Source organism: Neltuma alba, unplaced genomic scaffold (assembly GCF_004799145.2).
Source record: "Neltuma alba isolate B1F8T4 unplaced genomic scaffold, ASM479914v2 tig00010625_pilon, whole genome shotgun sequence".
In the NCBI taxonomy this organism is placed as follows: Eukaryota; Viridiplantae; Streptophyta; class Magnoliopsida; order Fabales; family Fabaceae; genus Neltuma; species Neltuma alba.
In genome coordinates this window covers 348,344-420,432 of record NW_021635481.1, presented here as the reverse complement: position 1 = coordinate 420,432, position 72,089 = coordinate 348,344, and the positions used below count along the sequence as shown (strand labels likewise).

Below are 72,089 nucleotides of genomic sequence, written 5' to 3'. Positions count from 1 at the left end.
TCTCACTATTTTTGCTTGTAAGAGAGTACTACTATTTGATTTGTCACTTTCATCCCATGGGTTAGTTGAGTTATTATCAGTTTTTGATGTATGCTTGATTGGTTGTGAGGAGTACTTGTCCTCGTTTATGCCCGACTCTAGCCTTTTCACAACTCTTGCTATTTCTCTTTCCATTTCGCTCAGGAGCGCAAATGTCTAAGTGTGGGAGAGTTGATTTGACCAAGTATTACTGTATTAATTCATGTCTAATTGCATGTTTTAGAGGAATTAATCGATTTAAAATGCATGTTTTGATATTAATTACGATAATTTATAAATGTGGTTTTGATTTCTTATTAAGCACTTTGTAGGGGCAAAACTGTCAAATTGTGCATCATTTCAATTAATCATCATTGACGAAATTGAATTAGATATTACAAGTGCTTAATTTGATTTTCTAGTCAAGGGTCAAGTGAAAAATATCTCCAAAAGACCTAAGTTCGAGGAAATTGCAGTTAAGGCCCAATAGATTACGGGAATTCTAGAAAAGACCCAACTAAATGCAGCTGTTCATTTTGACCATTTAGTCATGATGAAATGTATGTTTGGTCATGACGAAAAAGATGCTGACACATAATTAGGTTTTAAACCTCAGATTGCGATTTTGGGAAATATACCACGTGAGCCAGCCGCCATTCACTGTTCAGATACTCCCATTTTCATCTCCTAGGGTTCTTTAAGGGTTTTTGGGTTCTCCTATTGAGTTCCACCGATTTCCATCTCTTTCCACCTCATTCCATCAATTTTCTGTATCATCCATCATCTACCTTTATCGTTATGGCTGGTGCTGTGATTTCAGAGCTTGAAGGAGCTGTTTTTGAGGTCATAAGAGGCTAGAACATTTTGCGCTGAGGAGCTTTGATGAGGGCCTGAGCTTGGGACTTAATTTGGGGAGTTTTACTTCATCTCTTCCATTACTTTAACAACATTTCAGTTATTCTTGGTTAGAAATTCTGTGTCGTTATTAAAGCTGAACTTCAATGTTATTATCTTGTTATTTTGGATTGGATTCTGAGAATTTATGCCTTGGTATTCGTTTTGTAATGAGAATTCTGCATTTAGTCTTGTGAATTTGATTGGTTTCAATCCAAGTTTGGTTTTGATTAATTGTGCTACCTCGCTAGCATAGTTGGTTATTGTGTTCAAGTTGTTACCATTGCATCAATCTCACCAAGTGTTCATTCATGAAGGTGGTTAGTTTTGTTGTGAGTATTTGGGTCAAAGGTTTCATTAACATACTAATTAACCTAAGTTTGGAATGTTTTCTAAACTAACTAAGATTGGTTTTAAAGTAAACTCCAAATACATTTTGAAGTGATGAAGGCTTAATCAATTCTCTAAGGGGCATATAATCAATTAAGTTTACAACTTATCCTTTTGATTGTTTTCTTCACTGTTGTTTTAATTCACTAAAAGAAAAAGACCAAAAAGACTTTTCTACTTCCTTTTTGATTTCATTGGAATTTAATTCAGTTTTAAAATCTCCCCAATTTTATCTTTCCGTACGGTTTTGTCACTAAGATTGCATAGGAACAAGTCAGGCTCGTCGAAGTGAACACGACTCGGATCGTGCCTCTATAGTACATTCCTATCCAGAACTAATTGTTTTTGAGAGCCCATAACGACTAAGGCTTCATCAGGTGTTCTCCTTGGTTTTTCTCCACAAAACCTATCCATTCACATATAATTACAAGCCAGATTAATAACCATTCAAGTTTGAATACAAACATTTAACCTTAAACCTACTTAAATTCTCTTTTTCTTTGATTTTTGACATGATTATTCTTTCTTTGTTTCCATCAATATCTTGACTCATTCCTATACAATTTTTTAATGTAAAATCCAAATATCAATTTAGATTTAACAAAATCACACTCCTTCTCCTTCAACTGACGTTGGCCAAATAAGGGTTGTATAACTTTCAAAATTTTTATTTTTGATTCTAATGATTTTAAACATTTTTTCTTGGTATTCCCCTACACAAAAACATCTTTTAAACTCATTGGAATCATCAAATCATACCAAAACAAACTCCTAACCTAAGAACACATGTTGCCAAATTGAATACATAAAATCCCTAACTTCGTTTTCTTCCAAAAATCCATCCAAACATCACTTAAGTATGATAATTATAACTCAATTTCAAGGCTTCTATCCTTCCTTAAGTCATGCTTCATTTGATCGAATCATGGCAGCAATTTAACCTGGGATTTTAGTTCAAGTTTCCAACCAAAACAAGCTTGAATGTTAACCAAAGTAAAGCTCAAACTTACCTTGATGAATCCTTGATCAAAGCTTGGTATTTTCTCCTTCAAATACACTAATTAAGACTCACTTTCAGGTTAAAAAAAATCAGTTTGGTAGCACCTACCCGCTTTTTGGCTATTTTAGTGTAATTAGGGGGTATTTATAGAGTACAAAATCTGGCCCACCTAAAAGGCCACTTGGCTGCCATCAAATGTTCCATAATTTCAGATCATGCCATGTGTAAAATTCTAAGAATATTTTATTGATTTTTATGTGAAAATTAGGCTTAATTCCATTTAATTATTTGGGCTAGGTTTTGCACAAATTTTTGGGCTTTCTTGGCCCAATATGGGGCCCAATTCAGGTCTAAAAAGTTTCAAGAAGATAGCCCAACAATAAAATATTAATTTCAAGTAATATTGAAGTTTATCAGTTACTATTTACTTGTAACTTTCCATAATTATTCTAAGATTCCAAAATCATAGTTCTATCCATGACAAATTCTATTTTAATATAAGAATGCATTCTAAAAATTTCTAAAATTTTTCTCTACCTCTATTTATTTATTTTAAATTTCCCTAGAATAGGATTTTATTGGTAAGATTTTTGGGAATAAATTTTCTAAAATTAATTCCTGTACTTTCAAGGCCTAAAATCAATTTTATAAATTCAATCAAATATTTAGACAATTATTTTATATTTTTTCGGAATTATTGAGGCCTCTAAATAATTATAATAATTATTTTTATTCAATTTCACTATTTTTCTAAAAAACCTTTGTTTTCAGGAAATTCTGTAATAAGCTATTTTTATACTATTTTCACCTTCGAGGCCTTAATTGACATTTCAAAACCTCTAATTTATCTTTTTACTATTTTTCAGAAATTTTCTGAAATTTTTCTCTAATTTTTCCATTTTGTCCTTTCTGGACAATAATTCCACGAATATCAATTCGAATCCCATCTGGATTTTATGTCATGCCTAGCTTTGTCAACCAGTCTACCTTTCATATCAGCTCTTGACTTAATTTTTTATATCCATCGCCAGAGTTAATTTTTGCATGATGTGACATTTGCAAATTTGAAAAAGAATGATAATGCAATTTATCTTTATTTTAATTTGCTATTCATTTAGTTTCTTTTTTATCCTATATTTATAAAGCACTTCTGGTCAAACCATATAAAACTTCACCACTTGTTTCTGAAGTTTATTACATCTGAAACTTAGAAAAAAGAATTTGATGGATTACTCTTCCTCCATGAAAACATCACTCCCTCCTTCAGCTTATAGGGACGTTTTGAAATAAATTGGCTACACTGGTTTTCAATTGGAATTACTCCTAGAAGGTTTCTTTCCCCAAAATTTTCAAATCCATTCATCTCTTTTAATCATTTGCCCCTGCTATAAAGTGTCCCTAACGCCAGGGTTGACAGGAGCAACATTCACAACAAGCCCTGGGCGACAAGAACCGGGGGAAGTACCTTGAGCTCTGATTAAGGGGAATAGGGGAAGACGATGCCAAAGAAGAAGCACGGGGACCACGACAGCGACGAAGAAGACATCTTCTATTACCGCTATGCTTCCTCTTCTGCTTCTTCAGCACCTTCCTCAAACACCACCAGAACCCTCAAGACTCACGGTGGCTCTGGTGGGTTAGCTCCCTCTAAATCCACTATCTACGTCTCCAACCTTGACTTCTCCCTCACTAACTCCGACCTCAACACCCTTTTTTCCACCTTCGGAAAGATCGCCCGAGTCACCGTGCTCAAGGACCGAGTCACTCGCCAGAGCCGTGGCGTCGCTTTCATTCAATACGTTTCTCGTGACGATGCACAAAAAGCTGCTCGTGAGATGAACCGCAAAGTTCTCAACGGCAGGACCTTGACTGCTTCCATCGCCGCGGATAATGGCCGGGCTCCGGAATTTATAAAGAAAAGGGTTTATAAGGATAAGAGTCGGTGTTACGAGTGTGGGGAAGGAGGACATTTGTCTTATGAGTGTCCCAGGAATCAGTTAGGGCCCAGGCAGCGTCCGGTTCCCAAGCGCGAACGACATGGCGGTGGCGGTGGCGGCGGGGGCGGGTACCAGCGGGCCGAGGAGGATGATGACGGATCCGATGGTGGGGATCGGTTTGAGGATGATAATTGGGCTTCTATTGTGGATAATGGGGCGGATGAAAGGTTGCTGACGGGTAACGAGAAGGTTGTGGAGAAGAAGAAGGCGAAGAAAGCAAGCTATTTCAGTGATGAGAGTGGTGATGAAGATGATTGATCTTTTGGGCAGAAACGAATTGAGCAATTCAAGGTATGGTGTTATTTTTTTATCTGTGACAGAAATGAACTGATGATTTAGCTTGTAATTGAAATAATGTTTGAAATTATTATGCTTAAGAAGATTTGAAAAATCCTTGAAAGATGAATCTAGAAGAGGCCCTTGGTTTTGAGAGTCTGGAACAGTTAGCTAAAGTAAAAGGAGCAACAATAATGATGTTGAAAATTTATATACCCATTGAGCCAAATCCTCAGTTTGCTTCTTCTGCTTTGCACCGGAACGGTGGTAGCAGTTAGTTTGTATGGTTGTTATAAGTTTATTTTACAAACTATATTGTGTGTATTTTATCTTTATCTGATTATGAAGGAAAAAGAATTGTTTTTGGTAGAATTGGTGGAAACAATTACTGATTGATGGTGAAGTATAATAACTTGGGCAATAAGGTGGTTCCAGCCGCAGTTAACTGGCAAAAGTGGAATTTTGAATACAACAATAACAAGTCTTATCCCACTAGGTGGTGTCGGCTAAATGAATCACACGATGTCATCACACGATGTCATCTTGCTCTATCAACAACTCAATCCTTAAATATATTGTTGGTCAGGAGCTCTCGTTCAATGACTTCATTAAGCGTGTTTCTTGGTTTTCTTCTGTCCCTTTTCATAGGACTCTATATTGTCTGATCTACCCTCCTCACTGGGGCCTCCAATGGCCTTCTTTGTATATGTCCAAATCATCTTAAGCGATTTTTAATCATTTTCTTTTGGCTCCCTAGGTCTTTCACTTCAAATGCAGTGGCTAAGATCTTTTTCACTCTTGCTATTTCCTTAGCATCATTCCCTGTTATGACAATGTTATGAACATATACGATTAAAATTGATACCTTTCCTTGTGAATGTTTAACAAACAGTGTGTGATCTGATTGACACTACATGTACCCAGATTCCTTCACTACTCTTGTGAACTTTTTGAGCTGTGCCCTTGGGGATTGTTTAAGGCCATAAAGAGATTTATACAACCTGCATGTCTTTTTTGTATTTTCGTGCTCAGTGAGTCCTTCTGGTATTCTCATATACACTTCTTCTTCGAGATCTCCATTTAGGAAGGTGTTTTTGATGTCTAATTGATGGAGTGGCTAATCAAGATTAGCAGCTAAGGATAGCAGAATCCTTATGATATTCAACTTTACTACTGGTGCAAATGTTTCTTGGTAATCAATTCCCTCAGTTTGAGAGAAACCTTTTGCTACCAATTATGCTTTGAACTTACTTACAGATCCATAAGGATTGTATTTGATTGCGAAGACCTATTTGCATCCCGTAGCTTTCTTTCCCTGGGGGAAGACTTATTACTTCCCAGGTTTGATTTTTGTTGAGAGCTTGTAGTTCTTCACTAATAGCTGCCTTCCATCTAGGATCCTTGACAGTTTCATCAAAGCTCGAAGGTATTTTATTCTTGTCAACCTTAGATACAAAACTTTTTATGCACGGAGATATCTTGTCATAGGAAACAAAGTGGTTAATTGGGTGTAAAGTGCACTATCTTACCTCCTTTCTTAGAGTAATTGGCCACCCAAGATCATCAAGTTCTGAAGTTTGGGTTGACTCTTGACTTGGCCTAGAACTAGGAGGACCCCCCACTATTTGAACTATGTTCTTCCTCGGGCTAAATAGTGTCTCCATCAGATTCGTCTATCTCTATTCCCTGCAATGTATCTTTAGGCACTATATGAAAATTAGGAGCATTGGGACTGGATCAGTCAGGAGGAGAGGGAATATTGTCTAGTACGGTTTCTGGGATGTCAGGTGTTGTTACTGGAATGCCAAGGTCTGTTTTGGGTGTTGCAACAAAGGAAGTTTAAGTGAAGTCAGGTATGGCAAGTGTGGAAATTTGGGTTGGGGTTATATTCAACGTAGATGCGTTGTCAAAAGATAGGGACTCCCATTCTCTTCTGATACTCTCCCCTTGAATGGGAGAACTAGGATAGTAGGCTTTGTTTTTACCAAACTTAACACCTATTATAACAAAAAATTTTCACAGAACTAGTGAGTAGCATTTGTACCCTTTTTGGGTGGATGAGTAGTCGAGAAAGATGCATTTAAGAGCTCTAGGATCAAGTTTGCCCTCTTGCTTATGGTAAATGTACACAGTACACCCAAAAACTCTAAAGGCAAGATCATAGGTTAGTGAATTTGCAGGGTAGGATCTGGTGAGGAGACTGATTGGGGTTTGAAAGTTTAGAGTTTTGGAAGGTAGTCTATTTATCAAGTGTAAAGCAGTAAGAACAGCTTCTCCCCAATATTGTTTAGGAACATTATGGGTGAACATGAATGATTGGGTAACTGCTAGCATGTGTCTATTCTTTCACTCAGCAGTCCCATTTTGTTGAGTTGTGTCAACACAACTAGTTTGGTGGACTATCCCATTGTCTTCAAGGTATTGTTGAAATGTATGGCTCATTTATTCACGGCCATTGTCAGCGGAGGGTGAGGATTTGGGTTTGAAACCGGGTTGAGATCATTTTTGTGGAATTTTATGAAAATTTCAGGTAGGTTGGATTCGTCTTTTATGAGAAATACCCAGGTTAGGCATGTATGATCATCAATGAAACTAACAAACCATTTAGCATGAGTGAGGGAAGGAATCCGAGATGGTCCCCAAATGTCACTATAAATTAGATTAAATGGTTTTGAGTATTGATGTGAGTGCGGTTTATAGGTAGCTTTAGTTTGCTTTGAAAACTGACATACTTCGCAAGTGAAAGGGAGATCATTTTTATTCAAAAGATGTGGAAACAGTTTTGACATGTAATGGAAATTAGGATGCCCTAGCCTATAGTGCTGTAGTAATGGATCTTTATTCTTTAAAGTAGCAGAAAAAATAGAAGGTAACTTCATAGGATTTGCCTTGGATTGATGATGCTCTTGAACTTCCAAACAGTAGAGGTCTTCAAGGATCTCAGCTGTGCCAATCGTCTTCCCTCAGTATGTCTTGAAAAACACATTTAGAGGGTGTTTAGGAGCTAGAAAAGTGCAAAAGCACTTTCCGCAAAACGAGACATACTCTTCCACATATTTACTTCGTATACTGTAAAAGCACTTCTAAAACCATGATTTGGTTTCCGTTCAAACATCCCCTTAACCAAAGAGAAGTGAATATCACAATTTTGATTCTAGGTCATAGTTATAACAAACAATAAACTGCATTTTAAGCCAGGTGTATAGAAGCTGTTGTGCAATACTATTTCAGGAGTTATAAAAGCTTTGCCGAGGCCTTCAGCTTGCAAGGCTTTACCGTCAGCTACTTTTACTCAGATATTCACAGGGCATGGTCTTATGTCAGTTGAAAGTTCTTTGTTTCCTGTCATATGGTCGGTTGCTGCTGAATCCACAATCTATAGTCTCGAGTGATGTATATCAGTTTTTAGTACTAATATGGTTTTACCTGTAGGGGCAATATATCCAGCTGCAATAGTTGTTTATTGTGAGTTATGTTTCTCTAAGAATCAAGGAAGCAAATCTAATTCTTCCTTACTGAACTCTGGCTTGTTATTGTGCTCAATAGTGTTGGAATACCCTCGCCATCTTGTTTCCCTTTTTTCAAAGGCTTGCTGTGTAATTTCCAGCAAGTCTCCCTAGTATGCCCCTTTTCTCTGCAGCGGTCACACCACTTATTTTGTCTCTGAGTCATCTTGGACTGCCTCTTTTGATGCAAATGCATTTGGTTGACTGGATTCAATCTTTGACTTAGGGGCAGTAAGTTTTTTTCTGCTTTCTTCATTTCTCAAGGTAAAAAATACTTCCCTTAGAGGTGGTAGGTTGTCGAGAGGCCCATTATTCTGCCTCATACTTCTTTAAAGGAGGCATCCGGTTCAAGTAAGAACTTGAAGACCCTTTTTTCTTCCTTTATTTTTGTATAGAGAGCAGCATTGCCAGTACACTTCCAGTCATAGGTCTCGTACATATCCAATTGTTGCCATTGAACCACCAAGGCAGTATAGTGTTGGGTCATGGAGAGATTACCTTTCTTGAAATCATGAAGGAATCTTTCAATTTCTAGGATGACAGCTTTGTTCTTGAGTCCAACAAACATATCTCTTGCTATATCCCATACTCCTTTAGCGGTCTGGAAGAATGTGGTGTGTGCACTAATCTCGGTTGTCGTAGAATTGATCAACCAAGCCTGCACCATGGAGTTTTCAGCTTCCCATGTAGGTATTTTTCATCGTCTTGAGCTGGTTTCTAAATCCCTCGGATCAGATATCCATATTTTCCTTTGCCCATGTTGTATAGACATGCGTTAGAGGACCATTGCATGTAGTTCTCTCCATTGAGGTGATGAATGGTGATGGAGGCTGGGTTGGACTCAATTGAATTTTGATGACTGGTGGAACCAGTCACTGTTGTGTTTAGACCTGATGGGTTAGCTCTCGAGACCCTAGGTTTGGTTGGCCCCTCATTGCTGAATCCCATACCGAATCTGGTCATCTCTGCTTTGATACCATGAGGAATCTTATGATACTTAACAGACTACCTTTACTCGAATGATGAGGAACACTTAAATAGACACAAGTCTCTCAGTGAGATTATTAGGCCCGATATTCTAAGGATTTGGCCGAGAGATAATAGGGACAGATATAATATGCAAGATACAATCAAAATAATGATAATCGCAATCTTCCTAATAAACAGAAATATAAGATCTGATCAAATCCGATTTTGAGGCCTAGGGTTTTTTTAGGCCCAAGGCCCATTGGACTGAGTTACCAACACTTCTAAACCATAGTGGTACCTTGAAATATACTTTCGTGAATGAAATGAAAAGTAACATGAATATGTTTTGTACCATGGTGATACATTAGATTTTTAGTAACTTTATTGTGCTTTAGCCATAGCATTAAACAGTTGTTATGTAAGCCTTTAATCCAGATTGCTAGCAACTTCATTAGCCGTTTCCATTGTTTTCGTATTCTTTTCTAGTAGAAAGCTCGGTAGCGTATTGCAAAGTCACTTTCCAACTAACAACACAACATAAAACAGCGGTTACAGTTGTGTCTGCCCAAGAAATTAGGATATTGATTCTAATGTCTGAGAAACTAGTGAACAATATAAGGCTCTTCCCACTCGTAAGTTAAAGTAGAAAATAATGAACACATTCATATATGATTATCTTTGCTCTTCTGTTTATCTATATCAGTGTGGATGTGTGGGTGTGTGTGTGAGTTTTAATGCTTATAATCTGCAGAAGATCTTTGCTTTCAAATTATTTAACATTGACTGCAAAAACTGTGTGGACATGATGTTGACCATCAAGCCATGTTAAGGAGCCAAAATGGTAGCCACCTTAAGCTGCCTTCCCATTGAATGAGACTTTATATGACATCATCTTTACACCTTGAGCAAAAACAAGTTTGTTGGGGACGACCTTGACAACCAATCCCTCAGGTGCATGCACCTTTGCAATATATGTGGCGTTAGGGGGACCCACATCAGTGACGGTTCTTCTTATTACTTTTGCTTTCTGATGCCTACTCAGAGTTCTTATGGAGACTGAGGGGTAATTGATGTTGGAGACAAGACCTTCACTGGACATTTGCGGGCAGCCCAAGTTTGCCTTAGACATAGACCTTATGTTTTTCTGTGAATAACCATAATAACATAGGAACTGGACATAGGATCTCAGATTTGTTTCAAAGACTAAACCAGGGTCAAGAGTTCTGAGTGGGTTAACTTCCCCGACTCCCATTTCATGTGGGTTGGCCATGTAGTTTGAGCTGTTGGTTAAAAGCTTCCTCATGTTGTTGTAAGTTGTTGCTGAAAGTTGGAAATGAAACAAAAGTTACAAAACAGGGTGAGTATAACTTCTCCTTTTCTGTAGAGCATACTAATCAAAATTGGAGAGAAACATCTAAATAGGTGCTTCAATAACAGGTGTACTTTCAAGTTCACCCTTCACAATCAATATAGTCATCTAACCATTCAGCAGATTTAAAAGTATGTTTCCGCCCTATTTTCACCCCAAAATTAATGCCCAACATCCTGATTTGTGGCTTGGACATTCATGGCTTTGTGTTAAGTTTTGAAGATGGAGACAGATTAGAACAAAAAATGTTGAAAGCATTTTAATTATTGAGGAACTAAATTGGAAAAAAAAAAAATTTATGAGAGATGAAATTGATAATCCATCTGTAAGTTGGTTACCAAATTATGATTTAACTAACAAAGATACAGAATGACTTGTGGAACCTGTCGTCATCATTGCTGATTTTATCATTGATGGGCTCCAGCTTTTACGAACTGATCTTATCAGTGCTGCAGCACCTGTCACATGTGGGCAAGCCATGGATGTGCCGGATTTTACACTATATTGGGATGGTTTCTTCCCGGCCGGAACGCTTCCTGGTTCAGAATTTTGGGGAACCACTGCAGCTAGAATGGCAATTCCTGGAGCCATAATGTCAGGCTGAACAATGGAGTTTTCATAGTTAGTTAGGAAGATGCCTTGTAAATTTCATGTTCTTATGTAATTGTATATCTATTCACAAGTTAGTTTGCATATAGGGACGCAGTGGAAAAATACCTTGAGAATATTCTCTGTTAGGCTTGAAGGACCTCTAGATGAGAAAGATGCAACAACTGGTGAAGATCTATATCTAGGAGCTTCTGTTGTTGGAAGAATTGTTGCAGTTGGATTCCTGCCATCGAGGCATAAATAGTGTTTTTCTTAACTATAGTTATTTCCTGTTAGCATACCTTGTGCAATCTATATTAATTATTTTACCCCTTTACACAACTGTTTAGACAACCATCATTTAGCAAGCATGTTATGATTCTTCATTAGCTGTTTGACCTTTATGATTGATGTCTGCACCTTCTTCCTCATACTTGGACCTTTTTTTTTATCTTTTGGTCAAATTCATCGTACTTAGGCTACGAAACTCAGCTATCTAAAACTCTAGATGCAAAGCGAGGTGAATATATGTATATATTGTGACTGCTAGGTGATAACTGCTAAGAATATTGAGATAACGGCGAAGTTTTCATTTTTCATTAGTAGGCCCTGAATTTAAATGAAAGAAAAATGAAAGCAAGTTATTTATGTTCTAAAAAATGCACAAGAACCAGTATGACCACAAAGATGGAACATCCTAGAGCATGAGAAGTAACAAGCATGCTGAAGTTGGTTATGCTTACTTTGTAGAGTTTATGTACTCAAGGATCTGAGACCCTTCAAGATTACAACTTCTGTGAAGGGAAAAACACCTGCATCATAAGGAACATCTTTCTTGCCCTCTTGAACGAGTATCAACGCCATGGCTCTTGCATCTTGTAAAACTAGCTTCTTGATTCGCCTTGAAACACTTGGATCATCAGCAATGCAAACAACAATACTATCAGCAACTTTCGTGTAATCTAGTGATCCAGGATAACAATTCCTGCATTTCAGTGAAAATAGAAAACCAAATTATGTTAGGAAGATTGCTTGTAACTGTGAGATATACTGTATAAACAACTTAGTGCTTTATTTATAAACTTTACAATCACACGTGTGTTGCTGGTCCTAATGCTAGTGCCTGCTAGAATACTGCTAGCAATATGAAACTAAGTAGGGGTGTTAGCTTTAAATGGAGAGAAATTCTAAATTAACACTGTTTAACAAATGATAAGGAGATCAAACCCCTTATGAAAAATGTTTGTGCGTTGCCTATTTATAATTAATTTGGTGTATTTATGTTTAATAAATTGAGTGTACTTTGATTAAACAAACGTAGCCATGAAAAATGTGAGGCATGATCTGATATTTTTTCGTGAAACTATCAGATCATATGGATGACACTTCTAAGTTACCTTGCTTCTGATTCGGGGGTAAATTTGGCAGCAACGTCCTTTCCGAAGAAAAGAGGATGCATCTTTGAACGAGTGAGGTTTGAAAAGTGGATGCCTGAACCCCAACATAGAAAACAAAGGTCACACAATATATTAGATTTCCAGCACCTCAAAGTCTCCTAACTCTTCTACTTGTACAGTCCCCCCCCCCCCCCCCCGGGTTTTTGGAACAGTCGAGAAATCGATTCATTTTGTATTAGGTCAATGAAAGATGGACGTTTGGTGAAATCTTCTTTTGGTATATCATTATGTCCGTTTGGCATTGGCTTTGTGTACTTAAAAATAATTTTTCGGAAGCAGGGGACATACTTGGAAAGTTTTCCTATTCCCAAGGACAATAGCTGACTGGAAGGTCCTGTCAATATTAGAAGCTGTGACAGTGAATACCATGGAGCTGTATTGACGATAGTGTAAGAATCAGGGCCGTCATTCCCTGCAGAGCACACCACCATGATTCGCATTTCTTCAGCATGAAATGCTCCAATGGCTATGGGATCATTCAAAAAGTCTGATTGAAAGAGTGAGTTGAGTCCAATGGAGATAGAGATTATGTCCACTGTCTTTTATTGCATCATCGATAGCCTTCAGAATGGTGGAACCAGGGCAGCCATCTTCTGAGCATGCCTTGTAGGCAGCAATCCTAGAAGAAGGTGAGCCTCCTCTTGCAGTTCCCTTCGCTAAGCCATAATAATTGGCATTTTGAACTCTGCTACCTGCTGTTGGTGATGCAGTGTGAATGCCATGGCCAACAGAGTCTCTTGGGGACCCTCTGCCTTTTGGGTGGTGAGTTTTATTACCACCTAATGTCATTTGAGGATCATAATGTCTTGCTCCTATCAGTTTCCTGCAATTATACTGTGATTCTGTGAGAATTATTATGGATGATAGACTCAATTAGGAATTTCAGAGATTTGATCTAAATTTTAGCAAAAGTGTGAATATTCCAAAACAATGAAAACTTTCATTAGTAGAAGTGTGTTTAACATAATCTGGGCAATTTCATAGTCATTGCTAAGAAAGTGACACTTGAAACAGCTTAATGTCAATATTAACGTTATAATATTGCAATTGGTTGAATGTCGAACACAACAGATTTTTAACATTGAAATTCGCTGGGTGTTTTAACTCTTCTTTTTAATCAACTCATTATTTTTTGAAGCTCACATGAAAGGGATCGAAATGAACTAATGATAACCACACAGACCATGAGGAATTGAATCAACATTTTTTATCGCTGATAAATTATTCAGTAATTGCGATATTTCATGTAGATATGATTCAAAAGAAGAAAAAGGGTTATGATCACCTGTTGCAGTTGGATTTCTTGAAAGTTGAAATCATGACCCTCCATGCAAAATCCTTTCCATCTTGAAGGAATCTTCCCAATATCTTGATCGTTGAAACTTGGAGTCTCAGGCCAAATCCCTTTTGGGGAAGAAATCAAATATAGGCATGGGTGAACCATAAAATATTAACTAGAAGTTGGAAATTCTCTAGTCTGTGTAAACTTCAATAGAAAAATGGATGAATGGTTCAAACTTTAAAATGCTAAAACTTAATGAAGGGAAGTCGGGTGTTAATCCCCTTATTGTCTTGTAATACTTTCCAATTTAGACGGCTCTTGATGTGTTAATGCACGGTTAATAACATCCTAAGGGCACATATTTTAACAATGAATGAATTTAGAATGCTTGAAAACTTAAAAATCTCCACACTCGATTTATTATTCATGTTGAGGATCGGTTTCAGTTGTCATATGTTAAATATGAATTTCATATTCTCAGTTTTCATAAGCATTAAGTGCTGAGAACAAATTATCCGAATTATATTTTAATTATTTTTAGAGTCAGATTAATAAGAGGCCATTGCGCTTGTTTCGGTGCATTTCCTCCGATTCTGTCAGCTTCAAAAAATTCATGACAGAACCCTGGTGGTTTATCAAATTAAAATGCACAATTCAACTAGAAAATGATGTGCATACCTAGCAATTGATTTGCACATTTATTGACCTCTTTATACAAGTTAATAAACACATTTTATCCTAGTTCAGCATAATTTTAACAGTCATTATCATATGCTTTCTTCTAATCCATGAGTTTACCAGAAGAAAGATCGATATAGATAATGGGCCTTATATACTTTGATATTTAAGGCCATCACTATTATCTATCTATTTCTATTTTCTCTCTTCATTTTAGGTAAAATAACTTAGCCAATTCCAACTAGTCTTGATGAAAGTGATCATTCTATTGTAAAAGTGGAAAAAATAGAGATAAAAATGATCATTCTTCATAGATTTAGAATGAATTGCTTCATCAGAATCACAAAAAAGCTGCTGGCTTTCCGCCACCCCAAATACCAACTTAATGCAATCTCTTTGTACTTCCACCTATCCATACCCCATGTGCATGGCAGACCCTTGGGCGTTTATGAAACCAATATCCATTTGTTTGGTGGAATCCATTTTGTTTTAGACGAGCTGCTGACTTTTCTATTTACTCCAGACAACAACTCATTCAACGTCTGGTCCCCTGTGCTTTCCATATCCATGAGTTCATCCACCGCTCGTTCTGATGTAACATTTCCCGGCGAAAAGTAAGTCACATCTGGTAGTCCATTTGACGGTCCCGTCGACATATCCAAAAAGATATTCCAAGGGATTCTTCTGATCACCTCTGTGCCCACCTCATTGCTCCACTTGAGCCACTCGATATTTTCCATCATTAGTTTGTTAATTTTCGCCTTTTGCCTTCTTTTTGGAATTTCAATTGGCCAATGGTAAACAACATTTTCGCTTTACTGAGCTCTGGAGCAGACTCATCAGTCCAACCAAACAACTTCAGGTCTAGTTTTCCTTACACCTAGTGGTATGTGCTCGCGATAAGAATGGCCATACTAGATCATTATTTCGGGAGAAAATTATCTATAGTTACGAACTTCCAAAAAAAAAGAACACAAGTGCCTAGCATCATTGCGAGGTGTACTTGATTACTTGTTAGCCTCTCTTGACAGTTAATCTGTCTTCATCTATCTTAAGCTTCAGAGCATATGCTGGAGTCACTACTGCACAATGATGGCATTTTATTTTTTCAAGGTCTGATGAATCAAAGGAGGAGGGCAGAGAGGATGGTGATGAAGGCAGGCCATGTGAGGAGGATGTTGAAAATCACCCCACCCGCCCATACCCATAATGTCTATTTGGGTTGTTCCAACTTCACCATCTTGTCTCTGTGTGGCCCTAGCCCTTGCTTCTAACACCGTGGGGACTCTTTTGAGCTCCTTCAAGTAAGATTTACCACCACTCATGTAAGTCAACTTCCAATTCCTCCGTGTGTGTGTGTGTCACAAGAGAGAGAGAGAGAGAGAGAGAGAGAGAGAGTATGGGTGTGTGTCCCTCTAGGTTGGTTGGTTATTTAGTGCAAGTAGCTGGAGAAGATAAATTAAGCCAGAAAAACGAACTACAACTGGAAACTTTGTTACGATAAATGATTATGGACATATTGGCCGGACTTGTCAAATTGAGATTACTATGTCTGAATTTCGATTTATTGCACCAAGTGCATTCAAACACCATATAAGATATTTAAACCTTGTCCATTAGCTCATGTCATGAGCATGTCTATCACTACTTCATTGATAACAATTGTCACAAAATTTGCAGATCATCCCATCATCCGTGTGTGTGTGTGTGTGTGTGTGTGTAAAGCTTAGGGATTCTTCAATTATGTTTTAAGCACCTTTTTTAGCAAAATGTTTCATGCATTTTAAGAACCGTTTGCTTCAAGGAAAGCGGGGTCAGCCAAAAGAGTAATGAAGCAGCTCGGATCCTCTAAGATCACTCACCAAAAAGAGAAGCAAATGTAAAGAGTATACTAGGGGGGAGAGAGAGACCAAAAAAAAAAAAGATTAGTATAACTATGAGAAATAAATCCCATCCGACTACATTTTTTAACAACACGTTTTCTCCAATTTCAAAATGAAGGGCGATTATTATGATCATTTAGATGGCTAAACTGGTTGATCTCTAGTTTACACCGTTCGAGCAGATCCACTCAAGAGGAAAAGTGTATATGTATGTGTATGTCTATATAAATATATATATGTTAACACAGGAAAAAGGCATTAACGAACAAAAAGCTAATCAATTATTAACCCTCCTTCACCTTAAAAAAAAAAAAAAAAAGCTAATAAACTATTAGTAACATTAGGCTCCTTATACGCTAAAATATCTGCACGGCCTAACGAGAGAATATCCAGAAAGACGAGATCATCTTTCATGTGGTGCACAGATTGAATTTCAGTGCTCGGATGCCTAAGAAGATGAAAGAAAGAACTAGAGAATTACCGAATAACCACAATATTTTTTCTGTACTTTTTATTCCTTTTTAATAAGGAATAAAAAGGAAAATTTCAATTAAAACAACTAGTATTTCCTCTTATTAAATAATATGTTATCAAAAATAGCATCTTATCATTTTTATATAAAACTATCATATTACTATGTTTTTTTTTCGTATCACAATTAAAAACAATATATATTGGTCGGGACGTGATAACAATTGCAGTTTATAACGTGCGTGTGTGAAATAATGATGGGATTAAACCCCCAATTTTCCACTACTAAAAATGGACTGCATATCATTAGGTTAGACTACAGGACCATTAATAGTTTATAAAACATGCTACTTGATTGTTATCTATCCTAGCCATTAAAGCCATCGATGAGAGGTCCAAAAGATAGTATTGCAGTAGCAGGTGGGTCTATGATCTGCCAAGTTGTCTTATTTATCTGATAACAGATAACAGATGTGTCAAAAATAAAAGTAAATATCTTTATTCATCAAATTTTGATTTAGTTTAGCAGAGATTATTTTGATAACTAAAATTAAATTAAAAGGTAATTCATTTTTTAATGAACAATGTATATATTTTAAGAAGAGAAGTAAAAAAAAATTACATTAACAAAGATAAAGTTTAAATAATTAATTTTCTGAACCAAAAAATTATTAATTTATTATTTATGAAGTCAGATGCCTTCTCCGGTTCTCCCTATATGCGGCACATGATTATGTGAAGAGAAAATGATAACAAACGAAGTTGAAAATTATAATATTTTAATTTAGGCATTTAAGAATTTAAAATCTTAGGAAAAAAATGGTGTCTGATATGATATTTTACAAATATAGTCAAATGATCAAAATATCCTTGTATCAGATTTAAAAAAATATCAAACTTGTCATTGCCAATATAGTTCTTGTCATTAGTTGTTCAACACTAGTAATTACCAGTTTATAATTTATTAATTAATAACTTGTTATTTACTGTTTAATACTTGTTATTATCAATTCACAACTTGTTAATAAGCATTTTAATACAACGATATTTTTGTCATTTAATTACATTTGCAAAATACCAGATTATGCATCACTTGCTCTCCTAGTTTTTTGAAGTTTTAAGTACCTGAGTTAAAATATTGTAATTTTTAACTTCTTTTCATGTCACTTTCCATTACGTGTATCTGTCAATTATTAATGTTTTATTTTAAAATCATTCGTTTTGTTATTGAATGAAATTTAGAATTAATAAGTTAGCCAAAAATATAAATTTAGAATTAATAGAATCCGTCATGGTCAAAAAAGAAATAATAAAATCCTTTATCCAAGTTTCGAAATTTACATGCTTATTTGGTTTCTTGTTTTAAAAATTTTTTTTAGTAATTTATTTTTAATTGATTGTTTTAAAAACTAAAAAAAATAACATTTTTAAAAACTAAAAAACCAAAACAAATTTTAGATATTTTTTTATCTATTTTATTTTTTGTTTCGAAAATTTGAAAAAAAAAATTCTTCTCTTCTTACCTTTTGCCCGTCACCTATCTAATACAGTGATTAGCGACGATTACCATATGCCAAATGTCATGTTTTATTTATTTTTTTTAATGTGATTTTTTGAAAATATTTTTTTATTTTTTTCCAAAACTTATTCTGAAAAACAATTTTATAAATTTGTTTTGAGAACAAGAAAAAAAAAACAAAAACAAACAAGCCCTACATTATTAGGTAAGAGATTTTTTTTTCTGTGAAACACTTATTGAAGTTTTTTTTTTTCCCGTAAGGGCGTATGCTTCTCTGACATTAGTTATCTATGGATAATAATGAACTTTATAATTCAAAAAGTAGCAATTAAATTTTCATCTACACTTTTAGTATAAATGCATTTGTCCAAACATTACACTATAAATAAACATTTGTCACTATTTCTCGCCACAGTTTGAATAGCATAACCTACTTTTTTTCTAGGTTTTTTAAATTTTCATGTTTGTTCTATTCCTTTATTTGTATTGTAATGCTTTTTGTTTTTCATTACATCCTTTTCTCTTTCTATAAAAAAACAATATTTTCCCCTGAAATGTTTAAGAAAATTGAAGGCAAGATTGGATCTGGATTGTCTTATCTTTTGATAAATGTAACTCGTTTTACAATAAATTTTCATCGTTAATTAGTTTGAACGAGCTAAATTTGGTTTATTCTCAGAAATTAAAGAAATATATATTTTAGATAATTTTGAATAATTTAAACTATCTAAATAATTTCATTCTTCAGTAAAGCACTTGTAAGTTATTACCTACCTAGTAGTGTTAACAATTAGGGAAAGTACTGGTAGTTTTTCTAAATTTTTAAGTTGTTGCCTATGTTTTTTTTTAATTAAATACTCTTATTTTACTTTATTAGTATTGTTAGTCCCCATGCAAAAGCCAACGATTTTTTTTTTTTTGGGCAGTAGTACCAATACTAATGCAAACATTGACTTTGCCAACAAAGCAAAATTACTAAGAGAGAAAAATATATAATACCAATATCTTTTGGCTAAATATAGTTACCGAATTGAAAATTGGGAAAAACTATAATTACATTCTTTTTTGACCAGAAACTATAATTACATTCTTTTTTTACCAGAAACTATAATTACATTAATGGTTGTCTTAACAATTATGGTTAGGCAAGTCTACAACAGCATGAGCGGGGATGAGCTGGAGCTATTTACCTGTGTCAATGACTCCGATGATGACGTTATAAGAGGATGCGTGTTGGCATGTGGAAGCGACACGTGGATAAATGGGGGACATTGATTCCAAGAAATTTCATGATCGGGTGGTGTGGAGCTGAAGAATTGGATCTAGAAAAACTGACATCACTCCGTCAAGACCTGGATATATAAATTGGTCATTCACTTGTTGGCCCTCACTCCCAGGCTCTCATCTTAAAGATAGAGATTTCTTTTTTTGGGGACTGAAAAGATTCAGAGTTTATCCTGTTTGAATCGTCAAGATAAAATCTAGATAATCCTAATTTAATTTTTTATTTTTTTTTAAAATAATTATTTTAATATGTATAAAATCTAAAATAATAATGATCTCTTAACTATCATTTTTTTAAAAATAATTCTTGTTATATAAAAAGCAATCAATTAGAAAGATTAAATCTAGATAATTTAGATTAGATTTGAATGGTCCAAAAGAGATGAGCTTTAAGTCTTTATCTTTAAGATGAGCACCCAAAATATTTTCCTTTCGAATATATGTATTTTCAATTTTATTTAGTTTCATTTAAGTTATTAAACTTCATTTTGAATTTTTTGTCAAAAAACCTTCATTTAAAATTTTGCTGAAGATTTTATATTATTTTATAGGTCAAACATATATTTTTTTATATTCAATGTTTAAATTTAACAGTTTTAGAAGGAGAAGTTTTGAGTGAGCTTTGAAACATAAAATAAACTTTATTATTATTAAATTTCATTTAAAGATATTTTTTTATTATTATTATTTGTATATCTTACATAAGTAACATTTCTAAATTTAGACCAATTTAACTTTTGAATTTGCTTGCCGGCAAAATAACAAAATTGTGAATTTGCTGATTTCATTGTATAATATACATGGACAATAGAGTGAAGTCAGCCAACCATTTTAACATCTATAATATTTTTATGGATTAAATAACTTATACATCACATTATAATTTCATAAAATATGTGGTAACTAATTACAATGAGACAAAAAAAAAAACACTAGCGCACTTTAGTTTTTTAGGTGTTGGCTGGTCCCCCAAAAAAAAAAGAAAAACCAAAAATATATTCTACATATTGACTTCAACTTCAAGATCACTTCGCTGAAAATAAAATGTTATTGTCAACCTCACTTTATATTTTTTAACATCACTGTTTAGTCAATTTTTTTTTGTTGTATCTTGATATTCTTTCCTCCTTTTTTGCAAAGTAATGCATTGATTCAATAGAACAAAATAATGCATAGTGATCATTATATATATTAGTTATGTGAAAATTGAAACCATGTAAAGGTAGCATGATAATTATACATAATTCAATGTTTCGTATAATATTTATTTTTTTCCTTAGTACTGTTATAAAAGCAAAGTTAAAAAATTATTTCCACTCACAAAAATATTTTTGAATCACTTTTTGTTATTTATATCTGGTGCACTTAAGTATAGCTGTATAAGTTTGTCCTTTTATATCATTTTGATAATCAAAGCAAGGTTGGTGAGATAAATATAAATTATGCTGGGTGACTGGTAGACATCATAATTCCCTTTATAAGAAATTGTACTCAAATTAATGAATCACAATATTTATTTCGTTGTTTAGAGAGAGTATATGTTATTTATTCAAATATAATAATTGTTAAATTTTTTAAAAATTACCAACACTAATTAACTTTAATTTGTGATATAGGAAAATATTGGCATATTGATTTAAAATTAAAAAAAAAAAAAAACACAATGTGCGCGAGACTCATGACTCATGAGTTTGTCAAGGGCAGTTTTCAGTATTATAGCAGTAGAAGGAGTCGTTTGATGCTGAAACGATTTAATCTGCAACTTATATTCTTGAAAAATATAATAACTGACAGTGAAGAAAAGGACATCTAAACCAAACGGCTCTTCTTTAAAGCAAATTTTTATTACTTTTCTTTTAGAGCACGAGGAGACTCATGTATCTTCCGGTATTGCGAGATTCATTAGTAAAATAAATTCCATCAACCAACGGAGGTTGGTCTAAGTAGTAAGGGAGGTATCGAATTTGAATCTCAACTTATACAGAAATGAGACTCACTCACCAAAAGAACCAGAAAAAGAATTTAATAATCAGACAGTCCAATTTCGAAGTTCATTCAATTTGATAATGAATTCGATTCTCTTCTATGTTCAATCAGATACCGATGATAATGACGACGACGAACCTTGGAGCAATGGAAGACAAAAGCTGCAAATGATCTGAATCTGCTCCATCTCTGTTCGATGTCGATTTTCCCATATAAACAACATCTCTGTTCGATGTCGATTTTTCCATATAAACAACATAAGACTGCAGAGAAGAGAAAGAAAAAGAAAATCGATCGATTAAGAACGATTCAACTGTAACGAGATAAAATGAAGAAATGGAAGAGAGAGAGAGATCGGCGATCGTCCAGCCTTAGAAATCTGATCTGAAGTTGCAGTGGCAGCGATAATTACAACAGAAGCTAGGGAGACGAAATGGAGGATTCGAAGAAGTGCTGAAGCCATTATTAAAGAAGAAGAAGAAGAAGAAGAAGAGAGGAGAGTGATTCTGCTACTGAATGAAGAAAAATGCTTTGGTCATGAAATCAAGCTTCCCATTTATAGGGCGACTGACAGAGTATCAGTGTTGAGTATGACAAGCGTGAAACATGAAGCATGTGAAAGCATCTTTCCAAATTTCTGCGTTTGTATTACTGTAACTAGCCACATTTTTGCTGGGTGGGGTTCATAAATAATTTAAGATACCAACCCCTACTTAATATACAAATTAGTTGAGAATTAAATTTGACCTTTTCTTTTTTTAAAGGTTTGAGCCAGAGTAGTAAAAGTGACTAATTCCCTCGCGCTCTAGATTGAGAATTTTATTGCTAGCCACAAAACTATCTTCCTAGTTATTATTTTGTCCTCCATACTTATCATTTTTAATTTTTTTTTTTTTTAAGGAATAGCATGTTCTTGCTTACTAGGATTGTCTAAAATTTTTAGTCTTTTTTTTTTAAATTTTTGCCCTCCTTATAATAGGTTGTTTTTGTTGTATCAATTATCCTATTTTTTTTAATAATTTCTTCACAAATAAGAATATTTTTTAAACATGTGCAAGTTAAATTTTTTTACATATTTATTATTTGTAACCAATTTTAAGCAATTTTATACATTTTAGCAAGATTCTTTTTGGCATGAACATTTCAGAAGATTTAAATGTAAAAAAAAAAAAAAAGCATATTACTTTTCTTTTTCCTTTTAAATTACTTATCAATCTTCATTTAACACTCATTACAATGATGAGTGCTATTGCTATAATGAATTTGAAACATCATAAACCAAATTTCAATGATTGCGATTTAAGATTTTTAATTTATAATCTTTCCAATGATAAATTTATTTTATAGGAAGCATCATCTATGAAATTTTTTTTTACTTTAATTTTTGCATCTATTAAAACAGAATAATGTTTAAAATATAAATTTATATAGATTGAATATGGATCATTCAAAATTAAAATAGTTAGTTTAGATTATGATGAACGCTCCATGCTTATTTTTTTTATGAGCATAGAACATGCTCTGAACTAGCCAGGCAATATCTAGTTATGATAGCGAGCATGTTTAAACACATACTTTTATTATAAAAATATGTGTGCACTCGTTTTGTTCTGTTTAAGGTACTAAAAATTGAATTAGGTTTTAAATCGGTTAAGACAGTGAGTTAAGTTAGAGTCAACTTAAGAGTCAAATCGATGAGAAATAAAGAAAATTAAAAAAATAATTTAAATTCTGATCATATCATCCAAAGACTAAATATGAGTTAAATTCCTTAAATCACTTATAGAATAATCATATATTTACAATTTCTTTCCAACCTTCTTTACAATTTTTTTGATAAATTGACATCATAGTATTATACTATCAAAATTACTAAATATTTGTCCTAACAAAATACAAAATAGATATATCATAACAAAATGTTTATAATCCTTTATTCACCAAACTAATAATTGTCAACAAATTTTTTTTTGGAAAAAGATCTTTCTTTTTTTTTTTTTTTTGCATATACAGCCTTAACAAAAGCAACCAGGTTAACCCCCAAAATTGAGCTGGTTAACCGAGTTGATTTGGGTTACTTTGAATCACCTTGGGTTAAAATTTTGTTGATCAGATCAACCAGATGACTAGTTCATCAATTTCTAATCCAGCATAGCGATCTGATTTTTAATACAATGGTTTAATTCCAATATCTTATTTTGCATTTGAATTATTTAGAGGACAAAAATTTCAAAACAATTTAAAATTAACTATTTGGTTTGTAATAGTTAATTTGTCACTGAAAAGGATAATTTTAACTTTATGTGAGATTAATGGCGTGTTCAATTTGTCCATGTAAATTATTCACTAGACAAGAAGGGAAAGCATACCCCATGCATGAAATCCAAGTAAGTTATTCTTCTAAAGTGGAAAAAGAGTAGTTAAAAAGGAAAAAAAAAGCCAAGGACTTAGAAGCTACCAATACATGTATATAAATTTAAAGCAATTAGTATTCGTACGTTAATTATAAATGTTATTAAAAAAATCCCTAAAAAATGACTGTTAAATTTTAAAATTTTAAATCAGTATTAGTTACTATACACATAAAGAAAATGACTATACTCGCAAAGCAAATGACAATATATTTTTGTAGTAATTCCTGATTGAGAATTTTAAAATTCAACAGTATTTTTTTTAGATTTTTCCATATAAAAATTAAATGACTAATTTTTAGAAACTAAACAAAATTAGTGAATTATATATGTGTGAAAAATAGGTGTTGGTTTCTATAAAATTTTCCTTTTTAATCATTTGTATTAGAATTTCTCATTGATGAAAACTCATTAAGCGCAATAAATAAAAATAATTTTTAAAATATATATAAATTTAAGAGAAAAGGTAAATAAAAATATTATATTTAGAACCAAATAAATCTTTTAGCTCTTATATTTAGGATGAGGATTGCTGGCAACAAAAATATTTAGGATTGAGGATTACTCTAATCCTAACACAAAAGATTATCATTCTTTTCCCTGCAATGCAAATGATTATTAATAAGTCTTGTATTCCTACATTTTTTTTTTCATCGTGTTCTTATTTATTATACTCTAACCAAAATAACCCCATGTGCGGTTCTCTTCTTTATTCCTTTTTTTTTTTAAGTGCTTCTTTTATCAAATTAGCATCTTCTTTTATCATTGCCTCCTCCTCTTTTGTATCGGCCTCTCTACGCACAGTGCAGAAAGCGTGTGTGGCTTGTACCCATGTGAGTCTTCCTTCGGGAATGATGATTTATATAATCATTTTCCTTCTGCCTTTTACTTCTTTAATAAAAAGAAAAATGACATTAAGGTCCCACACAAGCAAATATACAACAAAAAAGTCCCTTGAAATATGATAATTCTTCTGAAGTCCCAAAGAGACTTGGCTGCCATTTTCAGATAGTTAAAATGACTTCCTACCCTAGCATATCAGAGACAAAAGGCGCTGAGGTGAGTTTCCCGCATAGTGTGGCTCTGTTACGGCTGGGAGAGAGGACATAGAGAAAGAAGGAATGAGCCATTGATAATGAAGTATCTTCCCCATTACCATTAGTGAAGTCCAAAGAAGTTCCATTTGAATCTTCACAAATCTTCAGGTCTGAAAATTTCTTTCCTCTCCTCTCTTGGAATATTTTTCTTGACAGATTGATTATGTTTGGGAATGAGAAATCAAAAAATCGTTTTTGCCTTTGGTACTGTAAAGTTTTTGTTTTTGGTCTAAGATGAACAAGTAAATCAATGGCAAAACTGTGTTTTTGGTTGGTGTGTGTTGGTGATTTAAGTTGGGTGTGTAGGATGACCATGGGTGCTTTGTTTTTGAGTTGCTTGTGGGTGGTTTAACTCTGTTCTGACGTTAGTTTAGGAGCAAAGGAAGAAAAAGATGAAGGTTAGTCTAGGTAGAAACCCTTAGCACGAAATGGGATATTGTGTTGTTAATCAGGTCGCGATAATTGTCAATATGTGTCGTGACAATTGTCAACGTAGCTCCTTGACTTGTCAATGACAGAGGCATGATTCTTTATGCAAGTTTAGATTACTGATGGCGAGTACGTCTGGAAAGCATCTATTTTGTTTTGTTCACATAAGGAAAAAGTTTATAAATGATAGAGAGGATGATATGAGATATGTGGGAGGTAGTGTAAGAACAACAAATTATATCATCAATTGAAGAAAATTATATCATCAATTGCTGGAAAAGAAAGTAACTCATTTCTTTTGAAATTTTCAGTTGTGTATAGCTCAACAGCACTCAGCGTAGAAATTAACAACCTAAGTTATTCAAAATAACAATTAATATAACAGGAGTTAATGACAAGTGATATAACAACTTCATAACAAATGAATGTGTGGATACTAACAATTGATATTTAAAATTTTTATAACTGAAGGTGTCATTTATTTATAATGTTAAGTAATATTTGCATTAAAATATAATTATTAAGAAGAAGGTTTTACTCAAAATTATGTTCAATTGATAAGGGACAGTACCTTCATTAACAAGTCACAGTGCTCTATTGGCAAGTCACAGTGCCACCATTGATAAATCATAGTGTCACCATTGACAAGTTATATTGCTACCATTGATAAGTCATAGTGCCACCATTGACAAGTCAATGTGCTACTATTAACAAGTGATAATTCACCAAGGCGTCTGACCATATCCGTTGCGGCTCCCCCATCTATCCCAAGGAGCTGTCATTCTGTGTAAGGCGCCGCGGCTCCTGATCATATCCGCCGCAGCACCCAACCCTTTTAAGAAGTTATTCGACGAACAACAAGTCATAGTGTTACTATTGACAAGTCAATGTGCCACCATTGACAAGTCATAGTGCGACCATTGACAAGTCATAGTGTCACTATTGACACTTCATTAATAATGATTATATATGACAATGTAACCAAAATATAATATGATAAAGTGAGTGAAAATATCATATGAAACTAAAACAGGTTAAGTAACTTGAATTCATATTGTTGACAACTTATATCAGCAAATTAATTGACAAGTCACAGTACTCCATTGACAAGTCATAATAGGTCTAATGACAATATAGGGTGCAGGTAATGACAACTGAAATGATAGCAGAATCTAACATGCCAATTCATAGCCAACTTTTATTTACACCTTCATATATATAAAACTACACCTATTTCACAACTCATCCCAAAAAAAAAAAACATAGGGGTTGCATATAATTACGAAACTAACTATTAGTGTGTATCCATTTACAAAAAATTCCCTTCACATTCATTTACAAAATATTCCCTTCACATCCGTATAATGTTTTTTGGAAGGCAGTGGCATTTAGAAATATTTGTCTTTCTCCAATAATCAAATCCTTCCATTTTGTGGAATTCACTTGTGATGTAGGTGTTGGGATTATTTCAACAGCACAAAGAATTGATGATGGCTTTTCAATCTCATCAAATGTAGGTAGAGACATAGACAATCCATTGATACCTCCACATGATTGATCAATTCTACAGGAAATGACAAGTCAGGATGCATACATTAACAAGTTGGTAACAAGACAATAACAACTGATATTGATAATAACAGTTTTGTTAAACTAAACTTACACATCTTGCTCATCCATTACATTATCCCTTGTTGCTTTTATATGGTCCTTATTTCCATTCTCTTTTACATACACATGACCACTTTCTTCATTGAATTTTGTCAAATTTTCTACCTCATCATCATCTACCAACTCCACAAATATTTTTTTATCAAACACAACTGAGAATTTCAAGAGAAATGAGTTACTTTCTTTTCTAACAATTGATGATATAATTTCCTTCAATTCTTCATAACTTGTTCCCTCCTTTATAATTGTTGTTCTTACACTACCTCCCACATATATCATCTTCTCCATCATTTATAAACTTTCCTTTTATATGAACAAAGCACAATAGATGCTTTCCAGGCATACTCACCATCAGTAATTTAAACCTGCATTAAGAATCACGCAACTGTCATTGACAAGTCAAGGAGCTATGTTGACAACTATCATGGCACACATTGAAAACTATCGCGACCTGATTGACAATACAATATCCCATTTCGTTCTAAGGGTTTCTACCCAGACTAATCTTTATCTTTTCCTTCCTTTGCCCCTAAACTAATGTCAGAACAGAACAAAACCACCTACAAGTAACCCAAAAACAGAGCACCCATGGTCATCCTACACACCCAACTTAAATCACTAACACACACCAACCAAAAACATAGTTTTTCCATTGATTCACTTGTTCCTCTTAGACCAAAAACAAAAGCTTTACGGTACCAAAGGCAAAAATGATTTTCTGATTTCTCATTCCCAAACACAATCAATCTGTCAAGAAAAATATTCTAGGAGAGGAGAGGAAAGAAATTTTCAGACCTGAAGATTTGTAAAGATTCAAATGGAACCTCTTTGGACTTCACTAATGGTAATGGGAAAGATACTTCATTATCAATGGCTCCTTCCTTCTTTCTCCATGTCCTCTCTCCCAGCCGTAACAGACCCACACTATGCGGGAAACTCACCTCAGCGCCTTCTGTCTCTGATATGCTAGGGCAATGAAGTCATTTTAACTTTCTGAAAATGGCAGCCAAGTTCCTTTGGGACTTCAGAAGAATTATCACATTTCAGGGGACTTTTTTGCTGTATATTTGCTTGTGTGGGACCTTAATGTCATTTTCCCTTAATAAAAATGAAAGCATGTCCCAAAAAAATTAAGTTAAAAAATCTCATGCAAATTCTTAAAATATTTGAAAGTATAAGGGAGCATAACCACTTCTTTGTGATAAAAAGATTCATTTATAATGTTTGTTTATAAAACTTTTTTATAAATTATAGATGCATAATTTTTTGAATCATATTTGAAAATAGTCACCAAAAGAGTAATATAATGGTAGACAAGAATTGCATATCTATATTTTTCTTATTAAGATCTCTACATTAAAAATATTGTAAGTCATTAATTTGTACTGCGAGTCTGCGAAGTGTTTTTTCCATATAAAAGTTGACTAGGAATGTTTACTGTCCCCCCCCCCCCCCCGGGAATAGAGAAGAGATGTATTAATAACAGAAGTATTTACAAACGTTTTGCGTAGAATGAAATAAAAGCATAAAAGACACAAAAAGAAACAAGCATCAAAAGGTACTATTCATTGTTGTTTCTGAAGTCCTGCACGTGTGGTTAGAATTATAAATAGTTGATTAGAAACATTTACTTTGATTCTAAATATAAAATCCCAATTTATCTTATACTAAATTTATTACATTTTTCTCGAAGTTAAGAGAATATTTTCATATTGAATAGTCGTCATTGCAAATGATTAAGGAGGGTATCTTGAAAAACCAACTATTTATAAATAGCTTTAGTAATCTTTGCAACTTTTAAAGTCAATTTTCTAATTTAGTGTTCCAAAAATAAAAATCATACTTAGTCTGTATGACCATGAGATGTTTGTGAAATTTCACATAATCTTAGACCTCTAACCTTGAAAGATTCCCCAAATATTATCCTTTCCAATCAAAACCTGTAAAGAAATCCTTTTTAAAAAAAAAAAACCTTCAAAATAGAAAAATTACAAATAAAGAATCATGACAACTTTAGTATGGATTTTGACAATAATAATATAGATTTTGATAACAATTTTTATAAATCAGTCCCTGCATGTAATTTTTTTTATTTTGGTGGTCTTTTTTAGCCATTTTCCTTTTAAAATATCATGATTGGAATTTTTTTTCCAAAAAAAAAAAAAATCCGTCAAACATAGACAAAACTTCCCCCTCAAGATTCTATAGAAAAAACACAATCCTAAAATAAAGCTCAAAAGGGACAATACGATATAATGCTTAATGCGGAGTGCTGATTTCTTCAGAATAATAACAGAGACGTCCATAAACACACAGCATCAGAGGTAAAAGGTCACCCTTATAAACAATATTCTGTATATTTCCAATTAGCTATAACTTCTGTTCCCAGTTTCGAAGTCAAAATAGCATACTGCAACTTACACATTACATTCTACACGCTCATGGTAATGCAGAGGAAAACCCAGCATAACCTGTCCAAGATCCACTAGAATTACAAGCTTCCAGCATATATACCCATAACGTAAGAGAGAAGAGAGATACGTATAAAACGGAGAGAAAGTGGGCTCCACAGCGAACTCTCATGGTGTGTCGCACTCAACCTCACTTCAGAAACACGTTAACACATTAACCTCAGAATCCAAGTTCAATTTGTCCCTTGCACACCAAGAAGAGCAGTGATAACAGGTGAGAGAAACAGAAGGATATAGACACGAGAGGAATCTCAGAAGTGGCAGCTAATAAAGCGTTAGGGCATGCCTGAATATATAGCTTTACTCTGAAAGACCGTCTTCCTCCGTTAACTGGAGCTTATTTTAAGGATCTTGTCAATGGCTTATAGAAACACGTTTATTTCAACCAGAATTCATGTCTGCCTTCTCATGCGGAAGATTAATATATGATCTTAGATTGTTGCCTCGGCTTGTTCTTCTTTGTCTGCGAGTTGGCTTCTGAGGAATTCTAGCACCGAAAGTCGCTATAGAAGAAAAAAGAGTAAAGTAACTTGTTTCAGGATCAAACATTGGAGTTCCATGAGAGTCATGAAGAACATGTAAATCTTCTAGCAATCTGGATTTCTACATTCATAAATATGTATGAATATAATGCATTCAAAAAGCAAGTGATAGAGATTAAAAGAAAATGATAAGTAGCGTAATGACGTTGAGTCATTTTGTTTCGGTGACAGTCTCTCTGAATGTATAGACATAAATTACATTTGGTGGAGTGAGGATGGACAACAGTAAAACTTGTATGTTATATCGGCACATGGAAAACATTAATGAAGTATTTATCTCTTTTGTTACATTATAAATATGACATTTTTGGTATGAAACAATAAAATAACAAGACAAATTGGATATAAACTTACACGTTGTTCAAGTCCACTGGCTTCAGATTTCAGTGTCAACGACTCTAACAAGTCGATAGCTTCTTGAAATCCATCAGTTGCCAAACTTTCGTTTCCCAGATTCCTGTCCGCATCAGCAACTTTTGCAAGAGAAACAGCAACATCTAGAACCTGAATGACATGTCAAATAATAACGTGTTAACATCAATATTAACCACTTTATTTGCAGAAACATGTATATTCTGTAGCAGCAATTACGTCTATTAAATTGAAGGGCCACTTGAAAAAAAAAAAATTGCGCTGAGTTTTACATTGTTTAGTGGTTTTAAATGGGTTTAAAAAAAAAAAGGAGACAAAACTTCTAAATACTCAAACAAAGAAATGATGGAAATGTTATGAACCATCAGCAATAATTCCTGTCATCAAAACATCTTTAGAATATGGACAAAGAGGAAAAGAATATTTTCATAAGTAATCTGAGATTTTTTAAAATTCTCTATTTCTCTTCTCAGTTGAGTGTAGCTTGACGGTCAACGTTCAACCGTGCCAATATACATAATATATCACAGGGGAATCCATCTTTTGAAACTTGCATCACATTTCCTCAGGTCTATTATGTCTGGACGTTGTCATTCCCTTTGAAACCCCCTGTTGACACAGCCATCCCCTTTTCTTAACTAGCTTATTTCTACTCAAAGGAAGCGTCCCCCCCCCCCCCCCAAAAAACAAGAAAAAGAAAATTCTTTTCCTTTAATTTTTTTTGCCCCCCCTTATCCGTGTCTTTTTATTTCCACTAGTGAGTTTCACAATTATTAGTTAACAAAACTTTGCTCATAAACTTTTAGTCCTCTATATTTTCTTACGCAAGAACAAATGTAGAGCTACTCAAGTAATATATTGTTCGTATGATTATTTTAAAAGGGATCGCACATGCATCTTTCGACTATACGTAGTATAGTTAGCAAAAACTTGCGAGAAGACTCCTTCGACTATGTGCATTTGCCCTTCCATATGTTTCTAAAAGCCTAATTCAAACCAGTAGATAACTACGTACAAGAAAAAGGGTTACAGACTGAATTTTTCACTATTTCTACAACAATGGCTTATCAGACACAACACGCAAATAAATGCCAATGCCAAATAAGTGTCATGCATCTGTTCATAAGCCTTAGCGCCCCCCGCCCCAAAAAAAAAAATAAAAAACGAAGAACAAAATCCATTCATAACCATGAAATGAACATCTAATGTAAATTCAATTTTTCTTGTCAGTAAACGCCTATATGGAACACAAGTTGAGATTGGAACTGGTATTTCTGAAAACCAATTTGATTTCATGCCAGGAAGGTCAACAACAGAAGCAACATATTTACTAAGAGGGTTAATGGAAAAATACATGAGCTAAAGAAGAGACTTGTAGATGGTTTTCACTGATCTTAAAAGCTTGTGATCGTGTGTCGAGAGACATTCTTCGGAGAGCCTTGGAAAAGAAAGATGGGCGTGTCGCTTCTATCAAAGTGATATAGGACCCTCAAACACTAGGCAATGAGGCATTTGGACTTCCTTATAAGGATTACCCTACATCAGGGATCATCTTTGATCCCCTTATTTGTTTAACTTAGTCCTTAACGTTCTAACTGAACATATCAAATAGAAAACCCTAAGTGCATACTTTTTCCTGATGATATAGTTCTGTTAGTTGAGTCAGGAGAAGAGATTAACTCTAAATTTGAGACATGGAGAAGAACCTTAGAGTCGAAGAGTTTCCTTCTGACTAGAAGTAAGACAGAATATATGTATTGTAATTTTGATAAGAGACAAGCTAGGAAGGATATGGAGGTTAAATTGGGAAATCAACTCGCCTCACAAGTAGAAAAGTTTAGATATTTGGAATCAAATATACAAAAAGATAGCCAAAATTAATAGAGATGTTAATCATAGAATTCAAACTAAGTGGTTTGAATAGAGATAGCTGATGGGAGTTACTTGTGATCAGAAATTACCTAATAGGGTTAAAGTAAAGTTTTACTGCACTACTATAAGACTAGTTCGTCATGCTTCATGGGACTTAGACAACATGACTATTACCTTTTGGTACAACCCACTTGTCAAGGAAATTGTCAATTGTCAATTGGTGAATACATTAGACAACCAATTAGAAGAGGGGAACCAGCTCTTCCTACTGCAAGCTATTGAAGGAGGAGGGGATCAAGTCTTGGGAGTATTGCATGATGAGAAGAATGATGCCGAGAATGGTATGAGACTATTATTAAATGAGTTTGGGGATGTGTTTGCTAAACCTAAATCACTTCCACCATTAAGAGACAATCATAATTATCCCATATTTTACAAGAAGGGTTTGACCTGATTAATCTAAGGCCCTATCGATACCCAGCTATCCAGAAAGATGAAATCAAAAGGCAAGTAAATGAGCTTCTAAAGAATGGAGTTATTCAAGAAAGTGCCTCTCCATTTGCCTCTCTAATAGTCCTAGTAAAGAAGAAGGACGACTCATGGAGAATGTGCATTAATTTTTGTGAACTCAATAGGAAACTATCAAGAATAAATACCCCATTCCTTTAGTGGAAGAGCTGTTGGATGAGCTCAAGGAGGCTAGATAGTTCACAAAATTAGATTTTGAGAGCAGGGTATCACCAAATTCGAATGGAGCCTAGTGACACTTCCAAGACAACTTTTAGGGCTCATTCCAGTCACTATGAGTGGCTAATGATGCCCTTTGGGCTCACTAACACCCCTGCAACTTTTCATGGAGCCATGAACAACATTTTCAGAAATTTTTCTAAGGAAAGTTGTGCTGGTCTTTTTTGATGACATTTTGGTTTACAGTTCTAGCATGCATCTTCACCTTCAACACTTGCGGAAGGTGTTACAAATATTAAGGGAAAACCACTACTTTGTTAAGGAAAGCAAATGTACCTTTGCTGCAACTCAAGTGGAGTATTTGGGTCACATTATCAGAGGGGGTGTGGTCTGTACAGATCCTAAAAAGATCAAGGCAGTGCTGGACTGGCCTGAACCTAAGTCTGTAAAGGAATTATGATCCTCTTTGGGGTTGGCTGGGTATTATAGAAGGTTTGTTAGGGGTTATGGTGAGTTGGTGAGGCCCTTAACCAACTTATTAAGGAAGGACAGCTTTAAATGGACACCTGAAACAGCAACTACATTCAAGAAATCGAAGGAAACATTAGTGGCAGCTACTGTTCTTGCTCTTCCAGATTTTTGAAAGACTTTTGCAGTGGAAACAGATGCATGTGGTATAGGGATCAGTGCTGTCTTGATGCAAGGTGGGCAGCCAGTTGCCTGTTTCAGCAAAGCTTTGGCCACTAGACACCAAAGTCTCTCAATATATGAGAAGGAACTACTAGGGCCAGTGCAGGCAATAGAGCATTGGCATCAATACCTGGAAGGAAGGCCTTTTGTTATTTTCTCATACTAGCAGAGCTTAAAATACTTATTGGATTAGAAGTTAAAAACCTCTTTTCAAATGTATTGGGTGTCTAAGTTGATGGGTTACAACTATGAGATCCACTATAAGAAGGGAAACAACAATAATGTTGTTGATGCTCTCTCTCGAATGCCTAAGATGGAAACTTTCCAAAGTACATTATCTACTTGTTCTGATCAACTTTTACAAGAAATTAAGGCAAGCGGGGAAGCAGATCCTACTTCAAAGGATATTCTTACTACCCTCCAACAGCAAGGTGCAATGGGAAAATTCTTTGATGAGAATAAATTATTGAGGAAAGATGGCGGGTTGGTGGTGGGAAATAATGTGGCTGTTAAGAATAAAATCTTAGAATGGCTTCACTCAACACCTCAAGGGGGGATATTCTGGAATTCATGCAACTTATCAAAGGGTTGAGACACTGTTGTGGTGGAAGAATTTGCTTGAAGAAGTGAAAGAATTCATTAAGTATTGTGACACTTGTGCAAGGGATAAATATGATACAGTAGCCTATCCAGGGTTATTGCAGCCTCTTCCAGTTCCTAACAAGACTTGGGAGAGTATAAGCATAGATTTTATTGAGGGTTGCCAAGGTCTAATGGTAAAGACACTACTTGGGTGGCGTAGATCGATTGAGCAAGTATGCTCATTTTATCTCATTATCTCACCCATTTTCAGCTTCAAGTTTGGCACAACACTTTTTAAATCATGTGTATAGGTTGCATGGTGCTCCTGTTGAAGTTATTAGTGACCGTGAACCTCTGTTTGTTAGTAACTTCATGCAGGAGTTTTTAAAAATTATGGGGGGTGGATCAAAAGCTTACTTCTTCATACCATCCACAATCTGATGGCCAATCAAAGGCATTAAATAGGTGCTTGGAAACCTGTTTGAGATGTATGTGTTGGGATAAGCCAAAGGAATGGAGCAAGTGGTTACCTTTGGCTGAATGGTGGTACAATACCACTTATCATACTTCTACTAAAGGAACTCCCTTCGAAGTTCTCTATGGAGAAAAACCTCCTTTATATGTGCCTTATTTACCTAGAAGTGCAGCTGTGAAAGCTTTAAACAAGTCTTTTACAGCAAGGGAGGGGGCTTTATCAATTGCTAAACATCATTTGCATCATGCTGTGAACCTTATAAAGCTTTGGCTGATGCTCACCGAACAGATAGGGAGTTTCAAGTGGGGCAGCGGGTTTTCTTAAAGCTACATTCACATCCACATGTATTGCTACTTCCAACCACTCATCCTCTTTCTTCCCTCAAAACCCTAACCAGTTCCCTCTCATTCACCCTTCCGATTCTTCGTGGCACTTATCTTAAATTTATAGCTTCTTTCTTTCCTCTTCTTTTTTCTTATTCTTTTTATCATTAAATTTCACTTTCACGACCACAACCCACGGTGATAAATCATGTCCTTAGATGCACTTGAGCTAGAAGTTTTTGGCAGATTATTTACGGGGAAAAAATGGAAAATTCTACATATATTTTTAACATTCAAAACTTGTTATAGAATCAAATAAAATATAAGAGACAAATTAAAAAGATAAAAGACAGATTTCCCTAGCCTCTAGGAGCTCACAAAAATTAGCCCCAAGATACTTTGGTCCTTATAGAGTGCTGCAAAGAATTGGTCCTGTGGTGTATAAGTTGGAATTACCTCCAGATTCCAGGATACACTCTACTTTTCACATCTCCCTACTTGTGTCCTGATCCTTATATGAAGCAGCGTCATCCTCCACTAGATTGGCAAGAACTACCTCCTACTCGTGAGCCAGAGAGAGTATTGAACAAGAGAATCGGTAGGAAGAAGGGGAGAATCGTCATAGAAGTATTGGCGCAGTGGAAAAATCTCCCTAAAGAAGAAGCAAGTTGGATTCTGCTATATCAATTACAGCAACAGTTACCCTCTTTTCAGATTCAAGACCCATGAGGGCAAGGTAATGATCCTAATTGTGTATATGGATGATATAGTCATAACTGGCAATAATGAATTTTCTATCTCTCAACTCAAGAAAGCCCTAGTTAGGGAATTCCAAGTGAAGGACCTAGCACAGACGAAGTACTTTCTCGAAATGGAGGTTGCTAGATCCAAAAAGGGTATAAGTGTATCCCAACAGAAATACACACTTGATTTACTCCACGAAATAGGAATACTTGGAGCTAAACCAAATGAGACACCTATGAAAGAATCATGCAATCTAGAAGTGAAACCAAAAGAGGTACCAGTTGACTCAGAAAGGTACAAAAGACTTGTGGGTAAACCGATCTACTTGACCCATACACGACCTGACGTTAGCTATGCAGTTGGGGTGGTAAACCAATTTATTCATCAACATCAGGAAGAACATATGGAAGCAGTATACAAACTTTTGACCTACCTCAAACTCAATCCGGGAAGAGGAATATTCTTTAAAAAGGGAAATACAAGAAACATAGAGCTCGACACTGATGTAGATCATGGGAGAGCTGTGGACAACAGGAGATCTGTCACAGGTTATTGCACTTATGTCTGGGGAAACCTAGTCACTTGGTGAAGCAAGAAACAAACAATAGTCTCAAAGAGCAGTGCTAAAGCTAAGCTAAGAGCTGTAACTTTGGGGTATGTGAAAGAATGTGGGTGATTAGACTCCTGAAAGAATTGAGAATTACCTATGAAGGTCCAGTGAAGCTCTAGTGTGACAACCAAGCAGTATTGAAATGACCAAGAATCCAGTGTATCATGACCGAACAAAGCATGTCGATGTTGATCGGCACTTCATCAAAGAAAAAGTCGAAGGTGGTACCATTAACTTGAGCTATGTGCGCTCAACTGATCAGACTGCTGACATCATGACCAAGCCTTTAGCCAGAGTCAAGTTTGAAGGGCTTCAAACCAAGCTGGGAATGGTAGACATGTACTCTCCAGCTTGAGGGGGAGTGTTAGAAAGCCCTTGATTCTCTCCATTAATTACCCATGATTTTTGCTAGAGAATAAATCCCTGTTTTTGTGGTGCAATATCTCTAATTTAGTATAATCCTTTCTAATTAATTCTGATTGATTGTAATAATTATAACCGGATTGTTTTCTGCCACCCAGACCCTATAAATTGTAACTCTTTCATATGAAATAAAATACACAGTGAATTATTCACACAAGATAGCAGAATTATTCACACAAAATAGCATTATATAATCATAAATATTGGATTAGGGGTGGTATTACTAATTCTATGAGCCACAAGGATTTATTAAATAAAGGCTTACTAAGTCCATAAGGCCTTAGGGGTAGTTTAGGTAATTAGCCTTAGGATTAGCTACTTAGCCTAACGAGGTTGTTGATTGATGATTGACAAATGACATTCAGGAAATTCTCTCTTCTCCTACTCTCTTTCCCCTATTCTCTAAGACTTCTATAGCATTGTATCAATTTGGTTCTGGTTTCAGACAATATCCAGTGGGCAATAACTTAATCTTGTGTCAAGTAGAAAGAAGCACAAGGAAGGAAAGGTACTTCACATGGTGGGACCCTCAGTACCAGTTTTTTCCAGTAAGGAAGCAGAGAAATAGTGATTCAGGCTCCACATGATCAGAAACAGCCTAATCCAAGTAAGGAAGCAGAGAAATAGTGATTCAGGCTCCACATGATCAGAAACAGCCTAATCCACGCCTGCAATGGATTAAAACTATATAGGCCGAATCCACAAATCCACAAATGCTAAGACAGTGATTCCATCAATATTCAAGAGAATTTTCTCCAGAATTTAACCCCTTTAGTTCAGATTTTGTATTCCCCCCCCCCCCCTTCTTACTTGATCCTTGAGAGCAAGGATCTTTTTGGGAGGGGGGTATTGTTATGTAATCATAATAAAAATTAAAAAGAGGTTAAAAAGAGGGTTGGTTAGCTAGATAAGTAGCTGTTAGGGGAAGTTAGTTAAGGGACCTAAGATTATGAATAGGATCCTAATTGTTGATGTATTCAGTCTTGCTCGTTAATGAGAAAACCCTGAAGTAATTCAGTCCAATTCTATCGTCTCCCTCTGACTCTCTCCTTTCTGAACCCCCTTTCCCTATTCCTCTCTGTTTCTCTCTTTGTTCCCTCTTCTTTCCCCTTCTATCTCATTCTTTCTGCAATTACTACAACATTCTACCATTCCCTCATTCTCTCTCATTCTCTCTCATTCCTAATTATAATAGGATAACAGTAAAACACAGCATATAACCATAGGAAAGTAACAAGTGAAATCCAGAAATCCTTCACAATTTCAAGGATAATTATCTTCTATAAAATATGATCCAAAATTCAAAGCAAGAACATTCATGCAATATTTGGGCAAGTCAATAGAACACAACCAAGAACGCACCAAAAGCAATTCAGACATTGTATTAATATTTGATAATTCAATTTCAATATAGACAAAGCAGTAACCAACCTGGGATGGCACATCTGAATGATGCTTGACTACATCGCGCCGAACATTCAAAGACTGAAAATAGTAGGATCTTGCCCCTTGTAGGCCTCCCTCATAATATTTAAGATCTCCAATTTTATTCAGCGAAACAGAAAGTGTATGTGTAATCTGTAGGGAGAAGAGTTTAAATATATAAATTTTAAAAATAATAAAAGATGGTCATGTGATACATAAATTTTAAAAATAATAATCGATGATCATGTGACATATAAACACGGTCTTAAACAATGTTCTAATGAAATAACCTCCAAGTCATCTTTTGGCAACTTTGAGAGAAATTCAACACTTTCTTCAAAATAAGCAACTGCAGAATTAGCATCCCCCATGGCTCGGCTGCACAACATAAAAAGTAAGCATGCATGTCACAATTGGCCTCTAATAAGCATTTGACAAAGTAAACACTATATGCAGAAAGTAGGTTTGCATTGCTCTTCTAATAATCTAGCGCTGTCCATGTTCCAGATGCCATTTCAAAACCACGTTAATAAAGCTTTTTATTTGGAAAAGCAAGCAAGTGGTAGGCAAAAGGGTCAGGAATTGCCATAGCTTTCAATGATATTACAAACACAACTTGATGAACTACAATTGAGCACAAAATCTCACCAGCCTCACCTACATATCAAAATCAATTTCACCACACTTTTCAAACAAAGATTTAGCTGCTCTTCTGGAATTCAACATGCAGTTCTATTTACTATACCCAGTCAATCACAGATATATGGGACGCTTTTAAAATATTATTATAGTAGTCCAATAGCAGCTTTTATTTATCATTTTATGCAAGTTTTATAATTGTTCTTCATTCTTTTCTTTCAGCAGAATCTCCGCTCATAATTATCTACCTTCTGCAGTGCACATAACATGTTTAAACTTGAAAGTGCTTGACTATATGCTAACCTATCAAAAGAAAATATAAAAATGTGACTTTTACAACCCACTCATTAATTTTGAACAGATTCTCCTCATTGCTTACCAAAAAAGAAATGTTAGCGCCAATATGGGCCTTGGCCCAAATTAACCTAATTAGGTTTAGGTTTCATTTACTTAAGAAAATAGAAGATAGACAGCAAGAGTTTAAATTCCTTGATTCTAGTTTTTATTTTATTTTTCATTGATTCTGTATCCTATGGGTGATTCGGTCAGTTAGGGCGCATGCTTATATATGTACCTCGCTGTTTTTCATATCGAATAAGAACAAACAGCATCGAATTGCACATGGTATCAGAGCTACCATGATCCGGTTTGGATTCGGACTGGATAATGACGATCAAGGTGGCATGAACTCCTCGGCCTTGAATACCTCTACAGTGTCGAGTGATCAGGGTTCAGGCCCCCAAGTGCCGAACGATGCTACCTCCTCGTCAATCACCATTCATCGACTAAATGGTCAGAATTATCTCCAATGGGCCGCGAGTGTCCGTCTGTTCATGACTGGAAAAGGGAAGTTGGTTTATCTCACCGGCACCGAGAAACGACCTCTGTCCTTTGACCCGAAGCTTGCAAAGTGGGAAATAGAGGATTCAATGATCCAGTCATGGCTTGTAAACTCAATGACCACAGACATAAGTGCAAGCTTCTCCTTGTTCAAGTCTACACAGGAAGTTTGGGAGGCTGCACGAGATATGTTTGCCTCCCTCAATAATCGTGCTGTGATGATGGAGATTGAAGCGGTCTTGGATAAACTAAAACGAGGCACTCTAGCCGTTACAGAATTCTGGACAAATCTGGTGATATTATGGCAACAACTGGATATGTATGACACGTATGAATGGGCTTGTTCTACTGATGCCCAGCTCTATGCCAAAATCAAGGAGGAGAAAAGGATCTACAAGTTCTTGCTGAGTTTGAATCCTGTTTTTGATGAGATCAGGGGATGCATTATGAGCTTTGAAAAGCTTCCTTCCCTACGTGAAGTATTCTTCATGGTGAAGCAAGAAGAGAGCAGGCAAAAACTTATTGCCTCTATATAACCACAATAGCTGGTGTCTGACTCTGGTGCTATGTACACTAAGGGTAGCAAGTCAAATGATGGAAAGGGGGGGAAAAATAATAGATGGTGTGATCACTGTCAAAAATCAAGACATACCAAAGAGGTATGCTGGAAGCTTCATGGGAAACCAGCAAACAGAGGCAAAGGGAAAAGTGACTCGCAGGCTAACACAGCTAAAAACGACTCTGATTATGATAATAAACTTAGTACTGAGGAAGTTGAATGTCTCCGAAGAATCCTAGAAAAATATGACTAAAGAACAACTAGTTGCCTCCGGTAATATAGCTTACACAGGTAATGTCATTCTTGCCCTAAAAACTAATATTCACCATAAGAATGTGGATAGTGGACTTTAGCGCCACAGACCATATGACCAGGAATCCAAAGCCGATTCAAAACCTAAAACCGTGCACATCCCCAATGTTTATAAAGGTAGTTGACGGAAAATTTTTAAAGGTTCATGGTATTGGTGAAGCATGTCTCTTTGAAAGCCTAATTCTCAAAACCGTCCTATATGCACCAGATTTAAAGTGTAGCTTGATATCTATGAGTAAAGCTACCATATTTCAACACTGTCATGTTGATTTTTTCGTTACTCAATGTTTGTTTCAGGACTTGGAGTCAGAGAAGATGATTGGCAAAGCTAGGATGCTAGAGGGATTGTACTGTGTGGATGCTCAACAACCGTGGACTCAACCAAGTGCTTCCAGTTTTGCTGCTGGAAAATCTCTTCCTTCTGTTTTTACTGATAAAGAAGTGTTATTATGGCATTATAGGTTAGGACATCCTAGCCCAAAGTATGTGTCCAGATTGTTACCGGATTCTTTGAATAAAAATTTTTCATCTCTATCCTGTGAAGTTTGCCAATTATCTAAGCATACTAAAGGCGTCTACACACCCCACTCTCATCAATTCACTCAACCTTTTTCTCTCATTCACAGTGACATTTGGGGTCCCACTCGAACTCCCTCTCTAATACATGCTAAATGGTTTGTCACATTCATTGATGATCACACACGCTTAACTTGGGTGTTTCTAATGAAAGATAAATCTGAGTTACCTGAAAAATTAATAAATTTTCACAAACTGATCTCAAATCAGTTCCATACCACTATTCAAATCCTTCAAAGTGATAATGGGAGAGAATATATGGGAACATATCTACAAACCTACCTCAAACAACATGGGATCGTTCATCAAACGAGCTGTGTAAATTCCCCACAACAAAATGGCATAGCCGAAAAAAAAAACCATCACCTTCTTGAGGTAACCAAATCCATAATGCTGACACACGGTGTTCCAAAATACTACTGGGGGGAAGCCATACTCACTGCTGCACGCTTAATAAACCGTCTTCCTTCCAAAACACTAAATTTTGATACACCTCTCCAAACCCTAGCTAAAACCTATCCAAATTCCTACCTTCACACTTAGATTCCACCGAAAATTTTTGGTGCATTGCTTATGTTCACAACGATAATAGAGGTAAACTAGACCCTAGAGCCTTCAAGTGTATTTTTCTTGGATGCTCATTCACCCAAAAGGGCTACAAGTGTTATTTTCCTCCCTTAAAGAAATATTTTGTGACCATGAATGTAACTTTTGATGAAAACCACCGTTATTATCCAAAAACACCCATTCAGGGGGAGAGTAGTGAGGAATGGGAGTTTCTTCAGCCCAAAAATACTATATCAACCACTCCTACTTCTACTACCCCTATTTTCACAACCTCACAATCGCAACCTCAACCAACACCAGAACCACCACCAGAACTCCCTGAAAACTCAAATTCTAATTTGGACAACAGGCAGAACAACACAGAAACAGGTGATACAGATGCACAGTGTGGTGAGTTGGAAATAAATAATGCAGAAACTGATGCAGTCTATGAGCAGCCCACTCAAGACAATAGAACCGAAGCAACTCAAGACTCCTCTAGCATCAAGCACCGCCAAAACTCAACTCCTACTTCAGGTTCAAACGACCTTGGGTGGCCTATTGCCTTGAGAAAAGGGGTAAAAACCTCTACTCGACATCCAATCAGTAATTTTGCGTCTTATGATCGACTATCTTCTTCCATGCATTGCCTTGTTACTAATCTGGCAGATGAAAAATTGCCTACTAGCTTTCAACAAGCAATCCTAGATCCCAAGTGGAAGGAAGCTATTGAAGAAGAATTGAGGGCTTTAAGACAAAATCAGACTTGGAAGATCACGCAACTGCCAAAGAATAAGAAGCTCGTAGGCTGTAAGTGGGTGTTTACAAAGAAATATAATCCAGATGGTTCTATTAACAAATACAGAGCCCGACATGTTGCTAAAGGGTACCCACAGACCTATGGCATTGGTTACGAGGAAATTTTTGCACCGGTAGTGCTTCAATTTGCTGAATATTTCTGACTCTCATATTATTCCATATGATTGGGTTACAATTTATAGAGTCCGGATAAGAGAAATCAATCCGGTTACAATCAATCAGTCATAAATTACAGATATTGCAATATCACAAGAAATCAGGAAATATAAATTCTAGCTAATATCATGGGTAATTAATAGAAAGAATCAAGGGAGAAAATCAGGGCTTTCTAACACTCCCCCTCAAGCTGGAGAGTAGATGTCAACCATTCCCAGCTTGCTTCGAAGCCCTTCAAACTTGACTCTGACTAAGGGTTTGATCATGAGGTCAGCAATCTGATTAGTTGAGCGCACATAGCTCAGGTTAATTGTGCCATCTTTAACCTTTTCTTTGATGAAGTGCCGATCAATGTCAACATGCTTTGTTCAGTCATGATACACAGGATTTTTGGTCATTTCAATGCTGGCTTGGTTGTCACACCAGAGGTTCATAGGTCCTTCATAGGGAATTCTCAATTCCTTCAGAAGTCTGATCACCCACATTCCTTCACATACCCCCAGGGCCACAGCTCTTAGCTCAGCTTCAGCACTACTCCTTGAGACTACTGTTCGTTTCTTGCTTCGCCAAGTGACCAGATTTCCCCAAACATAAGTGCAGTATCCTGTGACAGATCTTCTGTTATCCACAGCTCTCCCATGATCTACATCAGTGTAGACCTCTATGTTCCTTGTACTCCCCTTTTTAAAGAATATTCCTCTTCCAGGATTGAGTTTGAGGTAGGTCAAGATTCTGTATATTGCTTCCATATGTTCTTCCTGGGGTTGATGCATAAATTGGCTTACCACTCCAACTGCATAGCTAATGTTAGGCCTTGTATGAGTCAAGTAGATCAGTTTACCTACAAGTCTTCTGTACCTTTCTGAGTTAACTGGTACCCCGTCTGGTTTCACTTCTAGATTACATGACTCTTCCATAGGCGTCTCACTAGGTTTAGCCCCAAGTATTACTGTTTCGTAGAGCAAATCAAGTGTGTACTTTTGTTGAGACACACTTATACCCTTTTTAGATCGAGCCACCTCCATTCCAAGAAAGTACTTCATTTGTCCTAGGTCCTTCACTTGGAATTCCCTAGCTAGGGCTTTCTTGAGTTGGGAGATAGAAACTTTATAACTGTCAGTTATGACTATATCATCCACATACACAATTAGGATTGTTACCTTTCCATTACTGTGTTTAATGAAGAGAGTGTGATCCGCTTGTCCTTGGATGTAGCCAAAAACCTTTTGATCGCCTTGGCAAACCTATCGAACCACGCTCGTGGAGACTGTTTCAGGCCATACAGTGATTTCTTCAGTTTGCAAACTGAGTTGGGTGGAGCTATTACTCCATCTGGAATTTCCATGTATACTTCTTCCTCCAAATCTCCATTTAGGAAAGCATTCTTCACATCTAGTTGATGTAGAGACCAGTCAAGGTTAGCAGCTAGGGACAGGAGTACCTGGATGGTGTTGAACTTTGCCACAGGAGCAAACGTTTCTTGATAATCAATCCCATAAGTTTGGGTGTACCCTTTGGCAACTAATCTTCCTTTGTACTTGTTGATACTTCCATCAGGATTGAATTTAGGGGTGAAGATCCACCTGCAACCCACTGCTTTCTTGCCATTAGGAAGTGTGGTAATATCCCACATGTTATTTTCCTTTAAGGCTCTCAACTCCTCATATGCGGCGCGTTTCCAATTAGGATCTTTCATAGCCTGTTGAAATGTTTCTAGAATCTTCACCTGTGAGCTATTCACCACACAGGTTTGCATTCTAGCAGATAAATTGCCATAGGAGACAAATTTTTGAATAGGATGCTGAGTACACGATCTTACCCCCTTTCTAAGTGCAATGGGCCATCCTAACTCTTCAGGATCCAACTCTGGATTGGAATCACGTTCCTGCCTTGGAATGGAAGGAACCCTACTACTACTGTCCTGTTCGCCTGATTGAGGACTTGAGCGCTATGTCACCCCTGCATCAATTTCAACATTGGTTTCCATTGGGTGAGGAGTGTTTGTGGGGTTTTGGTGCTCTAGTGGAGGTGCAGGACTAGGAGTTTTTGGTTCCGGTTCTTCTTCTTGTGGTATGGAAGGTTCAAGAGGGTTAAGATGTGTGTTGGGGTTGGTTATAGTTTCAGGTGTAATTAGCCATTCTACTCCATAGTGCTCCCCCTGAATGGGTAATTTGGGATAATAAGCATCATCCTCATAAAAAACTGTCTTTGGAGATTATGAGTTTTCTGGTAGTGGGACAATAACACTTATACCCCTTTTCGGTGGAGGAATACCCGAGGAAAATACATTTTTCTGCTCTAGTATCAAGTTTGCCCCCATCATGTTTATGAACAAAGACAACACACCCAAAGACTTTTTGAGAGATGGTATTGATGACAGGTGAGGTGGGGTAGGTCTCAAGGAGTTTTTGAATGGGGGTACTGAAGTTGAGAATTTTGGAAGCCATTCGATTGATAAGGTAAGCGACAGTTAGCACAGCATCCCCCCAAAACAGACTTGGCACATTTCTTTCCATCATAATAGCTCGGGTTACTTCCAAAAGATGCCTATTTTTCCGCTTAGCGACTCCATTTTGTTGAGGAGTATAGACACATGAGGTTTGGTGATGGATTCCTTCTTGCTCAAGAAATGCCCTAAAGGCTCCACTCACGTACTCTTTGGCATTGTCACTTCTCAGAACTTTGATGAGAGTTTGGAATTGGGTTCTCACAAAAGAGTGAAAGTTTTTGAAAATTTGTAAAGCTTCTGATTTTTCTTTCATAAGGTAAATCCATGTGACCCGGGTGTGATCATCGATGAATGTAATAAACCACTTTGTGCCTGTTCGAGTGTTGATTTTGGCTGGTCCCCAAATGTCGGTATGGATCATTGTAAACGAGGCAATAGGTTTGTAAGGATGTTTGGGATAAGAGGCACGAGTTTGTTTGGCAATTTGACACGTTTCACATTGGAAAGGAGAAGAATTTTTATTGAATAAAGTTAGAAACACATGCTTCATATAATCAAAGCTGGGGTAGCCTAATCTTTGATGCCACAACATTACATTTTTATTTTGAGAATTAGAGCTAACCATAGCTTTCTTTGCTCCTGCAGTCTTCATATTCTTTCCTTCAAAGTGTAGAGTCCATCCCATTCTTTAGCAGTCAAAATCTTCCTCCCCGAGGTCGAATCCTGAAAAACACACTTAACATCATCAAAGATTACCCGACATACTTGTCCTTTAGTCAATTTGCTCACAGATATGAAATTGCAGGTAAGAGCAGGAACAAACAAAACATTATGGATTTCTAGATCATCAGATAGGCCCACAATGCCAACACCCTCAACTTTAGTATATAGTCCAGTTGCGACTTTTACCCTAAGGTTCTCATGGCAATATTTGAGGGTTTTGAATAGGGACTTATTACCAGTCATGTGGTCTGTAGCACCGGAGTCAACAATTCAAGTCTCATCACTAGTTACCATTGCATTAAGGGCTATAATGGAATTACCTGACTGAATCAAGTTCACGTTGGGGACAGATTTTGATTTGTTTTGTTTTTCAAGTATCTTACGAAGCATTTGAAACTCTTCTCTGGTCAACTGGTCTCCATCATCACCTTTTTCTTCAGAGGAGGTGTGGTGGCTCTTTTTATCTTCCCGTTGTTTTTGCTTCCCTTGGGTTGGTTTCCCATGTAGTTTCCAACATTCGTCTCTGGTGTGGCCTTTCTTGTTACAGTGATTGCACCACTTGTTCCCTCTCTTCTCAGATCCCTCAAATGCTGGGGACCTCCTCGTGACCAATGCTGAACCATCTACAAGAGTTTGGCTACCCTGAGTGAGGTGTCTCCGGCTTTCTTCGAACTTGACCATACTGAAGACTTCAAATAAGGATGGAAGCGGTTTTAGACCCATAATTCTGCCTCTTACTTCCTCAAAGACATCATTCAAGCCCAACAGGAAGTCATGGGTTTGTCCTTTTTCCACCAGTTGTCTGTAGTAATTCGCATCATCCATATCCTTCCAAGGATGTACTTCAAAGAGATCCAACTGCTGCCATATCTTTGTTAAAGTGCTGTAATATTGTGTTACAGTTAAGTTTCCTTACTTCAGATCTTTGAGCTGCCTCCTTAGATCCAATAAGGCTGCAGTGTTGTCTAGTGTAGAGTAAGTCCTCTTAGCAGCATCCCAGATTTCCTTAGCTGTGCTTGCCAGGAGGTATCCTTCACTGATTTCGAGAGTCATTGAGTTGCACAGCCAAGACATTACCTGATCATTTTCAACGAACCAGGTGTCAAATTTGGGATCATTATGGGAAGGTTGTTTTGCCTCTCCATTGATATATTTCTCCTTCCGCTTCCCACGTAGATACATTAATACACTTTGAGACCATTGAAGATAGTTGCTACCATTAAGTTTGTGAGCCACCACCATAGCTTGATGTTCAGAGGCTAAGGATGGTTCTAGATCAGAGGTTTGAGAGGTGACCATTGGTGAAGGAGGAGTGTTTTGAGTATTTGAAGATGTACCGGACATAAGGGCCACTGGAATATTGCAAACGGACCCAAAAAGGGGTGGGAATTCTGATGGGTTCATTTTCTGGATCTCTGGGAGGTACTGTTGGTTTCAGGCGGCGACGCGTGGAATTCACGCGCAGAGGCAGTGGTGGCGCGTGGGCTTCACGCGCAGGGGCTTGTGACAGCGCGTAAGCTTCACGCGTAGCTCCGTTGGCTGTCGTCTTCAAGGGATGCACCGATCAGAGGATGCCGGTGAGGACTGGAGGGGCGGTGTCGTCCACAGTCAGCTCCTGGCTTCAGATCTGGGACGCCTCACTCTCTCTCTCTCCTCGCTTTCTCTCTCTCTGTCTCACAGCAGAAGCTCACGAAATATTATGGGTTCAGGTCGAACCCCTTGCTCTGATACCATGCTTCAATTTGCTAAATATTTCTGACTCTCATATTATTCCATATGATTGGGTTACAATTTATAGAGTCCGGATAAGAGAAATCAATCCGGTTACAATCAATCAGTCATAAATTACAGATATTGCAATATCACAAGAAATCAAGAAATATAAATTCTAGCTAATATCATGGGTAATTAATAGAGAGAATCAAGGGAGAAAATCAGGGCTTTCTAACAGGTAGATAAACTCAATACAATTAGAATCTTGCTATCTCTAGCAGCCAACGTTGACTGGCCCCTGCATCAACTAGATGCAAAAAACACCTTTCTTAATGGCGATTTGGAAGAAGAAGTATTTATGAATATTCCACAAGGTTTAGCACAGTACAACTCTCCAAGTATGGCCTACAGACTATACAAATCTCTCTATGGTCTTAAACAGTCTCCTCGAGCCTGGTTTGAGAAATTTACAACTGCTGTAAAGAAATTAGGGTATAACCAATGCCAATCGGATCATACTCTGTTTGTCAGACATTCTGGTAGAAGAAAAACGATTCTCATTGTGTATGTAGATGATATCATTTTAATCGGTGACGACTTCTTTGAGATAAACAGATTGAAGAAATCCTTAGAAAAGAAGTTTGAAGTAAAAGACCTTGGAAGTCTTAGATATTTCCTTGGAATGGAGATTGCTAGATCCAAGGAAGGCATAGTTGTCTCTCAACGAAAATATACCCTTGATTTACTAAAGGAGACTGGTATGTTGGGCGCCAAACCAGCAGACACGCCAATGGAGCCAGGATGCAAATTAGACAATAAAGAAGAGGAAGAAATGAACTCAGAAGAAGGGAAAGAAAGTTCAAAAAAGAAACCTAAAAAAGAACCTGTGCCGGTTGATGCAGAGAGATATAAGAAGTTGGTGGGAAAACTACTCTATCTATATCATACACGCCCAGACAAAGTTATGCCGTGGGAGTGGTGAGTCACTTCTCCAATGAGCCACTTGAGGAACATATGGACGCTGTTTACAGGATCCTACACTACCTAAAAATGACACCAGGAAGAGGACTCTACTTTGCTAAAGGGAGCTCCAGAGACATAGAAGTATATACCGATGTAGACTATGGAGGTTTTCTCCCTGATAGAAGATCAACTTCAGGCTACTGCACTATGGTTTGGGAAAATCTTGTAATGTGGAGAAGCAAGAAGCAATCGGTGGTATCTAGGAGTAGTGTTGAGTCAAAACTTCGTGCACTTGCTCACGAAGTATGTGAAGGGCTATGGCTACTCAGAGTGTTGAAGGAGCTACAACTTGTGCCTAGCAGTCCAATCAGGCTAAGATGCGATAGTATGTCAGCTATCAGGATGGTCAGGATTCCTACTCATTATGAAAGGACAAAACATGTGGACATAGACAAGCATTTCATCAAAGAAAAGATGGATGCAAAAATAATTGATCTTTCGCATGTTCCATCACACAGACAAGTAGCAGATTTCTTCACCAAAGCATTACCAAGGCCCCCGTTTGATGAGCTCAGAAGCAAGCTGGGAATGAAGGATATTTAGTCACTAGCTTGAGGGTGAGTGTTAGCGCCGATATGGGCCTTGGCCCAAATTAACCTAATTAGGTTTAGGTTTTATTTACTTAAAAAAATAGAAGATAGACAGCAAGAGTTTAAGTTCCCTGATTCTAGGAGATTTTATTTTATTTTTCATTGATTCTGTATCCTATGGGTGATTCGGTCAGTTAGGGCGCATGCCTATATATGTACCTCACTGTTTTTCATATCGAATAAGAACAAACAGCATCAAATTGCACAGGAAAGAAATCTCAAATTACTTACAAAAATTTACAGGGATCTTCTTGGGCAACCAACACCAAAAAATTGTTAAAATAGTGGTTGTCCTTTTAAAATTTTTATTGGAAAAAAACTCATTTGGAAGGCAAAGGCATAGGTGAGAAGATGATAGCTGTTCGCAAATAACTGAAACTACTCATGGCCTTCACTTAACAATTTAGGATTTAGGGTTGAACTAAGACTTGGCATAGTACTGAAGCCTTTATATAACCAAGCAGTCAAGAGTTCAATCATTGGTGCTCTTATCCTACATAACTAAATGAAGTTTCAACAAAAGGCATGTCAAGCTTGTACTATGTTCACACTTCAATAAAGCTATTCACGGGCCTTTAGATGAAAAGATTCTTGAGAGAGAAAACAAAATAACGCAGCCTGGAACCATGTACGAGGGAAGTAGTCCTTTTTCAATTCTTGGTCTATGTCTAATTAAATCCAGCATTCCTATTAGAATCACTTCATCATTTTTCACACATGCATTCATACTTAAAACTATCCTTACTTGTATCCTTTTCCGCAATCAATGGGAGTTCTAACAGATATTTGTATACTTGAACATAATTTCATCCTTCTTAAGTTATCAATTTTGCAAGATAGTCTGACAGAATAAAGTGAAAATATACTACAAAAAAATATGAGCAAGCAGAAATGGAAAAGGTAAAATCAAAATGTGACGAGAATGAAATAGATTGTTATGCACAGAGACATGTAAGAGTATGGCAAGAAAAATCAAGTGATAAAAGAAGCATAAAACAACAATAAATCCTTATCCCACTAGGCAGAATCGGCTACATGGATCGCATTATCCAAGGCATATGAACAAGAAAAAGAGATTCAAAAATAAAATATGCAATACACACCAGCAGTCACCGAGCATGCCCAAGACTGCTCCAAGCTGTGAACATAATTCTGATGTGTTACCCATCTTTTCTAACTGGCCACGGATATCTTCTGCACAGAGGCTGAGCCTTGATTTGGCACTTTCTATATTCTGAGCACGGAATGCCTGAAGATGAATTGCATGCAACAAACTGCTTATTGTCAGGCAGCATAACATGGCACCAATCACGCAGAAGAACTCAGCATAACAACATCCGCCCATCACTTATATGGCATGTCGCCAAAAAGTTGCTTTCCAAAACATCCAACCACAGCAAACCGTTAGCATGCTTTATTGTCACGTTGTTGTTATCTTTCTCTTATTATAATCAATAACATATGAATGAAAACTTATTCCTTGGCCCCACCCAAAAAAATACCTTTAAGGAGCAATTCCATCCAATAATTTGAAATACAATAGTATGCAACTTAGCAGTAATTTTTGTAAAAGCCATACTTACCCTCATGGCCTGTTGCACTAAGAAGGAACCCCTTTCCAAAGATACATCCTCATATATAACTGGTTTATTCTCTTCTGTTTCTTCTCCTTTGTCTGAATTAATAGACCTTCTGATCCTAGCATGACCTTCAATAAAGCGATCAACTGTACCTTGAAGATTAGCATCAGGCTCAATCTTCTCAATATCAGCCCCACATAACGGACAGTCCTTAAAGCGTGATATACATGCCCTAATTTCAGAAATATAAAAAATAGAAAAAAAATTCAGAAACAATTTGTAAAGATATTAGTATACATGAAAGAATAACCATGGAAAGCATACTTGCAGAAAGCATGAGAGCAAGGCACGCATTTCCTAGTTTCAAATAGGAGTGCCTGGCATATCATACAGCTAAGAGGACCAATCTTAAATGTTTGGGAGTCATATCCAAAAGGGCACTTGGGAGAAGCACTAGCTGAGTCGTTAGAATCTGTTTTAGCTTGGGAGTCATATCCAAAAGGGCACTTAGGAGAAGCACTAGCTGAGCTATTAGCCTCTCTTTTCGTTTGGGAATCATATCCAAAAGGGCACTTAGGAGAAGCACTAGCTGGACTGTTAGACTCTTTTTTCACCTTATTCTCAGACCCAGCTTGATGCTTAACTGAATTTTCCCCAGATTTTTTTGCAGTGGCATCATCAGGACGAGAAGCTTTGACAAAAGGGCAAACTGGCGTCATATTAGATTTCAAACCTGCATAAAAACAAAGAGTTTATTGCTCAATTTTGAAGCAACTTTCTGTATAATTGAACTTACAAAAATTTATGAAAACTGCGTCAGTGATCAATTCCATATGAAGCGCATCCGCTTTACACCGTGAGGAAAAAGGAACTCAATAGTTTTCGACTGCAAGAACAATATCCTCGGAGTTTCTACCAACAAATCATATTCTACGTAAATTATGCATAATTTTCAACCTCCAGGAGAACATCATCACATTTTTCATCCCATTCAATAGATTAGGCAAAGTGGGATGGACAGCAATGTTAAGCTGGCCTCACAAAATTTCCAACAGAACTAAAATGTTTTATCATGATGAATCCTATTTTACAACAAATAAATTTGCATCTAGATCTTGCAAAAATATAGGTCACTTTCCTTCCTCTTAATGAACAAGATCATTTCAATAGACAAACGTAACTCCCAAGTTACCACGTGAGCACTATTGGGTATGCAATATTCGCATCATAACCGTAAATTAATCAATTCCCTAAGTCGTCAGAGAAAGAAAAATCAAATCACAGAATCGAACGTGAGAAAGGGGGAGAGATAAACCAGGGTTTGAACTTTAAAGCCTTCAAAATGAAAGATTTGCATAAAATGATCGCCGATGCTCGCGTTCAAGGACGTCGTCACAGTGTTGTCGCTGTTCGTTCTCTCGTTTTGCTTTCGTTCTACAGGCAAAATCCTGGGAAATGCGGGAGGAGGTGCACCATTCTAATGGACATAGACGTCGACAGTTGGGTAGAAGTGTAAGATATTTTTATGTTCTTAAATAAATATTAATCAGGCTTAATCTAACTTTTTAACAAGGAACAAAAAACCGGACCGGGCATCAAACCGGTCGAGATAGTGGGTCAAGGGTTACTGGTCGAACCGAGGTTGAACCGGGGTCGGACCGGTCATATTAAAATAATATAATTAATTCATAATATTAAAATAAAACAAAATTCATAAATAATAATCACTAAAAAAAGATGAGAAGCTGCAAAAGTAGTAGTTTAAATATTTAATAGTACCAAGCAAACATTAATGAAATGTATATCTTAACTAGGGAAAATCAAAATCATCACTAAGATCATTTGCATGGGCTGAGATGTCAACAGCTGGACAAGGAAAAGCAGGAGCAACAACATCATCTTGTAAAGGTGGAGGGTCAGCAATGTTCATATCTTCATCACCTATATAAGACAGTGACCAACATTAAAGATTATACAAATAACTATATATTGGTATAAGAATAGAGTCTTAATTAAATATATAAACCTTCATTAGCACTCTCAAGAGTTGTTGAATTGGCAGTGCCGTCATTGTTAAGGACGTTTTCCAATGTATCCACATCTCTATCATCAAACTCCGGAATGGGATCTTCTTCAGCCACCCAAAAATCCACCATATCAATGTTTTCATAGTCAATTGGATCATAACTTTTGCTATTCTTCAATGTACTCCTTTAATGACAAACAAAATATTAGATAAATATAAATCAATTAAAAAAAAACTAAAGTTATTCATTGTTTCCAAGATTACCTATGCTTCAATCGCAGATTATAATTGGTGAAAACCAAATCATTCAGTCTTTTATGTCCCAATCTGTTTCTTCTTTTCGTATGAATTCTTTCAAATAAGCTCCAATTCCTCTCACAACCAGAAGAAGCAGAAGTTTGACTAAGAATGCGCATTGCAACACGCTGCAATTCTGGAACTGAACAACCATAATATGTCCACCATTCATCTACATAATAAAATATATTTAGTATCCAATACTATATAGAATTAGTGAATAATCATGAATACAATAAATAATAATAATACTTACAGGGGTCTAGTTTTTGAGCAGCTTTTTGACATGAAGGCCTGCTAAAAGATTCCTTGCCTTCGCGATAAGTAGTCGCTTGTTTCATCACTAGGAAGCCATCAATATCTTCATCTGAGTAAGACTCAACCACATCAATCAAAGCCATCATTAACTTTGACTTGCTAGGACAATCTGGACCATATGTAATTGCAGGATTCAACAAATACGATGCCGCATGAAGATTGGTCTTCAGATGTCTATCCCATCGAGTTTGAATGATTCTTGTGTAAGGCTTATACAATTCCTTGTTCTTCTTAAACATCTCCTTAATTGCTATTTTTGCCCTTCTCATCCCCTCATAAACGTAAGGCAATGAAGGCTTCTCATCTGAGTCCACAATTCTCAATAATTTGATGAGAGGAGATACAATCTTCACAACTTGATAACAGTCATTCCAAAACCGGTTATCTAAAATGATTGCACTAAAATTTTTCCCTGCCTCAGTCTTTGATAATCTATGGTCCACAAAATGCTTATCAACAACCAGAGCCTGCAAGTCATTTTTATGCATATATATGCTGTGCAATGTAATAAATGTCGTAGCAAATCTTGTGGCACCAGGACGCACTATTTCTTTCCAACTCGGTCTCCTCCTCAACCATGATAAGAAAACCATATGATTATATGCAAAGATAGTTACCTTGGATGCCTTTGATGCAAGGTCTGACACATTTGGCATGCTGGAAAAGTCTTTTAATATAAGATTCAGACAATGAGCAGCACAAGGTGACCAATAAATATTTTTATACTTTTCTTTAATCAACCTGCCACATGCTACATAGTTAGCTGCATTGTCAGTTACTACATGGACAATATTCTTAGGACCAATCCACTCAATGACTTCACAGAATAGAGTAAATAGAGTTTTGGCATCTTTGACTAAATCTGAAGCATCAACAGACTTCACAAACACCATTCCGTGTGTAGAATACACTAAGAAATTTATCAAAGTACGTTGCCTCACATCGGTCCATCCATCAGCCATGAGTGTGCAGCCATTGTTTTTCCATTTAGCTCGATGGCTATCTATTAGTAACTGACATTCTTTTCTCCAATCACTCAGCAAATTGGTTTTGAAATCATAAGCACTAGGGGCTTTAAACCCAGGCCCAATTGAAGCAATACCATCTATAGCTTTTTGAAATAACGGGCAATCAAATGCTTTAAATGGAATGCAATTCACAATAGCCCACTCAGCAATCAACATTTTTACATTGTGTTTCGCTTCTTTGGTTGCCAATGCACTTTTAATACCCGGTTGAGAATCAGGGGTTGTGCGAGGAGCAAAATAATTATCCATACTCCCTATAGATTTTCTCTTTTTTGCACTACTCATGATAATTGGTGAATCAACATGAGTATCTTCAATTTCCTCTTCTATATTTTCAATGGCTTTTTTCTTTGAACACTCTTTCAAAGATTCTGCCATTCTATGACGTACATCATGCGAAACTTTTTTACAAGAAGATATTTGACCAGTGATACCAGCAAGGTGTTGCTTCATCCTATTTATCCCACCACCTCTATAACTATTACCACAAAAAAGGCAGGTGTATACATTTTGTGTCCCTTCTTTCTTATAAGCAACATGTGCCCATGCAGGATCAGTTTTTGCACGCAATGAAGAAATTGGTGTAGGAGGATTGGAAGTTTCAGTGTTGGGAGTGGAAGATTGAGTATTAGGAGTGACATTATCATTTCCAGAACTTTGATTATTTGAAATATCCATCACTGCTACCTCTTGAAAAGAAAACAAAATCCATATAAAATCAATTTAATTCAGAAATAGATGCATTCAGAAAAACATAATTCAACTTATTAGTGATTAGTTTTTCTGTTTTTGACACATTTGCACAGCGCCGGTTATACATAGTTCAACATATGCAATGACATTTCACTCTTATAATTCAACATATGCAATGACATTTCACTCTTATAAGACTTGGCTGAATAAAAATCAAACCACAGCGCCGGTTATACATAGTCTAAAATCAATAATCCAGCAAGACTCATTCAGATCTCATTTATATATAGTCTATAATCAGCAAGACTAATCAGCAAGACTCATTCAGGATCTCATTTATATATAGTCTATAATCAGCAAGACTAATCAGCAAGACTCATTCAGGATCTCATTTACCGCAAGACTAATCACAGTAAAACAGCAAAATTCATTCGATACAAAATTACAAACCAAAACGAAAATGCAAGAAAAGGAAATAGGATGCGTATGCCAGAATACCAGAAAATATTAGCTGAGAGCCTGAGACTTGAGAGGAACCGAGAACGACAGCAGCGGCAAGGAGACGAGGTCACGAGCAGCGGCAAAGTTCGATGCGTATGCAAGAGAGTAGAGACAGACGAATTAGGAAATAGGATCAGAAATTCAGGGGCTTAGGGGTTTAGAGCATAAACAGGAACGGGGGAGGCAGTATTGGAACTCATTCTTACCGTTTCAAGTTTAGGAGAGTGGTGAAGGCCAAGCAGGGCGAGCTCAGCTTGAGGGAGACTTGCGAGCTCAGACACTCTGACTTGCGAGCTCAGATGGTTGAGGGAGACCGGAGATCAGACTTGCGATGAGGTTGAGGGAGACCGGAGATCCGACTTGCGATGACTTTGCGATTTTGGAGCTCCGCCGAACAAGGAGGTGTGTCGGAGTCTCGGAGACCGTCGTGCCGTCAATGACTCTAGCGAGCAGGGATTTTGGAGGAGGTGATTTGGTTTTAAGGAGGGAGGCCGGAGGCGAGCTGCTGGCTGCTGCGACCTGGGACACTCGGGAGCTGATGAGAGGAAGAAAGAACCAGATTCAGGGGAAAAAAAAGGGGGAACTCGACGGCAAAGGAAGGAGAAACCGAGAAAGGAAGTCCGGTTTTTTTTTTTTAAGCTAAACGACGTCGTTTAGGTTATATCAGCAAAAAAAAAAAAGGGAACGGGTAACCCGCCCAACCGGGTTTACCCGGTTCTGTACCGGTTATGACCGGTTCAACCGGTTCTTTACCGGTTCGAATGTCCCCCGGTTCAGCTGGTGAACCAGACCGGACTGCAGACCGGTTCACCGGTTTTCCGGTCGAACCGGCCGGTCCGGTCCGGTTTTTTTTTCATTGCTTTTTAATAAATATTTTCCAGCTTCTTTTCTGAGATGAATTTGATTGATTTGATGGTCATTTTCAAAAATGTTAAATTAAATATTATTTAAAAAATTAAATTTTAAAATTATAATAGTATAGTATTATTCAGCTAAAAAATTTTTTGGCAAAAAAAAAGTATTTAAGCTAAACTTTATTTATTTTTTGTGACGGTAATAAGCTAAAACTTAAAATATGGGTTTTGTTGGACATAATCATCTATAAGTTTTGACAATGATAAATATTAGAAAAATTACTTATAGTTAAGTTTTAATGTTTTCTTATGTGTGTGCAGAGAGAGACAGAAGTTAAATATAAATATGAAGCAAAGTTCTTTAAAGTATTTTTCACTTATATTGTACCATACGACATAATATTATTTAAGGGAAATGATTTATTTGTGCCAAAATATCTTTATGTACTTTACTAGATCACATTTCTTCTTAAAAGGTTTGATCATGTTTGAATGGCAGAACATCCAAAAGGGAGTGAATTAGGTATAAACAAAATTTTAACTTTGAAAACAATAACACAAAATGAAAGGAGAATAAGTTAGAGAAATATCACCGAAAAAATGAGAAGGTGAAAAAATAGAGCAAAAACAATCTAAATTTGATACACTAAACAAAAGAGCCAAAAGTGATTTCAACCCTTAAACTCCTAATCTAATTATCATTTCAGTGCTCTTTCTCTTTTTTTTTAATGATCATCAAATTAGGAAGGATAGGGTCAAGAGCTCGAGAAGAGGTAAAGGGTGGAACATGAGAGGGTGGAATAGAAAGTTAAGAAGCGGTGGTAACATAGGGAGGTGAGGGAGTGGAGAGACGAATTGGAATGGTAATGTAAGAGATGGTAAGGGAGATGAAGAATTAGGTGATAGAAGTTGTGAAATAGGTGGAAGAGGTTAAAAGAAGCTTTCTAAAAAAGATGTCAAGGTAGTGGTTGGCTAAGAGACAATGGAGACACATGGAGCTATAGTAGTTTCTGATGGAGGGTTTGTAGTGGATGGTGGAGAAGGTCGAGATACAGCGGGTTCAGGAATGGTAGAAGAAATAGAGAATTAGAGGAGGGACCAGGCATGGCTAGGCAAGGTTACAAAGGATTGAGGCTAGAGAAGAGTTCCTCAAGTGTGAAAGAGGTAACCTTTGATGTCCAATAAGTGCTTCTACATAGCATCAAAACTTGATTCCAACAAATCAATCCTCTGTTGCATGCTTTGTTCAAACATTCTTATTGCCTCCCTATGCAATGTAAGAACCTCATTAATAACCCTGAATTTCTGGTCTACTACCCCTCTAATTTCTTTACCCATCATATACATATTTCCCTTAAAGGATTGAAGTTCTGCCTAGATCAAGTTCTAAATATTGGCACCAAAGAAAGATGGTGAACTGAATTGTCCAGGTCCAACAAAGGATTGAGCCTCATCTTGTCCTCTTGAAACACTAGTAGCTGGCTGCTTTCCTTTTTCTTTGCCCTTTGGGGTTTTTTTTTTTAAGTAGTTGTAAAAGGTAAGTGAATTCTCATCCTATGTATTTAAGCAATGCTAAAAGATTGTATCTTTTCTTCTTTGCCACCTTCCTCCAAATGTTGAATGTCAAACTGAATGAGGAAGTATGATACAAGTTGGGGAGATGGCAAATGAGTCACTTTGGTTTTATATAGAGAGAAGTGTAACAATGGTTATCTCTAACCTGTTACTAACCTTTTTAAACCCAAAATTTAATAATACTAACCATGGTAAAAAAGAATCTTAGTATAATATTTGAAAAGGCTACCATGGTTATAAAAAGAAATTTGATTCGTAAAAAATTTTAACCATAATTAATAGTGTTTCAAAATAATTGGGTCTTGGACTTTACAAAGTCCAGAACATCATATTTAACTCTAAACCCACAATATGATATTTTCTGAATAAAATTCTTCCAAACTAACAATGATTAATTATTTTCGAAAGTCATTGTGGATCCACACCTTATAAACACAAGCAAACCCCTAAAGACCTCTAGCCCTCTACCAGCATGCAATCCAGCAACAAAAGTAACTAAGACAATCAATCTTAGATAAATTAGAGTATGCAAAAAGAGTTATATGTGTCAATATACAACACTTATCACATGGCAAAAAAGAGGCTATACAAGATAAATTTGATAGCTAAGCCTCCACCGCCTTCCCTAATGGACTAGCACTAGAGCTGTTACCTAAAAATGTTAAAGCACGGGGTAAGACAAAAGCCTCAGTAACCAACAATCCTACTCATCAGGCATACAAGTAAGTGCTTAGAAGGTGTCAAAGTGGAACAGTTACAAAAATCATAACATTCACAATTGTCACATGGTTATATATATATATATATATATATATATTGATACATCAAAATACAATATCTCACTCCTAATTCCACCTTATTTTCTCTAACTGAACCCATAGGCTAGTACTAACCCATGTGACTGGTAGCTCAGCATAATAAGCTTACCGATCAAGTGATGTGAACAGGCCAAAATCCACAGAGTACAAGACCGGACCATGGGTTCCCCCTCTATTCCACTAGCGAGGTGTTATATGCCCTATAACACATGAAAGGGCCAAAGGATCAACCAGTATACATCTGGTGTTCTACTACCTTATTACCTCAATAATATGTACAAAATTCATCCCCTTATTCTCCGTGTAATATGTCTCCCACCAATCAACGTTCACCATCCCCTCTCGTATTTATACTCATGAGATTTATAAAATAACTATCCCCTCAAAACCATTTTTCAATAAATTCATGTCCCACATGACAACTTTATAAATTCATAATTTCATAACTTTTTTTCAATAACATGAAGTATCTCAAGCCAATTTCGATAATAATACATTTCATTGCTTAAATCATATCCAAGTGGCATTTTAAGAATCTCATGTAATTCAAAATTACTTACAAACATCATACGAGCATACATAACAAGTGAAAAGTAGTTACCTTTTACCAAGACTATAAAAACAATTACCACAAAGTCAACCCGATGCTCAAACCAATAATCCAATAATTAATCTACACAATTAATATAACCAAATATTAATATAAGCTAATTAATTGAGCTTACATATATTAGTTAAATTTCTAATTAAATTAAATTTTATTTTTATTCTAAATTCTTACAACTCTCATAAACCAAAATTAAGTATTTTAGGTCTAACTTATAAATTTTCCAACGAGCCAAATTATTCATTTACATCTTCTGGATTATTTACTTTAATAAAAACAATTTTCCAAAATTTTCAAATATGAAATTATTATATTTTAAATTCTAAAAATCTTATTTGAAGTTTAAACCTCAAAGTCAAACCATCAAAAGTTTAATAGTACCTCAAATATTTATAAATAATAATCTAATAAAAAATTTTAATGGTATAACTATCAGATTTCTTTTTCCTCACAAATAATGAAATTTTCACTAAAGTAATTATTTTTAAACCTACAATCACCCAATAAATAAAACTAAACTGATTAAAATCTTAATAATATGTCAACAACCTAAATAAATTATTTAACTTAACTTTGATCGATACAAATATGACATATCTCATAAATAACCAATTTTTAACTAAATAAATTAATTTAAATACTAAAAACTAACAAATGGGCAAATATAAACCGATAGAAATGATTTACTATAATAGATTTATAATACTGTGGTTAATACTCATCAAAACTCAACATTTATCCCATACCTAAATCTCAAAATTTTCTCTAATCACCACAATAATGCCGTCATTAGAAAGCTAAAAATATATATAAAATATTCATGAAGAAAGTTTGATGAAAAAAAGTAATCTTATGTACCTAAATGATCCCCACATGCTTGCCTTATCCTTCAAAAAGCATGTATACTCAGCTTCTCGCTTGCTTTCTCTTGTTTCCTCTTTGCCTCTCACGCTCTCTACTTTGTCTCTCGTCCTTTCTTTCCTTTTTTTTTTTAATCACCTCTCCCCTCATTTATCTCTTGCAACCGTGTCCTCCCTTTTTCTTCCTTCTTAATTACTTTTAATCCCCCAAAAAAATTTCCACTGTCAGCAAAAGGTGGGTGGGGGTTTCTTTTTTTTTAATAATAAAATATTATTATTTTATTACAATAATAAAATATTAATATATTTTATATTATTATTTTTATTATTTATTATTTATTATTTTTTTGGGCGTAACTCTTAAAATAAAATTTAGGATATTGCAAGAAGTCTCTGATTTTGTTGTATATCAAGGCTTAAATGTTCAACTTCTCACAACTTACTATTCTTACCAATAACTTATAATTGTCTTGAGTGAGGTGAGAGTAGCTACCAAACTTGGTTACCATACACCCTGAATAGATATTGTGAATTATTCTAAAATAATCACATTTTGTGCAGGGGTAAAGGAAAGGTAACCAAGAGACTCGTCTGTTGGTCTCAATATCATGTATGCCTTAGAGAGAGGCATATCCTGATTCTTCTCATATTGACTAGTTTCCAGCAAATTATTTATCAATCCTGGATCCAATATGATTCGTCTTCCTCTTAGACTAGTAGTGAGATAACTATTGGTTAGATTTCCATCCTTATCGAAAGTGTCATGGATTTCCATATGGCAATAAAACCTTTTAACTACCTCTAGGCTACAGCTTGTATCTATGCTCAATCAGTTCTCATAGTGCTTTAGGGGGTCAGGTAAATCTAGTTTTATTTTGTTATCTTCCTTCAAGTGACACAGACTTATAAACACCACAAGGCAAAATTTTCTATGAGTAAAATCAGACTTGTACCTTCCCAAATCAACTCCCTTATCTGTATTCCCTTTTAAAAATTCACTGACGTTCCTAGAAACAAGGGAAGGAATACCTTGAGTTTGAGTAGTTTAGGTTGCCTACAAAGGTTAAAATAGTTGAGAGGCTTTTATTTTTTCTGCCTCTTTTTCCTCTGTTAGCAAGGGATTGGACGACTAACAACTTGATGGATTACCCTTTGTATGTTCCTATCTGATAAGCTAGGGTCTGACTCAGTCTTAGATCCTTCAAAGATTATAAGAAGCTTAGAAGTAGATCTCGTCTTCCTCCTACTCGGTGTTTCTTGTGATGTAGCTTGTGAGGAAGCCTAAGCAAAGACCTTACTTTCTCAAATTTTTAATGTCCCAGTTTTCTTCTTTACAGCCTAAAGCATCCTTCTTTTAACCTCTCAAAGTATGCATTTGAAAGTGTTACGATTCAAGCCTTTCATGAAACAAGCCCGTATATTGAAATTTTACTATTAGTTCTCAGGTTACTATTCATTGGTTAAATTCTAAAATTTTGATCCAACTTTAAAAAATCATAACTAATTATAAAAAAATCTTGTTGAGGTAGTTCAAGATTCTATTTGAAGCTCTTTTAGTTCTCTACAGGGAAAAAAAATATAAAACTAGACTTAACCTTTGCCAATTCGTACAGTTTATTCATTAAAGTTTACTATTTATTTGGTCAAAACTGTACATTCTAGTTTCTCTTCCCTAATTTTAATCAAGCATAACTCTGAGCACGCATATCCATTTTAAGTGATCTACCACTTGTTTTAAAGCTCAGGATGTGTATTTTAATCATACCAAATTTCACAAGTAGAATCAATATTGTGCCTTACCTCTACTCTGTCACTAATTCGTGGCTCCTTTAGGGATGATTTATATCTTCTTAATTTGCATTAATGATTCATAATTAATTCATTCCTTGCATAATATATTTCCATTCAATCCATAAACTACTCCCATATACTATCATAATCAATTATATAGGCTACCATCGTCATTATCATCACATACCATCAATGGCACATTTACAACATATATTATCATATAAATTATACAATATAATCCAATGAATTTTCTTAATTCTTTTCCTCTTTCCTTGGTTCCACTTCATACATCTTTTACTTGATCATTATCACCTATTATCGTTAGTTAAGGCAGAGTGAGATTTGAGAGAATCTCAGTAGCAAACGTTACTATTAATGCATGCAAGATGGATGTAAGTATATGACATGCTTACTTGATCTAACTCATGCTTATTTATCACATATTCTCATGCTCAATGTTTTATACTAACATGCATGGCAATAGAAAACATCATTGAAATAAAGCATCATGCTAGCGTCACCATCTCATAACATCATCCAATCACATAATGCACATCAATACACAAACATGCACATCAAGCATACAAGAAAGGTAAGTTCACTACCTTGTATTCTTAAGCTTTCTTCTTGCTCCCTTTTGATTCCAACCATTAAGGTTGCTTGCCAACCTGTGCCATTCATTTTCCTTGAGGTCTCATGGCCCTAAATGAACCAACACATCATTTCCATTCATTCATTGGAGCCATGATAATCAATAACATCAATACTTTGTTTTCTTTGAACTATATTGACTTCTAACTTTTGAGCTTGATTTCCAACCTTTCTAAAATTAATTCCACATGCTATTACCACACAATTTTACATGTAGAATCTATTTCTAAGCTCAAAATAATCAAAATCAAACTCCTTCCCAATGAACTAGCATTGACTGAAATATTACTCAAGTTACATAATCATGAAATCCAACCAATTTCAATATAAAACCACTTGGTTCTTGTTCCTTTCAAGCCTTTAAATATTATTCTAACATCAATTTCATCTTTCCTTATTCTTAAAAATTTCGTGCAGCATATCCCCCAAGGGTTTTGAGCTCCCAAAAATCATTAAAATCCATAACCAAGCTCAATAACAACAAGGATAGTGAAAACTACATCAAAAACCATGAGCGTACCTTGTTTTAGAGTTTGATCTTGTATGCGGTCACTCTCTATCCTTCTTCTTTCTCTATCTGGAATTCATTTTGTAAGAGTTTGAAGAATCTATTTCAGCTTTAATAGATTCTTTCCAAAACTAAGAATCTGGAGAAGAAATAGCTTCATGAAAACTTTTCGGATCACCTTGTACCAAATAAGTATAAAAATCATCTCCAAAAGATGTTTCTTTTCTTTGTCTTTTACTTCTCCTTAAATTCTCACTCAAACCATCATTTGAAGTTTTTTCAAAAGAAGAGTTTTCAACTCTTTTAGAAACACGCTCAACTTTTAAAGGAAATATATGTTCAAAAAATTCTGCATCTTTTGTTTCAACAATCGTATTAGGATCCAAAATATCACTTTTCAAAACTAGAAAACAATAAGCAGTACTTTTTTGAGTGTAACCAATAAACCTGCAATAAGAAGTTGTAGAACTAATCTTTCTCTAGTTAGAATCAGGTAATAAAACTTTTGCAAGATACCCCCACACTTTTAAATATTTGAGGTTAGGTCACAAATCCTTTCCATAATTCATAGGGTGTCTTTTTGGTTTTTCTGTGGGGTATCCTATTTTGTAAAAAACAAGCAGTCAATAAAGCCTTACCCTGTAAATTATCAGGTGTAGCAGAACTTACAAGCAAAGCATTCATTATTTCTTTCAAAATTCTATTTTTCCTTTCTGCTATTCCATTAGATTCAGGTGAATAAGGAGGAGTTACTTCATGGATTATACCCTCTTTTTCACCAAAAACATTTAATAATAAATATTCTCCTCCTCTATCTGACCTAACTTGTTTAATTTTTTTATTCAATTGATTTTTTACTTTTGCTTTATACAAAAGAAACTTTTCGAAAGATTCATCTTTATTTCTCAATAAATATACTTTAATATATCTTGAAAAGTCATCAATAAAAGTGATATAATATCTTTTGCCTCCTCTAGTTTGAACTTGTTTTAAATCCCCCAAGTCAATATGAATTAAAGATAACAATTCAGTTTCTCTCTAAGTAGAAAAATGTGGCTTCTTAGTTAATTTAGTTTCTGCACAAACTTCGCATTTGTGAAAATCATTACTTTTAATTCTATGAATTAACCCAAGATTTTGCAATCTCTTTATATATGATTTATGAGCATGTCCTAATCTAGCATGCCATATGTCAAAAGAATCAATCAAGTAAGCAAAAGAAGATGCATTTTCATTAATTTCAGGAACACTTAAAATAAACAAACCCTGATTACAATATCCCTTCCCAATACAAATATTGTTCTTAGTCACGACAACCTTGTCAGATTCAAACGACACTCTAAACCTAGCTTTTCTAAGCAGCACCACAGAGACTAAGTTTGCCGTAACATCAGGGACATGCAGAATGTCATTTGGTGCCAGGGTCTTTCCTGATGTGAGTTTCAGTACCACTTTTTCTTTTCCCTAAACCTTAGCAGTTTGAGAGTTGGCAAGGTAGATGTGGTCTTCCCCTTCTTCAAAGGAGGTAAACATCTCTCTGTTTGCACAAATGTGCTTAGTGGCTCCTAAATCCACCACCCATTTCTTCACACCAATTACAATGAAGGCTTGAGAAACTACTACAGCTATGACTTCATCATCACAGCCATAATCTCCTTCAACCAAGTTCACATTTGGCTTAGGAGGATTATCACCTTTTTGAGTAGCCCTTTTCCTGCATTGCGTCGTATAGTGCTCTAGCTTTCCATAGACAAAACAATTGCCTTTCTTTTTGAACTTGGGGTTAAAGTCCTTGAATTTGTAATCAGATTTCTTATTTTTATTATTTTTGTTTTTGGGATCATACCTCTTGGAGCGTGGTTTCGATTCCACCAGGTTTGCTTTGGCAGCTATTTCCTTTCCTTTTGCAGCTTGTGCCTTGTATAGCCTTTCTGTTTGTGTCTTCAATTATTATGTGGGTAATTAAATCTGACAAGGACAACTACTTCTGTTTATGCTTTAATTGTTGTTTATAGTCACTCCATGTCTTTGGCAGCTTTTCGATCAGTATGCTAGCTACGAACTCGTTTGGTAGGTTAATCTTCTCAGCACGAAGCTCCCCCAGCAACTTGTGGTACTCGTTGATTTGAAACTTGATGTCTTTCTCTTCAGTCATCTCCTATTTGTAGAAATTTCCTAGCAAAAATTTTTGCTTCTAAGCATCCTCGGCAGTGTACTTAAGGATAAGAGATTCCCATATCTTGTGTGCCTCCTTGTAGACACAATACACATCGAACAAATTATTAGATAAAGTGCTAATAAGAGTGTGTCTGCAAACCTTATTAGCATGTGTCCAAATATCTTTCTAGGCTTGATCAGCATCTGGGGTTGGTTCAAACTAAGTTAGAGCAGCAGCTACTCCTGCATGTCAAGGACAGAGTAAACTCAATCCTGCCACCGCCTGAAGTTCCTTCCGTCAAATGTCTCTATTTTTGAAGTGTCAGGGAATGGCCTAGGAATAGGAACTATTGTTGGAACAATAGTGACTGAGGCAGCATCATGGTCATTCTAAGTAGCAGTGTTGCGGGGTTGTTCTATGACGTGAATAGCTCTTAAGATTGTTAGCAGCAGCACCTTTAAAATAAATAGTTAATCTGAGTCACGTCCTAAGGATGTTGTTCTTAAGAGCTATTCTTCAACCACCGGTAGATAATGATGCGGCACTCCCCAGGATTAAACAGATCCTTCCTATAAAATAGGGTGAGCAAAATAGCAAAAGATAGTAGTAAACTCAGCAGGTAAGAGAACATATAAGAGGGGGAAGAGAGGAGCTTGAAAACTCTAGAGCTGTGTGTATTTTGCACCTTGGCCAAAACCCCTTATATAGGCTCCAAAAGAAATGACTATTGGTACCATAAAAGCATGATATTCAATGGTGCGTCTTTCTCATGAATTCAAATCAAATATTTGAATTGATGATTATATTATCCAAATAGTGGCAGTAAAACAGGTTTCATAATGCATTGAAATCCTTTGTGATTTGTCCGTTTGGTATTTTGGAGCCTTGGAGATATTAAGGCTATAAAAATCGTTAACTATTTCAAAATCATTTAATATTTGATTGATTAATGGATTAAGGATATCTAAACGGACCTTACAGGATTTTAAAATACTTCAACACATGGCTGGAAATCCAATTGGCACTTTAAGAGTTTTTATTGCATAATATAAACCCACTGTTTTTTTTTTTTGTTTAAAACTTCAACGTATTAAACTAATAAATACCGATCAAGAATTTTGAAACATTCCATCTAACTTTAACATGGCCCTTTTACTGCAAAAATTTTGTCTAATAGTTGTTACTTTTTTTTGCAGTGAGAGGCCCATGCTAAAGTTAGAAGGTATCAAAATACCTTAACTAGAAAATAATAATAAAAAGGGATAAAGATGCAAAAATGACCACAAAATTTTTGCAAAATGCGTAAAACAACATATGTTTTTACCAAGCACAAAAGTATCCATAACTGTGCAAGAAAATTAATTCTTTTAGTTTTGAAAAAAATCTATTAATTATTATACTATTATAATACTAATAATTTTATTATTAATATATATGTTTGCTCTTCTAAATTTATATGAAGTTTTAATTTAGTTTTTCAAGTTTATAAAGTAGTGTATTTTCAACAGCTTACTATTAACACCTTTACTCTCATTAATAAAAAATGTTTATTAAAAAATGGAATATCATAAAAATCATGAGGTTAAAAAGTCAAAAAAATTATTTTTATTTTTATTTTAAATTAAGAATAAAGGATAAAAATACTCATGAACTTTTACCTAAAGTATATATGGTATAGTAAGTCTTTTGGACATATTAACCTAAAATAAAATGATAAATTAATTATTGATATCTCTCTCCTTTTAAACCAAAGGATGGTTAAAAAATAATCCTCTTCTTCTTTCTCCTATAAAAAAAAATACCTAGGGGTGTTTATAGGATGAGACTCAGATAACCCCGTTCCGTGTCTCATTCTATTAAATGGCACAGGAAGAGTTTCTTGTTTCGGTCTCATAGTGTCTTGAACATGCCCTAATCCATTTTTCTTTCATCCACATCTATCTTTTCAATAATAACCAAATAAGTTAATATACTTATATTTCTTCTATTTAATACATGTAAAAGTATCATAAGAAAGATTTGTAATTAAGTATCCACATCCCCATGTAAATCTATGCTCATCTTCTCAACGACATGAGATACCAACATTTTTTTAAAATTTTAATTTTATTAATTTTATTTTTTTTATTTGAATTTAGTTGTATTTAACATTCTATTTTTTTTTTCAATAACAACCGGTACTACAAAAATTAATAAATTTTTAGCGCATCTAGAGGATTTTTTTTAGTTACTATTCTTTTTAGTAGCACCTAGTATCTTAAATTAATTAATTTCTAGTTCCTAGTGGCACCCAATACCCACTAAAAACTTTTACTGCGTCTATACGCGCTAAAAATTAATTAATTAATTTAGGACACTGGGTGCTATAAAAAATATTTTAGGATACTAGATGCACTAAAAATTAATTAATTTATGATACTACTAAAAATTAATTAATTTAGGATATTAAGTGCTGCTGAAAATATATTTTCAGATTCCGAATGCACTAAAAATAATGAATTTAAGATGCCCGGTGTTCCTATAAAAATATATTTTAAAGTACCGGATATACTAAAAATTAATTAATTTAAAATATCTGAAAAATATTTCACACTATTGAATCCAACTTAACCCAAATAAATAAAAATAAATCTTAATTAAATTTTTTTAAAAACAAAGTGATGGGTCTTATCCCCCAATGCGCTAGTGGATGAGCATGCCCTCGTCGTAGATTCAATAAGCAGGGCATGCAGACATATGCCTAACACCTTTGCCATTTTTTTTTAAAATACATGCGTGCGTACATTCGAGATGGGATAGGATCGTCTCGTGTCCCGTCACAAGCCTCCCTTTTTTTTTTTCCTGTCCCGCTCATCCCAATATTATCAACATCGCGACTGGAATGGATATCTATGAACATTCCTAACAAAACCACACAAGGTAGCTCCTCATCTGCCCTCAGATTAAAAAAACACACTAATTTTAATTTCTTACGTTCCCGGAGAGACACGGTATCATATCTCGCACTAATAATTTATGTAAATATTATGTTTATAACCAGATTACAGTTTCTCGCGAATTAAAATTTTTTTAGATTGGAATAAATCATCCCTGTCTATATTCCCTCGTAAATTCACATTTTTCTAGTAATACTTATAGCTAATTAAAAGTATTAAAATAAAAGTAAAATGCTGACTAAGGCATAGACATCAATGGCCAAAAGAGAAAGGATTAAGGCGTATACCTCATACAAGGACAACTAAAATTACAATTCTTATAACTAAAAGATTAGATCTAACAGAAAGGGTTAATTCTTTACAACATAGTGGAATCAAGGTTCGATTCCCTATTGAGAAAAGTACTCACATTTACTGTTCGACAGTGCCATGACTTGTTAATTTGTAATTTCTGATATGGGATGGGAGTATGATATCCCTCACTTACGTCTTATTTCAAAATCCTTTTGAGATATGTTGTGGATGACCATTGCAACCGTTAAAAATTTAAATTAAGAATCCTAATATTGTTTAAATTAATGATTTTCGCCATGTCACCATTTTTTGTCAGTCAATATTTTTTCAATTCTATTGTATACCACATCTTCTGAAAAATAATAACACTTCACATTTGACTTGTAGTTTTAAGTATTTATACTTTTTATTTAAAAAGATATGATCAAATAATTATTTGAAATACTTTTTAAGTATTTAAGCATTTTATGTTAATCATTTAAAAATAATCACAATTACATGTCAAATGGTAAGTATTATTTTTTAAATGACATGGAATACCAAAAAAATATAAAAATTTTGTCATGGCAAAAATTATTAACTTGAATGGTAATTATAATGACAAGGGAGTTGATAATAGTCAAAATGTGAAACGTTAAGATTTTTATTTAGACTTTTAAATATAATTGATCCAAAGTTTAGGTGGATTAGATGTATTTTAATCTTAAGGGCCTGTTTGGTTTGAGAAGACGGTAATATTTGGTTTGAGTGGAGGGTAAGGATGGCATTGGAAAAACGGGCTAGTCCTTCACGGGTTGTAGGCTTAAACAGGCTGGCCCACCTAGATCCATATTTGAAAAAATCACCATTTTACAAAGCGCAGCCTTTATATAAGTGGAATTGGGCCAGCCTGTGGGCTTTAGACCTGTTTAAAATTTTTTTTTACATATTTTAATGTGGATAAAAGTAAAGCAATAATGAATAAAAATAAAGCAATAAATTTCATGAAAATCATATTACAAGTCATTAATATTAGTGTAAAAAAAAGCCAAAATTTTATCTAAATGTCTAAAACTAAACCAAATCAAGCTATTGTTTTAAATTTTATATAAAGCAAAATCTAATTAAACACTATAAACAATAACATCATCAACATGATTTTTATCACTATCTTCAATATCAACAATATTTAGTTAGATTGACTCTTTTTCAGTGACAAAAATATCAAAGTTTTCTTCTTTAAATAAATTTTACTTCGCAAGCTTTGTAGTTTAGTTATTATTTTACTTTAATTGAAGATACGTTACCATTAAAACTCATAAATTTCTAATTCAAGTTATAGAATTACAAGTTATATAAGTATAAAAATACTCTTTTATTAAATATACATAGTTTAAAAATATTAACACATATAATATAAATCAAATCATTATCTAAAGTCTAAATTAGCTCATTTTTTAAAGTTCAATTGAATAAATCGTTGTTCAAAACCAATAAAATCAAACAGTTTTATAAAATTCAATTTTAATACGACAACAACAACTAAATATTTGTAATAATATTAACAAAGTGAAAAAAGGAACCATATTAGCATCCTATAAATAATTTTTCTTTTTTTAAAAAAAACCCATTAGGGCCAGCCCATTTATGCTTGTAACAACATCCATCAATAGACGTTTTCTCATCGGGTGCTTCATAAGTAAGATCATGGATGGGTTCTTGTTCTCAGGTGTTTCGTGCAAACACGTTTGGTGCATTCTCCGATCCCTCCATTTGAAATCTCATTCATGGCCTCTTATGCACCGAATTCCCCCTTCAGGATGATGGCAGGCCCATTTTACTTTTTTTTTTGGTTAGATTAAAGTCCTTTTTTATCTTGGGGGAGGTTAGGGGAGGGTAGAGTTGGAAAGATTTTAATATTACTTTATTTGGTTTGATTAAAGAGGGGGAATGGAAGGATATTTAGGCTTGTTTGATTTCTTGTTTTGAAAATAATTATTTCGTTTTTAAATATAAATACAAAAAAAAAGAAACTTGTTTCGTAATTTATTTTTAGTTGGTTGTCTTAAAAAAAAAACAACAATATTTCTTAAAAACTGAAAAACCAAAGCAAATTTTAGATATTTTCTTGTTTTTGTTTTTACATTTTTTTTTTGTTTTGGAAAATTAGAAAAAACTCTATCCTTTTCCTATCCATTGCCCGTCACGTGACATGTCAGTGATGACCATTGGCCACTGAATATGAATTTTTTTTACTTTTTTTGTTTTAAATATGATTTTTTAAATAATTATGCAAACGTATTTTTTTTGTTTTTTATTCTTAAAACTTGTTTTAAAAAATAATTTTATAAAATTGTTTTGAGGGAAAAAAAACAAAAAAAAAAAAACAAGAACAAACAAGCCCACATTTTCCTTTTCCTTTGATAAATTTTTCATGTACCGAACGGGCTGTCTATAGTCAAATTAGTTTCCTTCTATTCTGTTGGTGAAAAATTTCCTACTATTCTGTTACGGTAAGAATCAATTTCATCTCTTCATCTTGAACTGCCTCCAGGCCCGTAAGAAAAAGAAGTCCATATATTCCGAAATTTATTTCATCACATAAGAGATGTTTTTGACTTACATAGGAAAAGTCAAGGGACTTAGGAGTATAATTATTTCTTGGTTAGCCAAATACACAGGACAATAAAATGGCTTTGACATTTGTTCAAAGTCAGAGTCATACATTCAAATAAAAAATCAGGCATCTTGAACAAGAGTTGAAGGTTAACAAGAATGGGCCGGTCATCGAAAAATGAGCGGCTGAATGAGAAAGGCAAGAAATAAACAAGTATTCCCATCAGGTTCAATCAGAAGAATTCATGCATGGAGACAACATGGCAAGAAAAATGAAAGAGTTGACAAGAACAGCAAGAAAATGAACATGCTCTGTAACATCTCAAATTTTAAGCTTAGAAGTGCAAAAAATAGCCTGAAATGTAAAGGCTATTAAACCTTGTTTAGCAAGAGTTTCCTGGAAGGATAGGAGGATTTTAGAGACTAAATCGCAAAGTAAGTTTTCTAGAATCATGAGATAGGTAAGTTAGAGACTCTGATAAAGTCTCAATAGGACAAGTGTAGGAATTGGAGATGATTAAGGGGCAAAGGTTGTTCTGAGAACCTCAGTGAGATGATTCTTGAAGCTAAACCCGAATAGAGACCTAATTGTAAGTTTAGAAGGTTTTGGACCTGAAAAGGCAATGATGAAAAGTACGCCCAAAAATTCTAAAAAAATTTCAG

General features: G+C 35.3%; 3 protein-coding genes and 1 pseudogene across 13 annotated transcripts; 1 reads left to right on the top strand and 3 right to left on the bottom strand.

The window, feature by feature from the left end:
- Positions 1–3,687: 3,687 nt before the first annotated feature.
- Positions 3,688–14,110, top strand: LOC114757759 (U11/U12 small nuclear ribonucleoprotein 31 kDa protein-like). 10 transcript variants are annotated; one of them, XM_028946827.1, is made up of 2 exons: positions 3,688–4,590; positions 13,818–14,110. In XM_028946827.1, exon 1 carries the CDS (start codon positions 3,802–3,804, stop codon positions 4,555–4,557), a length of 756 nt encoding a protein of 251 aa, XP_028802660.1. In that variant the 5' UTR covers positions 3,688–3,801; the 3' UTR covers positions 4,558–4,590; positions 13,818–14,110. The 10 variants fall into 10 exon arrangements, with proteins under 10 accessions (XP_028802660.1, XP_028802665.1, XP_028802662.1 ...); XM_028946832.1 differs by lacking the exon at positions 13,818–14,110 and adding an exon at positions 13,715–13,737; XM_028946829.1 differs by lacking the exon at positions 13,818–14,110 and adding an exon at positions 12,744–12,824.
- Positions 5,326–15,749, bottom strand: LOC114757758 (CO(2)-response secreted protease-like; annotated as a pseudogene).
- A 13,746-nt stretch (positions 15,750–29,495) lies between these two features.
- On the bottom strand, positions 29,496–52,388 carry LOC114757761 (protein NCA1-like). Of its 2 annotated transcripts, none has more exons than XM_028946835.1 (8): positions 52,295–52,388; positions 51,241–51,649; positions 50,920–51,148; positions 50,440–50,585; positions 38,682–38,769; positions 38,398–38,544; positions 30,543–30,692; positions 29,496–30,149 (listed from the first exon to the last, which is right to left on the bottom strand). In XM_028946835.1, the coding sequence occupies exons 2-8, from the start codon at positions 51,633–51,635 to the stop codon at positions 30,078–30,080; spliced, it is 1,227 nt and encodes a 408-aa protein (XP_028802668.1). In that variant the 5' UTR covers positions 51,636–51,649; positions 52,295–52,388; the 3' UTR covers positions 29,496–30,077. The 2 variants fall into 2 exon arrangements, with proteins under 2 accessions (XP_028802668.1, XP_028802667.1); XM_028946834.1 differs by having other exon boundaries at positions 52,232–52,377.
- Positions 52,389–52,726: 338 nt separating this feature from the next.
- LOC114757757 (uncharacterized) lies at positions 52,727–55,263 on the bottom strand. The gene is made up of 4 exons (XM_028946822.1): positions 53,496–55,263; positions 53,207–53,411; positions 52,943–53,127; positions 52,727–52,857 (listed from the first exon to the last, which is right to left on the bottom strand). The coding sequence occupies exons 1-4, from the start codon at positions 55,261–55,263 to the stop codon at positions 52,727–52,729; spliced, it is 2,289 nt and encodes a 762-aa protein (XP_028802655.1).
- Between the last annotated feature and the right edge of the window lie 16,826 nt (positions 55,264–72,089).

What these genes read in the sequence shown, in the direction of transcription:
- LOC114757757 (XM_028946822.1), bottom strand. Translation starts at nt 55,263, where the DNA reads ATGGATATTTCAAATAATCAAAGTTCTGGAAATGATAATGTCACTCCT. An exon ending in AATCTGCGATTGAAGCATAG is followed by an intron (nt 53,128 to 53,206) that starts GTAATCTTGGAA and finishes TTGTCATTAAAG; the next exon opens with GAGTACATTGAAGAATAGCA. An exon ending in TCTTGAGAGTGCTAATGAAG is followed by an intron (nt 52,858 to 52,942) that starts GTTTATATATTT and finishes TGTCTTATATAG; the next exon opens with GTGATGAAGATATGAACATT.
- LOC114757759 (XM_028946827.1), top strand. Translation starts at nt 3,802, where the DNA reads ATGCCAAAGAAGAAGCACGGGGACCACGACAGCGACGAAGAAGACATC.
- LOC114757761 (XM_028946835.1), bottom strand. Translation starts at nt 51,635, where the DNA reads ATGACGCCAGTTTGCCCTTTTGTCAAAGCTTCTCGTCCTGATGATGCC. An exon ending in TAGTGCAACAGGCCATGAGG is followed by an intron (nt 50,586 to 50,919) that starts GTAAGTATGGCT and finishes ATTCATCTTCAG; the next exon opens with GCATTCCGTGCTCAGAATAT. An exon ending in TGCCAAAAGATGACTTGGAG is followed by an intron (nt 38,545 to 38,681) that starts GTTATTTCATTA and finishes TTCTCCCTACAG; the next exon opens with ATTACACATACACTTTCTGT.